Genomic DNA, 71,101 nt, shown 5'->3' with positions numbered 1-71,101 from the left:
AGCAATGCACCTATAATAAGCATTTGGCCTTTGGTGATTGAAGTCTTTGGGGCTTGAGTACTTGGAGCCTTTGGTGGCTTGTGTAGTTGGAGCCTTTTGTGGCTTGAGTTGTTGGAGCCTTTGTTGTTTTGAGTTGGGTATAGCAACCGTGTGTAGTATCCGGCCTAAGTGGTTGTGTGCTTCTCCCGAATCTGGCTCCCTAAACCTATTTTATTTCATTCTTATTTACTTTTTGTTACATCTGTTATCTTTTCTGTAAATGTAATATTATTCTTGTAATTTTTCTATTGTAACATTGTTCTGTATTAAGAATTTCTGTAACCCACTATTATTTCTATAATAATTTGATTACGATCTGATTATTTGAGCTCATCACTTTGACGATAAATTCCTGACATAAGTAACTTGAAGCTTTCCTTATACAAATTTAAATACTTAAACTACACCAAATTCTAGGCCGAAAAGAAAAAAAAAACTACCCCAAATTCAAATACACAACAATACCATATTGCAGTCAAAATGGACGGAAATGAACTCACACTTTATGATTTTTATCATCACAAATATATATGATTGTGTTTGTATACACGTTACGCATATATTGGGCCGACATTCACGCTGCTTTTATATCAAAGAAACAATTATTAAACTGACTCGTTAATCTGAGCAGCTTACATAGTTAATAATGTAAGAATAAAGGCAATTAAGCAAGTCATCATGATTCTATCTCTCCCTCTCTCTCTCTCTCTATATATATGTATATATATATAAGTTTTATTAGTGGTTAAGAAAGCACATGAGACGCAATCCATGTTGTGGATTGCCTTTAGGCACACCACTATTGGGCGTAGAGGCGATGTTCGATTTTGAATATTTGTATTTAATATGTATATATAAATATATTATGTGTACAAAAAAATTAAATAAAATAAATTATATGGTTTTTATTTACATATTATGTATATATTAAATGAAGTAAAATTTATAATATAATTTGAAATTAAAAGAAATACAATTTACAGCTTCAAAATGAAGGAAGCATATTATCAAGTCATAATTTCTTAATTTTTTTTTTTTGACGTATTTGACATGCACCGTTCAATTATAACTAATTTTGATAAAATAGGACAACTATCATTTTGATGAGGGAAAAATAACATTTTTTTGTCCAAAGCTAGGAGTTGTGGAGCTCCTTGATAGGTTGGGTTACAGCTTTTAGTTCATGCTTACTATATAGCAATTATAGCCGTCTTGTCCTTACAGCGGTTTACGATAGTTTTTTTGCTTTATTCGGTTCAACTGCGCTACCCCCTACAATATCTTCTAACCGCTCCGTCATAAGGTTTTTATGATCGCTTACGGAAATAGTTTTATTTTTATCATTAAAAAGATTTTGTTTCCTCAAGTTATCAATTTTACACATATTTGATCCCTGCCGTAAAATTTCGATCAAATCTAAAGAAAAAAAGATCATATTAGCCGTGCGTGAAGGTAGAAAAGGGCGGACATGGGTTGCAAGGCAATTATTCAGCCATTCTTTCAATATGCAGCTCTAAAAAATTTCAATTCTGTTTCATTAGAAAACATATGATTTCTTTTATAATAGTTAATTATTAAGGTTGAAAAAAAATAATAATGGCATATACAAACTAAATATGAGTCTCCAACCACTTTTAGTCGATTCTACAGTGAGACTAAAGTATTAGTCATAGCTAAAATCATGGCCAATATTTTTTAACCACAGCTTTAAATTCATGACAAACATTTAATCGTGGTTAAAATTTAAGTGTTTGCATGAATTTACCATTATTTTTAAGTTACGATAATTTATAATGTGGCAAAAAATTATTCTTTTTGCAATGTCTCGTCTCAAACCCTAATTCCCAAATTCGCAATCCAAAAATCCCAAAATCCACCCAAAACTTGTTCGATTTCTTGTAACTCATACCATTTCTTTCAACCCTAGAGCTATTATCAGAAACTCAAATTCATATTTATTTGTTTCTTCTTCTGTTTTTTGAATGTGATATTCAAGAGGAATTTCTTTCTTCTTCACCCAACTCGATTCAGGAATAGAGGCAGTAAGCGAGGTGTTGGCATTTTTGGGTAAAATATAACTTACCTCCCTGTATTAATAAAAAAGTACAAAAAAATCCCTGTGAAAAAATAAAGTGCAATTAACAAGGGAGTAAATATCACTTTATTTTTTCACAGGGACTTTTCCACGCTTTTCTATTAATACATGGGAGTAAATTGTATTTGACCCGATATTTTTTGATGTCCAAAATGGGGGGAAATTTCATTTAGAGAAGCTCTCGTTTTGGCACCAGATTCCACCCTATTTGCTCTCATTTTCAGGCACACATACGACTCAGGTCTATTACAATGACGAAGACTTGACAGCCAGAATCAAATGTGTGCTAACTTGTAACTAAAAATCGTCGAACATGGGGGATTAAAATTATTTTAATAATAAAATAGAACTACAATTACAATTACAGTATCAACGGTACTTGTAATATTAAATAAATAGAGAGTGTTTATTGAATTAAACCGAACTTGTCGATATAATTCATCATTTTAATTATAACAAATGTAACGGGACCAAATCTATTTCGATGAAATTTTCTCTATGCATTTAAATGTTATACATTTATATTACACCTATATGTATATTGAATAAGCATAATTTTAATATTATTTAATTTAACTATATCTTATAATTTTAAAAAAAAATCACATTTCGATTATGCATTAATGGTGTGACACAGTAGAAGACCACAAGTAACAATGCCCTTATTCAATCTACCCAAATTTCTCACCCTTATATATTCCAAAGTGAAATATCAAAATAATTAATATTAATTAGCGACAAATGAACTTTACATCCATAAAATATTCCTTTTATATACACTAATTTATAGGATTTTATAATTTTTTGAATAATAATATGATATATTTCGAGATATCTGTTCATGTAATATATAGAATATAAATATATAACTTTAACTATCATACAAATTTCATTTTTACAATGTATAGTTACATCACGATTCAATACATATTTATCTATATTTTTAAATAAACAATTATGTAAATATAGTTGCATATATTGAAAATATTTCCACATTATATAATTTATATTATAATAATTAATTTTTTTTTACAAATAAAAGTTCAAAACAATTATTTATGGGGAAATATTGTAGTAAATATATTTCCCTAAAAATAAATATTTAGAATGTAAATATAAAGGACATTTTTATTCTCTTAATACTAAATTATTTTGTTAGAAAATTTTTTATTACTTTTCTTACGCTGGAGAGCTAATGCGATATAGGTATACATTAATAGTACGCTGCAAACTGTATTTACCCTCTATTAATCATAAGTTTGAATCATATTCAGTTGTTCAAACAAAAGCGAAAGAAAAAAAAAGGAAAAATTGCACTTTTTGATCCTACACTATAGAGGGTGCTGCACGTTTAATCCCACAATTTATAGACTTAGCACATTAGTTCTATACACAAAAAATTATAGCATTTTGGGACAAAAAATACTGTAATTTTTTATCTTATATGGGATCAAATATGTCATAATCTTTATTTTATGGAACCAAAAATGCTATAACTTTTTAATCCTATAAAATCAAATGTGTTGAGTTTATAAACAATAAAATTAAAAATACTACAAACATTTAGGGAAATTTATTAAAAAAATGTCAAAAAAAAAATTAGTAAAATAGGGTAAAATTGAAATTGTTAAAAAAGCAAGTGGTACCGCGGTGCCACAATTTTTTATTTAAAAAAAAAAAAACTTCTTTGTGTCATCGCGGTGACAAACCGCGGTGACATTGGTTTTTAAAAAAAAAAAAATTTTAATGTGTCACCGCGGTTGGAAACCGCGGTGAAAAATTTTTCTTTTTTAAAAAAAAATTATTTTATTTTATGACAAATTGTTGTCAACTTCTCGTTAAAATTTCGGTACTATTATGGCGAGTTGTCAGCTATCAAATATACCGTTCGATTCTCCTTGATGAGACTAACATTTCCCCACAAACAATTTCAAGTTTTATCAATCGTAAATAATGAATTTTTAGCACGAACACCGCACTTTTCGGCCGTCGATTCGCCGCCACCGGAGCGACCCACAATCATGAACCACCGCCACTGGACTCGCCTCGACATAACGGTTCTAACGAGACCAACCTAGTTCAATTTTATTAAATATTTGTTAAGATATGAAAATTTGAAGTTTTTCCGCCCAAAATTCGCGCTGAAGCTGTTTGCTGCCATTTCTCCACCGTCAGGACGAATCACAGATTAAGACCATAGCCGTTCGAATCCTGTCGTCCAGACGATTCCAACAAGACCAATCTTGCTCAATTTCATCAAGTATTTGTTTGTTCAATTTTTAAAATAGTTATAATTTTATTAAATTCTATTTAATTAATTAATAATACTATTTATAATTAATTAATAATACTATTTATAATTAATTAAATAGAATTTAATAAAATTATAAATATTTTAAAATATATGTATTTTAATTGAACAAACAAAAAAAAAGAAAATGAATTTGACAAACAGTTTCAGCGAATTTTTTGGTGGAAAAATCTTCAAATTTTCAAATCTCAACAAATACTTGATGAAATTGAGCAAGACTGGTCTAAATAGTATTATTAATTATTAATTATTAATTAATTATAAATAGTATTATTAATTAATTATTTTTATAAATAGTATTATTAATTAATTATAAATAGTATTATTAATTAATATATAGAATTTAATAAAATTATAACTATTTTAAAACATATGTATTTTAATTGAACAAACAAATACTTGATGAAATTGAGCAAGATTAGTCTTGTTGGAATCGTCTGGACGACAGGATTCGAACGGCTATGGTCTTAATCTGTGATTTGTACTGACGGTGGAAAAATGGCAGCAAACAGCTTCAGCGCGAATTTTCGACGAAAAAACTTCAAATTTTCATATCTTAACAAATATTTAATAAAATTGAAGTAGGTTGGTCTCGTTAGAACCGTTAGGTCGAGGCGAGTCCAGTGGTGGTGGTTCGTGATCGTGGGTCGCTCCGGTGGCGGCAAATCGACGGCCGAAATGTGCGATGTTCGTGCTAAAAATTCATTATTTACGATTGATAAAACTTGAAATTGTTTGTGGGGAAATGTTCGTCTCATCAAGGAGAATCGAACGGTATATTTGATGGCTGACAACTCGCCATAATAGTACCGAAATTTTAACGAGAAGTTGACAACAATTCGTCATAAAATAAAATAATTTTTTTTAAAAAAAAAAAAATTGTCACCACGGTTTCGAACAGCGGTGACACATTAAAATTTTTTTTTTTAAAAAACCAATGTCACCGCGGTTTGTCACCGCCGTGACACAAAGAAGCTTTTTTTTTAAATAAAAAATTATGGCACCGCGGTCACTTACTTTTTTAACAATTTCAATTTTATCCTATTTTACTAACTTTTTTTTTTGATATTTTTTTAATAAATTCCCCCAACATTTATCATATAGAATTATAAGTGCAATTTTTCCAAAAAAAAAAAAAATAAACACAATTCTGAGACTGACAAGAGAATAGCTCTTCCAACGAGGTCAAGCCCCAAACACATCTGTTTTCTGGAATGGCCGACAAATTGTTCCTCCCCTCACATGCAAACAAATCCAACACTTTCCCAGTTTGATATTCAGGCACACAGACACAGCCACCCGTCCCTTTCGCTGTGCGTGAAAAAACACTCAGCAGTCTGAAAATCTTAATGTAAGAACAAAACCTCCCTCCAGTTGAGTGCTACAGACAGAATATTTCATAGAGAGATAAGATACCTTAGCATACGCGTTTTTTGTACCGTATTTTCTAGAATAGTCTAATTCAGTATTATGGACGAAAATACATAGTTTGATACCGTAGTTTACGAAAGTTGTAATTTTAGTGTCTTAATTTTTGGATTGACAATTTAAATCTTACGTTATCTTTTGATAATATGATTTTTAGTTCTTTAAATTTAATTTTCTTGCAAATTTAGTCTCGTCTCTTGAAAATGATATCAGAGTCTAGATTTGTTGAGAAAATATGTGTAGATTACTTGTAGATACTTTAATACCTAACATGGAAGATTTTTCAAAGTATGGAACCAAATAAAAGTTCGAATTACAATAAAAAAAACAAGGAATATTTTCAAATTCTCGAACTATTGGAAAAGAATTTTTTTCATGAAATTTCTCAAACCAAAATATGAATTGATGGAGGATTAATTTAATTTTGAAAAGCATATTAAGCTTGATCGATGAACTGGTACTATTTATAACCGTGAAAACAAAAAAGTATCAAAATGGATATTAGTCCAAAGTTTAGGGGCTAAAGTGAGAATAAGGCACTTAAAGTGCGAATTTCTTTAAAATACAGAATCAAAATGGACTATTTAAAAAGCATGATACCGAACTTGCAAGACCGCTTATATTATAGTACCAAAATGGCAATTTTCTCATTTCATAAACGTACATAAATAAACTCTGACAATATTCACAAAAGATTTTTAATCAAATTATTAAAAATTACTCTGCAAGATTTCTATGTTCAAGTTCTTGAATCTTGGGCGTCATCCGGATAAAAATGCCAACCATCTCTGCTTCTTGTTGTAGTCCTCTTCCTATGAAGGGGGGTTTGGATTGTATGCAGAGATGGTAGGCATTTACATGTAGATTAATTAATACAATATTATTTGAACATATATATATATATATATATATATGTTGTTGATGTCTAGTCCGAGGATAAACTAAAAATGGAGATGAGGGGTTTTAATAAGAACTCAGGAAACTTCATGGTTTGGACTCTGAGACTTGGTTTTCTTGGAGGGGGAGGAGGAAACTGAAGCAACTGAGGTCACTGCCCATGAATCATTGGAGCTATCAGAGCTGAATGAAACATCCACCACCCCTTTTGGGCTGCTGCCGGCAGCCAGAAAAGATCCAAACTTTCTTTTGTTGCTGGAGTGGAAATCAACAGTTGTGGCCACTTCTTGTATTAGCATACAGCAATCCAACACTTTGTCCTGTTTCATTTCACAGCCCATCTGTTGAGTATTTGCACAAGTGTATGAGAGAAAGAGAAACAAGAACCTGTACATGTGTAAACCTATATACCTTGTCGGTTCCAAGAATGGCTACTAGTTGATCTTGATGATCCAACCCAGTGCAGGGCTCTAAACTGCTTATCACATACAGCATTGTGGCTGTGGCCAGTGCAGAAGGCTGAAAGCCTGTGAATCTACAATCTGTGTTTGATGAAAGAAAGTAAGGTAAATATACACAGATGCCCACATAAGAAAAACTAGAGATAAGGCTGAAAAATAACCAAATTGGATTGTTTGAAGCTTGTTTGAGGTCGATTCGATTACCAAAAATAATAATAAATATATCTAAAAACATCAAATTAATCGAATTTGATAAGTGCCCGATGGGCTATTCTGTCCATGACCCGACATAAAGTTGTTAATATATTAAAAAAATATGAATTTTATAATTTTTATAATAAAAAAAAATAATGAACCCGGAGTCCAATCAACTAAAGCTTGTTGGAGCCTGATTTGATTATTAATCAAATGAAACTCAATTATAAATTTTCAAACTCGATAACAATTCAAACAAGCTCGAACAATACTTGTTTACGGCCAAGCTACAGAATGTGCATTGTGACAAGTATGTAAATGTGTACCAGAGATAAGGGACAGAATCAGGCACTCGCATTTCCTGAGAAATTCCCGGCAGAGATGGCTCTGCAACTCTGCCCTTCTTGCAATGTAATCAAGAAATGAAAGTGGGGTGACAGGGTTCATCTTCCATTCAAGTGTGGATAGAACCAAAATTTCCATTCTTTGAATGGTTTTGGGCTCAAAAACATACTTTGACTCCTCCACCTAAACATCAACAACCCCATCTCAGTAAAATCAAACCATATCAAGGGAAAAAATGCAATTGCAAATGAAAGGAGACATCAAGATTAGATTTTTTTTTCTTTGTTTTATTTATTTATTTATATGACATACTTGGAGGTCTAAGAGAAGAGGGACTTCAGTTTCCTCAACTTTTGCAGCCAAAGAAAGACAAGCCACAGCAGCTAGCTGAATCATCCATGGCTTCTCTCTGTGAGACTGAAAGCTGTAGAGGAACCTATCCAAATAGTTAACTGCAAGAACCGCAGTGAGAGCAGAAAAAGAATAGTACCCAATGACCTTAAGCATCCATTCAACAGCCTCACCCCTGGCCATAGCCAAAGATGGGGTCTCCTCAAGCCCACCGTACAGTTCATTTTCCTGCTCTTTACTCAACAAAGAACTCAACTCTTCATCACCCCAAAACTCCTCCTGCCCCAGCAACTCCAGGAAAGGTTCAGGGCTTAAGCTATGGTGTAAAAAGCTGTTATCCCCTTCTCCTTCAACTCCTATCAAACAGTTTTCAGTGGTTTCAGTGATATCTCCGTTGTCCCACTGCTCTTCCTCGCAAAACAAAGCATCTAACAAGAATGGAAGATTAGGGTTCGAAGCCATCTTCTTCTGAGAAGAAGAGTTACAGGGCTCGCATTCATTCTAACTCAAATGAGATAGAGAGGCCCAGAGATGGTTTTTCAGCCATCTAAATGAAAGAGAGAGAGAGGAAGAGAGTGGGAAGAAAATGGCTGAAGAAAGAGAGGCCTTGAGATGTACTTTTATGGATGGTTTTTTGCTTTATGGGCTTCTTGTGAGTGTGAGTGCGAGGGCTCTTTAACTTTGCATAATGCGTTTGTATTTAGAGGGCTAAGACTCTTGTAACGAATTGGATTTGTGGATCATTTCATGAGAATGTGTGATCAATTGCCCGGCACAAGTGTGTATTTAATCTTTCATTGTAATTTCTAATAAATTTTTAATTTCACATTTATGAAAATTCACATAATTTGGTCAACAATTAATATCAGAAATTCGTGGAAATGACTAATTTGAAGTGAATTAAAAAGTTAGAAATGGTTGTCTCGTTAATCTAAAAGTAAGGGATGAAAATGAATTTAAATGTTGTGTGTACCAAGTTTTTTTCAATACAAAAGATAAAATAAGTTTTGTACGTATCATATTTATAGGAAAAATTATTTTTTTAGTCACGTTACTTAATATTAATTTTAGTTTTATAATTATACTCTCTTTTTATTGAGTTCTTTAAATTTTAAAATTGATGAAAATTAATCTTTGAAGGTCAAAATATTGAGTTTTGGGTGAAAAAGTTGACATGAAGATCAATTCGGATATTTTGGAGGTTTTTAATCATATGTAACTTTGGACATGAGTTGGAACTTGAAAGATATGTTTTTGGGGGACAGAAAGATTTTAACAAAATCTTGAATTGTAAATATGTATAATTATAATTTATAAAATAAAATTATTATTTAAAAATATGCCTACTGCAGACATCTCTAAAGCTAGCCTCACTCTTGATGTGTTGAAACCTAAAGTCAGTGAGGTGTATATGGGAGTTGGCCAGAACACTATTCTACAACAAATTATCTATGAGAATTGCCCTCACTATTGTTGCATTTGTCAACACTTGGGTCATGAACAAAAAGATTGCATTGATAAGAAAAAATGAGCAAAAATTGATGTTGGAAATCAGAGTGGGAAAGAAATGGTCCAAAAGAAACATAAAGAGCCTGCTGACCGGGAGTAATCTCGAAAAAAATGTAAGTATCCCTCAATCAACTTTAGATGGAAAAATTGATAATTGTGTAGATCCTGATGCTTGTGAGTTGCTTGGTAAAAGTTATATGGAATTTAGTGGGACGCATGAAGCTGGTACCTATTTTTTGTTTGAAGAGACAAAAAAAATGAACATTGTTATTGAGAATTCCAATCAAATTAACCAATTGGAATTGATGATGTTACTCAACCAATTAATGAACAAAATTTGATTTTCAAGAATGAGATGGAAGAATATGATTATATCGTGGGGATAAAGGTGGTGAGGAAGAAGGCTTTGAGATAGAAGCTATTTATGTGCAAGAGGACATGAAAAAAAAAAATGTAAATGAGAATAACGAGGATAACTGTCCACTTCAGAAGGTGCGTGGAAATGAAAAGGATTTGTGTGGTGAAAATAGGTTTGAGAACACGGATCCTTCAATTAATGGAGGAAGAAGGCCCCTTGTATGAAGCATACTCCATTATGCGTTCCCCTGTTGTTGATGAAGTAGAGGAAAAATGCATCCAAAAAATTCTTTTTAAAGATGCACTCATCATGAAAAACATATGAAAAACTCCTCCTTTGATGATGAAGATGATGATGCAGTGACTTCTCGTTACAATAGGAGAGACGGTTCACCATGTAATAGACAAAACACCTTTCGTAAAATGCAAATTCAAAGTGCATTGAGGTCTCGTTCCAAGCCCCCTCCTCAAGATAATGATTATGATGAGTAGCATTTGGTGGATCAAAAGGCGCTTTTGACCTTGCACCAACAATTTTTGTGTAAGTATTGCATAATTCAGGCTGCTTTTTTTGGGCTTGCGAGCTTTCGGCTATAAATTTGGGCTGGTCCATGATGTAGTTGGTCTTTCTTTAAGACTATTTTGGACTTCATGATGATGCAGATTTTACCAATGCTTGTTTGAAAACCACCTTAATTTGTAATTTATTTTCTTTTTTTTATTATTAGCTTTGTTTAGAACTTGATATTTTTGAAAAGAGATTAGTACTCCCCATTTTTTAATTTAAAAAATGTGTTGTACTTCTCCATCTTATATTTATATATTGAGATGGGAGGGAACCCCGAAAAATCCCCCTACCCTACCTGGGTAGTTTTTGGTGAAAAATAATAATAATAATTTGAATAATTTAACACTGATAAAATTTATATGTTCACATATTTAATATTTTATTTTTATATTATATGATATTATTCTAATATTATAGAAAGATATAAATTAAAATTGTATGAGTAATTAACAAAAAAATTATATTTTTCTGCAGTCATGCAAGTTTGTTTATTGTGTATGAATAAACAATTACACTATTCAGTAAGGAGCAATACTGAATTAAAAATATATTTTTTTAATAATATTTAATATTTTAATAATAAATGACGAATATTTTTGAAAGATTAAATATGAGATATCCTAATTAAAATAAAATTTTATAATTTTTTGAGAAAAAATAATTATTATTAACAAAAAACCAAGTACAAATATTAAATTAAAATAGTATCTATTCAATAAAATAGTTTTTAACTAATTAAACTTATTTCCCCAAACAGTACTCCTTTAGCTTTTTGTTGCTTTTTATTTTGTTTTATAAATACTATAGACTTTTATTTTGATACAACCTCCAACCTTTTTTCCAGAAAAATTACTTATTCAAAAACAAAGATTTTTCCAAACGCTCTCTGAATATGTATCATAATTATCATATAATTTTAAAAATAGTTAATTATCTAATAATTTGAATTAAAGTATTTGTAATGAACTCATTTGATATGGTTAAATTCAATTTAAATAAGAATGTTTTGAATATTTTGCCCATTTTGGACTAAACTTCCAAAATTAAGTTTATGTAAATATAATTAAAATAAAAACATAATTATTATTAAAATTGAATAACACACTACACATTTACTTTAATATTCTAAGAAATAACATTTTTCTAAGCCATTTAAATATGATACAATAACTAAAAAAGGTGAGTTCGAGTCTGACCAAGGTTAGTATATGTCCATTTCTATAATATATAGTTTCTTTTCTTTTTTCTCGTTTGAATTTATTATTCAATTTGAATTATCGATATATTGAATCTATTTTTAAACATATTAAATAATGTCACAATTAGCATATTATAACAAAAAATAAATAAATATGCATATGCATAGAGAAATATGGAGAAGCATGTTGATTTTCTTTATTCAAATTAGATTTAATCATACTAAATAAATTATATTTCATATATTTATTACGTAATTAATTACTTTACTATAATTATAGGTTAATTTTATAATAAATAAAAAAAATACTTAGTATATAATTAATTTCAATCGAATTAAAGTTTCTGTAACAATGACAACTTGAGAGAGATTTGTCCCCTATTAATTTCACTAGTACCATTATTGGCAAAAGTATTTAATTATGAAATACACATCTTTAAATTTTTTAACTTTTTTCCGAATTAATTATATGTTTAGTTTATTATTTTCATGATAAATGGAGCATTATTTGTAACCATCTTAAGAGACACTACTCCGTACTAAATATCATAAAATTTTCATTTATTCATGAAAAATTATGATATTTTTAGTTCGAGTCAAGTTTCATAGCAGAAAAAAAAATGATTTCTCATTATAAATTATTACGACTTAAAAGTTATAGCAAATTAATATTATTTATTATGGTCAAAATTTAGATTTTTTTTTAAGAAAACGATGAACTATTATTTTTTTTGAAATAATTGTTTACAATCATCAATATTAATTATTTATATTTAATTAACAACTATTGCAGCTATTACTATTGTACTTTTACTTAATGAAATTTACATTTACCCAATTATATACTAATCATCGACACAGATAATTATATTCAATCAACACCTAGTATTTAAGTAGAATAACATCCCATATACCGTGGGGTTCGATTTAAAAGTTTTGACAAATTAATACTATCTATCACGGTCAAAATTTAATTTTTAACCACATGTAATCAACATTAATTTGTACATCATTATTTTTAGTTATAGGCAAAATATTTACTATAATTTTTAGTTGTGATTAATGTTGTGACTAGCTAATTGTGTCTTCGCAACCATTTGTCACTAGTTCTTTTATTTTTATTTTTGACCATATAATTAACTATGATAAAAAATATTGTATTTCTTCTGATATTCGATCATTGTACTTATTATGTAATTCGATATTTTTTATATATTATATATTAATAATATAATAAGTATAATATATTTATTATATTATCAAAAAAATTAAACTATAAATATTGAGAAAAGGAAATAAAATTGAGGGGAAAATATTGGGTAAATGTAAGTTTCATTAATAAAACAAGATCGTACAGTACAACAGTGCTCAACTGGTGGTTTCTCCCTCGACAGGCCAAGGGATACGGCATAATCTATATAACGCACATGAACTAACAGAACGAGATAAATTAACACTGATAATCTTCTGTCTAATATCTTTCACAATAATTGTGGCTATTATATTCGGTAGTCGCTCCGTATGCTCAAAGCGTCTCAAATTTCGTTCCCTCCAAATGTGGTAAATGCAAGCAGCCAGGAATGCACGATAAGCCAGAAGGGAGAAATATTATAAAGCAAAAAAAAGTTGGGGGTGGGGGGTGGATTACTTGGCATTGGCAGCGGGTAGGCCGCGCTATAAAGACGCTCAATAAATCAAAACTCGGGAAGCATGAGGCGTCCCAGAAAAAAGGTCACTGTCCATATTCAATAATTTTAAATTTTTGGCTGTATTAATTCAGAAAATTTGGAAAGTAAATGCCAAAGCAAAAGGATTTTGGTAATAAAATTTCAAAATGTTGTATATACATATACATATTAATTGGAAAACAGTAATAACAAACTATATATATATATAAAACTATATAACAACACATCTTATATAATTAGTTAAAATTTAGGAACTCAATCTAATTAAAAATAGATGTATAAATAAATGAATAAAACAGATGTGTTTGGGGAAACAAGAACACCACATCTCCATGAGACATATTGCAGTTGAAGGTAATAATCAAATTCCCCGAGAAGACAGTATACAAACAGCAACATACTTATTACCAAAACGTTTCTCAATTGCACTACAACCTTTGCAATCATATTTTATTTTACAGATTCTTCCTTGACATATGAAAACTAGGGTCCAATGCCTTTTGCAATATACCAAACCTCAAGAGAAGTCTATATAATTATGTGTGTCTATCTTGCTTATCTTAAGCAGTAAACAACTTTCTATATCACTTCATGACATGATATTCTTTAATCAAAATGTTGCAACAAAACACCCTACTTATCAATGAATTGCTGCTCTGACATACTCTTGAGTGACTGCATACCAGTTGAATAACTCCTTTATCCGTGATTCCAGTCGAACCCCACACAGAAACTGAAAATAGATTGCCATGGACAATTGGAGAAGCCCATAATCAGTTATTTGAGAACCCCATCGACTCCTCCATCTACAGTTTCATAGGAATCAATATCATTAACTGATGCATCTCTACTTGCCACCACAGCAATGAATAGTCATTTTGTTTTTCGTTTATATATGCAGACTTACAGGAATTCTTTCTTTCCTTCCCTTTATACATAGTTTTACTATTAATATGAGATAACACATATTTCAATCGTAAATAATCACCCATAGCCTAGCCAGCACCGCCACACCAAAAACTAATGCACATTGCAACTATTTAAGCGATCCCATCATCCTGATTGCATCTCATCCAGACGCATCTTCAACACTACTCCAACTCTCATCCATCAAGCTCCAAGAAATAAATAACAAGAATATTCTAAAACAAAAAACATCACCATCATACATGTTATTCTGTCCCTCTTCTTTACGGCCTCACTCAGATGACAATTAGCTTGCTCTAGTTCCTATACCCTCTTGAGAGAAGTTTCAGACAAGGGGTCTCCCTACTCAAACGAGTTGAACAAATTGCCTCCCAGCACAAATGTCTTCACAAATTCATACACGTCAAAAACTTTTATTACTCTCACTAATTATATGGACTCTGCTAAGACAAGCACTGAATAAGTTAAGGGCTAGGGCTCTGGGCAAATTGGCCACATAAGTCCTATCCATAGGTGGCCTAGCCCTATCCAAAAACTCGGCAGCCCGACTACCATCACCTTGCTCGAACAACAAGGAATGATCCTTAGGTAGGGACCAGTTCGGGATGAACATTTTGTTCATCGCTCTCTCCTCACCTGAACAAGGGGTCACTATTCGTGCACCAGGACGGGAAGAGGGAGGGACCAAAGAACTCAATTGGCATTTAGCTCTTTCTAGAGGGGTTAGAAGTGGGTCGGCAGGGCACTTATTCTTAGGACCCTCCATGGAGGCAATACTAGTAAGAGTGTAGGGAGGACTCTTCAACAAGGTTCGCATGTTATAATGTCCAGCACCAGAGGTCTGGTCCACCCTATCTTGCAGCAATTTTTGAATTATTTTTCCTAAACATAACAAGTAAAATGTATTAATTTTTTTCTCAAAATTCCTTTGTGAGAGAGAACCAACAAAAACAAAAAACTGCAAAAAGAAAAAATGAACGACAAATAGGGTATAGGAATTTGCGAGGATAAAAAAAAAAAAGGTTCAGGCAAAGCAAGATTTAGAATGCAACTGGTTGAGTGCGATAGAATATTTCAAGTATTGAGGAGGGTTGACAGTCCACATCTGAGGAAACCCCTAAGGTGTAGGTGAAGAAATAAAGAAAAAGTGGCGTTTGCATTCCTTCACAGAGGATTCAGTAGAGAGAAACTAATCTTCCCCTCTAGAGGTGAAACAAGAGGGCCCTACCATTTTGAGCTTAAAAAAAAGAGTAAAATTGAGCGGCAGAGGGTGTCTCTCCCAAATTCTTCACCAAAATATTAAATTGAAAAAACGGGCTAAAAGGCTTTGAGACTAGTCAATTTAAAGAAACATTAAACAAAGCAGCTGCACTAATGGTGGTGGAGCAGCCGCCGGGGTGGAAGACTGCTGTAACGGGTAAAATAGGGGGAAAATGGATGAAAAGTGTGGTAAAAATAAAGAAGAAAAATGGTGGGGGTGGGGGGTTTTAGAAAACCAAAAAAAACGGAGGGATTGAAGTTTTACCTATACAGTCGGCAGCAATAGCGGCAGCGGACGGTGTTTTAACAGAGGGGGAGGCGAAGGGTCGGCAGAGTGAGAGTGAGGGAGGGAGAGGGAGGAAGAAAGAAAAGTACTTGCTAAGTGTTGTATATATATTGATGTTTGGAACCGGCTTTGGAACAAGCAATTTTAAAAATACTATACCAAACACCATTCGTAATAAACAAGATGGCATCGTTCTATTGACGAGCATTATTTAAAAAATTGTTCTTATTGTTTAACCGTTCTAAAAAATCGTTTTAGAAAAAAAAAAAAAAAAACTATGTCGTTTTGTTGGAAATGACGTCGTTTTTGTATAATTTTTACAAGACCTTTCCTAATTATTAAAAATCGTTCCGAACTGTCTGCCAAAATTATTTTTCCAAAAATTTAGAAAAATAATAAATGTAGGAAAAACAGTCTCAGACATTTTAATGATAAAAAAAAAAGAAAGTATATCAACAATTAACTAAGGCCAATGGGAACATATAATGCTATGAATTGAATTGATACATGTTCAGAACATCAAGTACAGTAAAATCTCTATAAATTAATACTCTATAAATTAATAAACTCTCTAAAATAATAAAATCCTCCGGTCCCGACTTGGGCCTTTGTAAAAAATCATCAAATTCGATAAGATAATAAAATAATAATTTTTCAGAAAATTCCTTTATAAATATTAGGTCCCATTAAAACTCTAAATTAATAATTCATAAATATTACAATTATAAATATTATGATAATTTACTAAAATATGAAATCTGTAATGCTTTACGCATTTGATCATTCATGGATGATTTTGCGATGCCTTTTAGATGAGAAGACATGGTTGGGTGTTATGAACTATTTTATTATCATATTGAGATTTATGTAGTATATGTTTCATTCATCATGCATGAATATATTTAATTGGTTATAATAGTTATTTAAGTGCAATGAATTAATATAAACATGTATATTTAAGTAATTCCAATGAATTGATACATGTGTCTATGAATATAATAGTTCATTGTTGCATGAATATAATCAATGAAACATATATGAATTTATTTATTTTCAATACATATGTACTAAATTTGCTGAATTTAAAAAGTCTCTCTTTTAATTAATAAAATATTAATTTATCGATAATTTAATATCTCTCTAAATTAATAAAATTTCATGGTCCCAAGGTTATTAATTTATAGAGGTTTTACTGTATATTTGCATATATAAGATTGTTAGTCTTACATAGATGTAAGTGGCATCTTACTGTTGTATTGTATCATCTAATCATATCGTTAAAATTTTAATCCGATCATTGGATATTATTAAATCGACAAAATACTATATCCGATGAAGTTTTTGGTCATTTTTCTTATACGGATACTAAGATGTTGTATCTGATACACAATCAGTAATATTAAAAGCGATGCAACTGTCCATTAGACAATTTGATTTTAGATCAGACGGTAGATATGTTCACATATGAAAAGTATTGTTATGCATTTATGTTTGAAATTAATCAGGGTCCAAAATGTTGAAATATCGTAATCGGGAATTGAACGACCAATCTGTGGACATATTTAGGGACAGTCTCAGTATCTGATTTAGGAACGATTTTTCCTTATTAATTTTAGGAACATATGTTTTATACATTTAGGAACAGTTTTATTTAATTTCGTCTTTCGGAACAGTTAAAAAATAAATAACCATTTCTAATTTGATTTTTCCTCCAATTTTCCTATCACGTGAAATTAAATTTGTTGCAACTTATTTTGGAACGGTCAAAATAAATTGACCATTCCTATATTTTGATTTTCTCTCTGTTTTATTTAGGATATTGTAATATAATTAGGAATGGTTTATTTTTTTAATTTTCGTTCCAAGGTGGAATGGACTCTGGAATGGTTTTCTAATTTTTTGATCGTTCCTAAATGAAAAAAAAAATGTGTTTTGTTTTAAAAAAATTAAATTTGTAAATTATACTTCTAAATTAGCTGGTCAACTATTTTTAAAAATTGATATCGGTAATTTTGTAATTTATGCTAATTTGACAAAAAATTGATACAGAACGCTAACTGTCAATCATAATTATTGTTTTCGTTAGTCTCGTAATCCTTGTCAAAGCTACCTTCATCAAATTCGTCATCAGATTCAAAATTCTCCGATTCGGATGTACCTACTCCTTGTTGATTAGCAATAAAAAGATCAACGACTAATTGGATACCATTCTTACATGTATGAATCTTCTCAAAAGGTAAACCTAAGTCTCTTATCAATTTCTTCGTACTATAGTAATCCTGGGGCAAAGTGTGGTCGTAGGGCAATATATGATCAACCCATTGCGGCATTCCATCATATATATGCTGAGAAATCTGGCTCTCGGCTTTGATATTCACCAATTCAGCTACAGCTCCCAATTGAGATTGCGTGCAATCGTTTCACAACGGCTGCTCGACAGCATGCACTACATCATAAAACCGATCTGCCAGCCCAAATAGATAATCATAGGAGCCCTCACCAACTAGGCCTTGCATCAGTAAGACATGACCTCCTACCATCATCAGATACACCACTCTGATTATAATTAGAAGACCAAACAGTCGGCCCGGGGGCATAAAAAATCATCCTCTGCACCCAATCCATCTGCGTTGCATCACCCCAAGCCGTAATCGTACCCTGCATAATATGAGAAACACGAGTTTTCTCTTCCTACAACGGGGCTGTGGTTACGGCCTCAAAATACTCCTAGACTTTGTCCTCACAATGAGAAGTCCAATTATAATATTCCGGCATAAAACCTTTCATAAACAAGTTAAAATTTACCTCACCTGTGGTTTTGAAAACTTCATTTTTGCACTTCCTACAAGGATACTTATTTTTCTCACGATCCATATATGCATGTCGAGACTTAACCCATTTTATAAATGTAGCAACAGCATCCTGAAACTCGAGAGGAAGATCTGCCCTATTCGGATGGTTCTTCTCATACATACATCTTCTCAATTGTCATAACATAGTAATGAATCCTACACAAATAATCAATTGACAAATAAAGGGTTAAAGTTGTTACTTGGACAACATAACTCAAAATATCAATGAAAATTCGAATAGATTGGCAATCAAGAATAGAAAAATATTAGTGGGATAGTGAGAGATCAAAATAATTCGAGAGAGATTCAGAAAATAGAGAGAAAATAAGAAAAATAGAACAAGATAGTGAGATTAAATGAAAAGATAGGAAGACATTTATATAGAAAAATTGGAACGGTCTTTAGAACAGGTACATGAACACATATATAGCTGTTAAAAAATAGTCGCTAATTTAGATCTTGGAACGGTACTTGAGACGACCTTAGGAACGGTCTTTCTGACCGTTGAAATATAGTTGTTGTATTTCATTTGGAACGGTGTCAATAATACCAATGAAATAATATAAAAAAGTTGTCCGAATGTGTATCGAGTTTTGGAATGGGTTTAGAAATACATGACTTCTTAAATAAAACTAATAATTTGAAACAGTTTTTGCATAATTGATTAAGGGTGTTCGAAAATCGTTCTAAATTGTACCTCACTTTGAAATACATTTTCAAACTATCATTTTTTGGACATTCATTGCAATACATATAAAAACGATTGGCTTAAGGCGGTTTCTAATCCTAATATAGTGTTCCAAATAGAGTTCTAACCATTTGTCATTACTATTTTGGAATGGATTTAATAACTGTTTGTTTGGAACTCATCTTGGAACGATATGGTTGTTCCAAAATTTTTACTCAAAAAAAATGTTGAACATGAAGTCATGTTTCGATATCCATTCTTGATGTGTTCCAGACACCGTTCCAAGATGGAATAGATTTTGGAACGGTTGCCCTGACCATGCCAAATCCTACCTTTTTTTTATAGCAAACCGGTCCAAAAATCGACAATCCGTTCCAAATAGCTTTCCAATTTTGAACAAACTTTTAAAAAAAGGTTTCTAAATGTATTACAATATCCTAAATTAAAAAGGAGGAAAAATCAAAATTTAGGAACGGTTAATTTATTCTAACTGTTTCATAATCAGGTCCAAAAAATTCAATTTCGCACCAAGTGAAAATTGGAATATAGATCAAAACATCACCAATAGTATCATGGACATCAAAAGCAAAACAAAGGATAATCTCAATGCGAAAAAAGGATTCAGGAAACAAGTGCAATTGTTTGGAACTTGAGGCGGAAGATTCTTCATAGATTGTTGGAGTAATTAACAAGCGCGATTGTGATTTGAATAGTTCAATGGTTGCGGAGATAGAGGGAAATCCTAGTTCGCTAATTTTTTTCATATTCAAAATTTTTAAAACTCTAATTTTAGCTTCAATTTTTTCGTTTCTGGAGAATTTTCAAAAGTTGGTTGAAGAGAATGTGTCCCAAGTCTGAACAAGTCGATGAGTTTGCTACTAGAGCGTCACACGAGGATGAGTTGTGACTGACTATAGTAAGCCGATGATGGAAGGATTGAGTATTTGGGATCCCATTCCTCATTCAACGATCGCTCGAAAACAGTAGCCACAACTATAGGTGCTAACCCTAAGTCCATGGAAATTCACAGGCAGAACGATTAGCACCATCATCTCAACACACGATACGATGTAACACATGGGGATCCCGTAGCTAATAGTCACTAATTCAACACCACCGATCCCCTAATAGCCCCTCTGGACAATGAAATGGTACAACAGTCGACGCATGAGCCAGATGTGATGATGATCAACTAGCCACTAAGGTAATTATTTTTAGAACTTTTTCTTTAATTCAACAATTTTAGAAATATTATATTAATTTTTTTTATATTAGCATCATCTGAAATTATTTTCTACAGTTTGAACTTCATATTTGTACTGCTTATTGTCATTTATAATTAAACTTATAAAACTAATAAAATTTATTATTTTTGGCATAATTATAAAATGTTAAAAAAAAATGTTATGGATTTGAAACGTGCTCTACAATCACAACAATTCAAATCTATGTCTTAGATTATCACAAAAGTCAAAGCCATAACGTAATTCCCATTTGAAAGATTATGAATGGAAAACAAATTGCAACACAAATGAGAAAGATTATGAATGGAAAACCAATTGCAACACAAATGACAACTATGCGCATAAAGCTGCCACAAATTCCATTTGGTTAACTTGCACAATTCTCATCATATGCGCATAAAGCTACCACAAATTTCATTTGGTTAACTTGCACAATTCTCATCATTCTAGGACGGCCTTCTGCCTGAAAAATCGTCAATGTCGCTTTCTTCAGAAAAAAAAAATTGTTGTAAGAAAAGCTGTCATAAATTGTAAATATACGTTCTCCGGTTGTTCAATGTCTATCACAAAATTATAATTGTGATGGATTTCTTATTAACTCCATTGCAATTATTCGTTGCTACAACGCAATCTTTTTAGTGCATAATATATTGGAAAAGCATGTATAGCTCTTACCTTGTCTGTTTTGTATTGCAGTTGTGGCATAATTATGTAAACTAGCAATGTCACAATAGAAACCAAGTCTGAAAATGAATTTGAGTGATTATAATCAAACTTGAGTTGAATTTTTCATAACTATTGGCAAAAAGATCAAATTTCTCATCATCTTTGTACACTTATATAAGTTATTTGGAGTCTTGGAGATTTTATCCAATTGGTAAAGAATAAGTCTAAAGCCTAAAAAATATTTTAGGTTCAAGTTCCATATATATTTTTCATTTAGTCTAATTTATGAAATTGATCACTCTAAGATAGTTATTCGGAGCCAATTCTCATTTGGAAATAACAGACAAAGCACTGGTTACAGCTCAATTATTTTCCCTAATCAGAAATGTTACAAAAGAACAACAAAACGCAGATTGGCAAAATAAGAACAAATTGGGCCGGCCCAATATGCTGCGTGGGTGCTGGAATCATACCATAACATCAATTATCCTGAAATGTTGAGAAAAGAACCAAGTAAAAAAGTGCCTACTGGTCGTGAAGAGGAACCTAGTAACGGAGCCAGTAGTCTGGCAAGCCCTTGATTGTCCCCATGGCAGTAATTGCAACATCCTGCTTTGACAACAGAACAGTTTAACTTAGAATCTACGAGAATCAGTTCAGATTCTTGAAACACTATTCTCTGCTGAGTCACTGCAGCACTTAAAAGATCTGGTGATCCATTTTACTCTATCAAATATAAATCGGTTCGCCACGCGCTTGACGGTGCTGGCATCTACAAAATCTATCCTGGCAAAGAGCTCAGCATATGGGATCCTTCTACCATACGTAAGCAGCTGCAACCATGATGATGAATTAAAAAGGAACAACTAAGTACCAGATAACATGGCCAAACTCATTTATCAGTTAAAGATAAATTACTCTTAAATATCAAGCAACTATCTTTGGAGTTAATTAATTTTTTATTATAAAAAAAATTATATTATTATAATTTTTTTTAAATAACTAATAAAAATATGACAAGTCGCGATTTCACGTCAATAAAATATAGGGGAACAAAAGAGCTAAAGTCTGGGTTTTAAATCCCGACTTTGTATTTTCCCTTTTTTTTTGTTTAATTATATTTATATAATTTAATTTATATATAATTAATTTTAACAATATACTAAAATTCAAAAATTAATAAAATTAACATTGCATTAATTTAAAAAATTACAATTACAGGTACAAATGTAATAGTTATTTATTTTGTACAATTGTAAAAAAATACATTAAACTATACAATTACAAATATAAAAAATGTCCACCCGTTCCACAATTTCGTCTGCGGCGTTGACGTCGAGGTCTTCGTATTTCCTCGCCCACATTTTGAACTGGCTTATTTTGCGCCTCATTTTCATCACCACCAAACCGACTTGATGTTGTTGCGGAACTTGACTCCACATTGTCACGATATGCACCAAATGATGGAAATGAAATTGGTAAAATATTACATCCTTGTGTATATAGTTGATTAATACCAAGACCAAGGTCAAGAGAATAATCTTGTGTTTGGTTTGACATATATGGAGTCGATTGAAACCAATTCCCTTGAGACGGTTGAGGCATATAATAATCTTGAAGCGGTTGAGGTACGTAATAAACTTGAGGTGGATATACTGTAGAAGGACCAGCTATATCCACCCTAATATCATGACGTTCAATTGAACCAGTTGACATTCGACTAGAACTTCTTCTTTGCCTGTGGGATGTTGTGGGAGCATCATCGGATGCAGAAACAATTTGTTGTGGCTGTTGGCTTATAGATTCCTTGATAATATGTAATCCATGTTCAAATCTATCCACCAATTGACTATATCCTTCGATATTTGATGGTCTAGATCGACATAAAATTTCAAGGGCATTCACCTCATTTGCCTGAAAAGTGTAAAAAAATATTGAGCCTTGCGTTGTTAAAAAATATATATAAAATAAAATATGTAATATTATATAACAACGTACCACAACTTGCAACATAGGTGCTTCTGCAAGTTGGTACCCGCTTTCCACGTCTATTAGTAGTCGACGACACGAAATTTTTTGTTATGTTGTAATACCACTCCCAATAACCTCGTTCTATTTCCCTTCTATTGAAAATGAGTGGCCTATGTACAACCGTGTCATATCGTCTTTGTCATCTAGTGATATACTGTATGTGTTACAGGGACCAATCTGTGCTCGCGTGATTTTTACGGGAAATATAATGGAGGCTCATATCACAGGTATCCGTCGATTCTAGTACATTTTGCCTCATTCCGAATTGGTGAACAATCCGTTCGGGACGATGCATTTCAACTATTGCGTAGAATATCAATGAAACGAATGGCCTCCACAATTGGGGGTTCAATTAATCGGTGTAAGCCATAATGACATCTGAGTCTATGTTATACGACTGTTATATGAACTGTAATAAATACAAAGATGTAAATTAATACGAATTTAATTTACGGTATAAATACACGAATAATATTAAAAATAAGTTACATGATCCGCCTGCATCTCATCCAATATTTCTTGTATGACTCGGACAGTTCCCCGAACTGTAGTGGTGAAAGTGTGCTGATAATTTCAAGTAGTACCATATGGTGCTGTTGGGAGCCAGCGATTGTTGTCCATTTGCACTTGGTCCATAAATAGTCATTGGGCACCAAGTCCTGGACAAAGTGGCGTAATTCGTGACCATGTCCAAATCTACACGAACAATATAAATATGTATTATTAATAAATATTAATATAAAAAAAACAATGTGTAAGTTTTTAAGTCAATTTTACCTGTAGCAATTACAGCGCCCCACCAATTGCCGCTTTGCCTTTTGTGCTGGCATTGCATAATTCGTAGTATAAAAATGCCCGCACAGCACTTCCCCAATTATAGTTCCTTGCGGTTTCTATATCTTCTAATTTTGAAAGATATAGTAATGAGACATAGTTACCTGAGAAATCTGAGCACATCAATCCCCAAATAGAAGTAATGCAACGACACGTGCGTATTGGACGATGACAGTTTGGGGAGTATTATAAGTAATTTCGACTGCGGCCAAATGAGATGTAATTGTGGATGTCTGTAGTCTCGAGCCCTTCAACACATTTGCATCCGAGCTAAAGTCTATGTAATTAAGACATTATTTTTGCCACTGTTGTGTTGTGCGGTCGAGATCAATTCAAGTCACCGGCTCGCTGTTTATTGGAAGTGCCCATATTATTTGAACATCTTGTAGGGTAATTGTGGCTTCTCCTACACGAAAATAAAAAGTGTGCGTCTCCGATCGCCACCTTTCCACTAATGCAGTGATGAGGTGTTGATTTAATTGAAGGCGTCCGCACCTGTAAACTCCATAAAATTCTATTTGGTGTAGGATTTCTTGTACACGCTCGGACATATTATTTTGGTGAAAATGACACCAAAAGCTATTATCCGCAGGCCGTGAAATTAGTACTGCATCTAGGTCACCTTCCAGAATATCGTCGTACCTATGTTGGACTTGTTGAGATAAAACAGTTCCATTACGAGGTTCATATACAGAACGTCTATCCATTTGTACGAAAAATAAATTGAAAATAACATTGCAATAACTGTAGTTGAATGTAGTGAAAAACTTGAAAGATGCGAGTTATGAATGCAGTGAATGTCCACCATCCTTCCTCCGTCAAATTTATAATAGTTGATTGGGGTGGTAAAATTTTTTTTAAAAAATTAAAAAAAATTAAAATCTGGCCGCGGCCAGCCTTATTAAAGGCTGTCAGCGCCAGCCGTGGTCAAAGGTTGGCGCTGCCAGCCCTTTGTGTAATTATATATAATATATGTACATATATATACATATTAATATATGTACATATATATATACATATGTTGCAAATATATAATATTTGTATAATATATATATATTATATATGTGTATATTATATATATATATACGTATATATACATATAATATATATATTAATTGAGACGACTGACACATACCAGCCTTATTAAAAGGCTGGTAGGCGACCTACCAGCCTCTATTAAAAAGGCTGGTACGCAACCTACCATCCCTTAATAAAGGCTGGTATGTCGCATACCAGCCTTTAATAAAGGCTGGTAGGTCGTGTACAAACCTTATTAAAGGTTGGTAGGCGACCTACCTTAATAAATACATTTCTATATGTTATAAATATGCGTACAAGCTTGTTTCCATCATCTTGTTTCAAGCAGCATAATCTCTCGTTCATCCCATATCAAATACATTCCTCATTTTTACGTACAAACTTGCAAAAAAATGTCTACTTCATATTCTCGCATTGAGATTTTTGTGTATTTTAGTGGTAAATTATAAAGCGATGGATGGTCTGTTACATATGATCAGAGGCCCATTGCAGCGATGAGGATTCCTCGTTCATCCACTTACGAACAATTTTTATCAAAAATCTACAAAAATATTGATGTTGATAGCTCCCAATTTTCGTTTAATGTTTCTGTAAAACATTCGTGCCAATATCTCGGGCGAATTAAGGAAACACTTATACCAATAAAAGATGACGATACATTGTTATTTTTCACTAATCCTACAGCTGGATTTCCACTCATGGAAATATTCGTCAAAACGGTGCAAATCTAGTGACTTGAAATCAGGATTTTCCCTTTTTTTTTTTAAAATCACGACTTGGCCGACTTCAATTAAACTGCCAGCGCTGCCAGCCTTTGACCACGACTGGCGCTAACAGCCTTTAATAAAGTTGGCCGCGGCCAGATTTTAATTTTTTTTAATTTTTTAAAAAAAATTTTACCACCCCAATCAACCATTATAAATTTGACGGAGGAAGGATGGTGGACATTCACTGCATTCATAACTCGCATCTTTCAAGTTTTTCACTACATTCAACTACAGTTATTGCAATGTTATTTTCAATTTATTTTTCGTACAAATGGATAGACGTTCTGTATATGAACCTCGTAATGGAACTGTTTTATCTCAACAAGTCCAACATAGGTACGACGATATTCTGGAAGGTGACCTAGATGCAGTACTAATTTCACGGCCTGCGGATAATAGCTTTTGGTGTCATTTTCACCAAAATAATATGTCCGAGCGTGTACAAGAAATCCTACACCAAATAGAATTTTATGGAGTTTACAGGTGCGGACGCCTTCAATTAAATCAACACCTCATCACTACATTAGTGGAAAGGTGGCGATCGGAGACGCACACTTTTTATTTTCGTGTAGGAGAAGCCACAATTACCCTACAAGATGTTCAAATAATATGGGCACTTCCAATAAACAGCGAGCCGGTGACTTGAATTGATCTCGACCGCACAACACAACAGTGGCAAAAATAATGTCTTAATTACATAGACTTTAGCTCGGATGCAAATGTGTTGAAGGGCTCGAGACTACAGACATCCACAATTACATCTCATTTGGCCGCAGTCGAAATTACTTATAATACTCCCCAAACTGTCATCGTCCAATACGCACGTGTCGTTGCATTACTTCTATTTGGGGATTGATGTGCTCAGATTTCTCAGGTAACTATGTCTCATTACTATATCTTTCAAAATTAGAAGATATAGAAACCGCAAGGAACTATAATTGGGGAAGTGCTGTGCGGGCATTTTTATACTACGAATTATGCAATGCCAGCACAAAAGGCAAAGCGGCAATTGGTGGGGCGCTGTAATTGCTACAGGTAAAATTGACTTAAAAACTTACACATTGTTTTTTTTATATTAATATTTATTAATAATACATATTTATATTATTCGTGTAGATTTGGACATGGTCACGAATTACGCCACTTTGTCCAGGACTTGGTGCCCAACGACTATTTATGAACCAAGTGCAAATGGACAACAATCGCTGGCTCCCAACAGCACCATATGGTACTACTTGAAATTATCAGCACACTTTCACCACTACAGTTCGGGGAACTGTCCGAGTCATACAAGAAATATTGGATGAGATGCAGGCAGATCATGTAACTTATTTTTAATATTATTCGTGTATTTATACCGTAAATTAAATTCGTATTAATTTACATCTTTGTATTTATTACAGTTCATATAACAGTCGTATAACATAGACTCAGATGTCATTATGGCTTACGCCGATTAATTGAACCCCCAATTGTAGAGACCATTCGTTTCATTGATATTCTACGCAATAGTTGAAATGCATCATCCCGAACGGATTGTTCACCAATTCGGAATGAGGCAAAATGTACTAGAATCGACGGATACCTGTGATATGAGCCTCCATTATATTTCCCGTAAAAATCACGCGAGCACAGATTGGTCCCTGTAACACATACAGTATATCACCAGATGACAAAGACGATATGACACGGTTGTACATAGGCCACTCATTTTCAATAGAAGGGAAATAGAACGAGGTTATTGGGAGTAGTACTACAACATAACAAGAAATTTCGTGTCGTCATCTACTGATAGACATGTGGAAAGCAGGTACCAACCTGCAGAAGCACCTATGTTTCAAGTTGTGGTACGTTGTTATAAAAAATTACATATTTTATTTTATATATATTTTTTAACAACACAAGACTCATTATGTTTTTACACTTTTCAAACAAATGGGTAAATAACATTGAAACTTTATGTCGATCTAGACCACCAAATATCGAAGGATATAATCAATTGGTGGATAGATTTGAACATGGATTATATATTATCAAGGAAGCTATAACCCAACAGCCACAACAAATTGCTTCTGCATCCGATGATGCTCCCACAACATTCCACAAGCAAAGAAGAAGTTCTAGCCGTATGTCAACTGGTTCAGTTGAACGTCATGATATTGGGATGGATATAATTGGTCCATCTACAGTATATCCACCTCAAAATTATTACGTACCTCAAGCGCCTCAAGATTATTATATGCCTCAACTGCTTCAAGATTATTGTATGCCTCAATCATCACAAGGTGATTGATTTCAATCGACTCCATATATGTCAAACCAAACACAAGATTATTCTCTTGACTTTGATTTTGGTATTAATCAACCATATACACAAGGATATAATATTTCACCAATTCCATTTCTATCATTTGGTGCATATCATGACAATGTAGAATCAAGTTCCGCAACAATATCAAGTCGGTTTGGTGGTGATGAAAATGAACCAGTTCAAAATGTGGGCGAAAAAATAAGAAGACCTCGACGTCAATGCCACAGACAAAATTGTGGAACGAGTGGACATTTTTTATATTTGTAATTGTATAATTTAATGTAATTTTTTACAATTATACAAAATAAATAACTATTATATTTATACCCTTAATTATAATTTTTTAAGTTAATGCAATGTTAATTTTATTAATTTTTGGATTTTAGTATGTTGTTAAAATTAATTATATATAAATTAAATTATATAAATATAATTAAACAAAAAAAATAATTTTTATTAATGTTGGATTTCAAATCGCGACTCGTCATATTTTTATTAGTTATTTAAAAAAAATTATAATAATATAATTTTTTTTATAATAAAAAAATTAATTAACTCAAAAATATAAGAGGTACAAGCCTTTATTTATCAAGCTCCAAACTGCAATATACCCATCAACTCAAAGCCTAATATCCAAAACATACAATTGACTCTTAGATACCAAACCATACCTGGCGTCCAATATCTTTAGCAACAGGACTAGTTCCATCAATGTGAAGCAGCAAAGACGACTTTAACTGAAAGTGATCACACAATGATTTAAGCTACGCAAGAATAATAAACAATAAATTCAGATAATATATGAAGTTCTTACAATCCACACACTAGTTTGATCACCCAAAGAAATTACAGATATGTTCATAGAAAAACCATTCAGAAATTACTCAATACAAAACCTCAGGAAAGTTAATCAATTTGATACCAGATTTAAAAAGCCTACCTGGTTACGAGCACGAATCACATCAGCCTCTGATACTCGATAACAATAGCTTGGTTACTTCATACATAATTGCATAGGCCAAATCATCCAAGCAATCAAGCTGCAGATGGAGTGCGAAATGGATTAATTAGAAGCAAACTAAGTAGAGAATGACTATGTAATTACCAGTTGATGGCGCATCCTCCAACCCACAAAAAGAAAAGGGTAAAAAATTTCTATGTGCAGTACAGGCAAGAACTAAGTGGAAGCCAGGATAACTTGCAAGATAAACAGACAAAAAATATTATAATAAAAGTTTTTAGCAAAATAAGCACCAAGACTGTCAATCGCAATCTATTAGCATTCTAGAAGGCAAAAGAAAATAAATCATCAATTTCAAAAACAGTCACCCTGTATGAAGCTTGGTGAGCCTATATCCTCAAGTAAGACATCAGGAACTAAAAAGGATTAATGTTCGGGTATTTCCAGAGCTAATGGCTTGTAAATTTATTAACTCTCACCATGGATCTACTAACTCATAATTGAAGCCAAAACTTGAAAGACAAAAGTCAATATAAACCCAGTGATGACTCTAAGGAGGAGAAGGGCCCGCATATATCCTCATACTTTATTTATGGTACTGATTCAAACAAAAAGTTCCATTCCCCTCTAACCCAAAGTGAGGAGATCACCTTAGCAACAGCGTAAACACCGAATAAACCAGTGTCTTTGTAATTGGTATTGAAAGCCATCATGCTCTCTGCTATTTCGTTGATGCCAACTCGCTGCGCAAGCTCAGAACTGCATCACAGATTTCAGACATGTTTAACGCATGTGGGTACAAGTGAAGATCAAAAGCACACACAGTAAATCGGATAAATCATCAGGATGTAAAGTGGCAAATACAGACCCCATATGCTTTCCACCACCAGCATTTTTATTCCAAGAACCCAACATAGATTGCATGATCATTAAAGCAATTGAATCTGGATCTGTCCAGGAGGCGCCTTCAAAAGCTACCGCGAATTGGGCAAGTGGAATGTCATCATCAAGCATCCTAATCTATTTTTTATAAGAGAAGTCATCCAAATGAGTTACAGCCTAAATTTACCTTCAACCATTATTTACACCCATGGTTATCAAAACACAATCAAATCGCGTAAGCACACCTCTGATCCTGTAAATATTGCAGGTTCTTTAGCAACCAACTGAGAAGTGGTTGTTGGATTGGTGGACAACTTTGTAAATAATTTCTTCACTTGCTCAACAATATCGTCATGTTTAACAGCACCAGAGGCAGCAACTACCTATAACAGAAGCCAAAAAGAAAAAAAGATAAGAGGAAATGGTCAACAAAGAACAAAATCATATAGGACATGTACATGGAATATAATGGAGAAAAGACTGGATAGCAAGTAAATACCGTCCTAGGAGCAGTGTAGTGAGTTGATATGTATTTCTGTAGATGTTCTCTGCCAATTGTCTTGATATTTTCAGCAGGTCCAAGGATTGTTCTACCAAGAGGCGTGTACTGGAAAGCAGTGGCATGCAAGTGATCAAATATAACTTCTTCTGTTTGTCCTTCGACCTGAACTCAGTTGAGAACACAAAATGCAGTGAGCATGCAAACTCTAAATTAGTAGAGAACTTATAAAACGAAGGGAACAAAGAATAATCATGCAGCAACAATACTTGGTTATCTAACAAAACACCCCCTACCACTGAAAATTTAAAATTAGCCTTAAGCTACCATTTACTTCTGCCAGAAGAAAGAATTAACCAAAACAGACAACCTTTCTGATAAAGACAACAAGAAACCAAAAATGCCATAAAAAATCGAAATCAAGCAACAATTCTTGTTAAAAAAGAGGCAAATTCCACTAAAACAGTAAACAATCTATCCAATACAAAAGTTTAGAATGAGATTTGATACCTCCTCCATCTCGCGGAGAATAACATCCTCTCTCGGATGATCCTCTGCTCATCAAACCTTGAATTCTGTAAAATATCAGACAAAATATCCAGCGCACGTGGCACGTCCTTATCAATCACCTTAGCGTAATACGTCGTCTGTTCTCTGGAAGTGTACCCATTCAAATGACCCCCCATGTTCTCAATCTCCTCCTCCAACTCCCTCGTATTCCTCCTCGCCGTCCCCTTAAATATCATATGTTCCAAAAATGTGCAGTGCCGTTAGATTCTTCACTCTCAAACCTCGATCCAGCATCAATTAAGACACCAACGGTGGCCGTTGGTGATGCAAGAGTGGACTCGGTGGCGATCCGGAGCCCATTCGGGAGAGTCGTGACTCGGGTGAGGGGAGCCGAGAGAATTTCAGTGTGAGAATCTACAGTTGGGTGGGGAGAGTTGTGCTTGAGAAACCGAGGGTCAGGGTCTTCTAGTTTTTTCAGCTTCCGTTTGACGGATTCAGCTAACCTGTCGTAGATCATGGCGGTTGGGGGCGGGGGAGACGGAAGGGACCATCAGGAGAGGGGTTGGCGGGAGGTGAAGGTGTGGACGGGCTTTCGGGCGCGGCAAGTGAGGTGGATTAGGTGGCGGATGGTCATGCGGAATTTCAGTATGTGGACAGACTAGGGTTTGGCCGGAGAGATGAGATGAGAGGGGGGAAGAGGATATGAACGAGTTAGGAGATAAAACGGCGTCGTCTCAGGTTTTACCTTTGAGTCACTGCTAAAAAAACATTATTTATTCATTTATTTATTTTTCTTTTCTTTTTTGTTAATATCATTAACAATTATTATTAGATGTTTCTTTTTCTAAATTAATAACCCCAAATTCCCTACAGATTTCTGGGTTGTTATTGTTTTTACTGAGTCAATATTCTATTATTTCTTTCCTTTTTATTTTTTAATTTTTTTTCCTGTATTGGGCCAATTGGGTACTGTGGGCCCAAAGCCCAAACAAGCCCAAGAATTCAAAACAGGCCCGACAACGTCGCTGTAACCTAACCCGCAAAACTGGCATCGGCCACTGCGTCTTTCTCAACCCTCATCTCTCAAGAGACGTGCTCTAGTGAGCTGCTCCCCACGTGATTCGAGATCTCTTCAGCAATGGCGACCGCGAGAACTGTCAAGGATGTGTCTCCTCACGAGTTCGTGAAATCCTACGCCGCTCACCTCAAGCGCTCCGGCAAGGTGAAATTGTCTTCCCGATTTGTGCTTTGGTCCATGTGGAAGTTTGTGATTGTGTATTTCTCTTTACGTTTTCAGAGAGCTGTTAAATTTCTTTTGGGTGGAATTCATGCTTTTAGAGAGTTGTTAAACTTCTTTTGGGGGGAATAAAAGTTATATGATTTTTTTTTGGAGTTGGAATTTGTTTGGGTTTGCCTGTTTTTACCACATTCATGCTTCTGTTTGTTTGATTTATGACATTGTGCGTTGCTGTATTGAGGGATATTGGATGGTAATTGCAGTCTCTTTAATGGAGCTCAGGAAAAAGAGAGCTGAATATCAATTTTTCTTGTAGAAAATTATGGTTGTTATTTATCGGTTGGAAGAGCGAACACAATTTTCTTAATTTGATTATTAGTTGATTGGATGATAAAGGTTTGTATTTAACTGACCCAGCATTTTAGTTGTAACTTTCTCTTCTTTTTGGGCATTTTTGCACACATTGCATGCTCCGACAATGTGTTAAGTTTATGTTTAATTTAAACATTTGAATAGTAAATGGGAGCTATATTTTTTACTTCCCTTCAGCATCACATTTATATTCTTTCGTTTTGTCCAAATTAGATGGAGCTTTCTGAATGGACTGACATCATTAAAACTGGTGTGTTCAAAGAACTTGCTCCATATGACCCTGATTGGTACTACATCCGGGCTGGTAATCCTCACCTTCTTTTTTATTTGGTGTATATTGTTTAATGTATTCTTTTTGCAGTTCTTGTGGATGATCAGCTTGTGTGTGTGTTTACATTTAAGCTACTTAATGGCATGTCATATGTCATGACATAATTTTAGAAGCTAAGTTGCATTCGGATGTTGCAGCTTCCATGGTGAGGAAGATATATTTGAGAGGAGGTCTTGGTGTTGGTGCATTCAGGAGGATTTATGGTGGAAGCAAGAGGAATGGAAGTCGTCCACCCCATTTTGGCAAAAGCAGTGGGTCTGTTGCTCGTCATATTCTTCAACAATTGCAGAATATGAACATCATTGAATTGGATCCAAGGGGGTAAGTCATAGTTATGTTGTGCGTATTTTGATTTGTCAACAAGGCCTGTTGAATCTATAACAAACAGATTTCTAACAATAGTGAAGCTTATGTTCATGTGAATATTTTGGGTTGCTGGCAAGCACACGTACCTGTATTTTTGCTGTTGTTCTTACAAATTGCCATGACTGCTTGTTTTACAGTGGAAGGAGAATCACATCAAGTGGCCAAAGGGACCTCGACCAAGTTGCTGGAAGAATTGTTGTTAATTAATTACACCTGTGTTTTTTTTTTGGGGAACTTTATCAGAAGAAATTTTTGGTTGAAAGTGTTTCATGTTTCATCTTTCTAATTTTGGGTATTGAAGTTTCAAATATTTTGAACATAACTAAAACCATAGTAAATATTAATTAAACTTGATCAGAACTAAATTTCTGCAGTGTTTTTATTTGACTGTTATAAAAAATATTAATTTAAAATTATTTTTTAATCATGGTCATTTATAATATAATGAATAATTTTATTTTATTTTTTGGTGCAAAAGAGTAATTTAATTTTTTCCACCACGTACAACAATCCAAACACCATACAAAATTACGGTATAGTGAAAACAATATAATTTTCCATATAAAATAACAATTTATCACTTTTATCTCCAATATTATATGCTAAAAATCTCATTTTGATTTAAACTAAGAAAATGACGATATTTGGGATTCTAATTATACCAAATATCTTAAACTAATTATTTCAAAATTTTATCTTAATTTGTTGAATATTGTTAAATGTATTAAATTAATTATTCGTCAATACATAGATACAGTAATTGATGAGGGGCTACATAATGGCATCTTGGATTTATGAAAATGACCTAAACTTTTTAATGATACATTTACCATTCTTAACTTGGTCATTATAATATGTTTTGCATTTTGTAAAATTACAAATACAACTCCTGAAGGGGTTTTTGTGTAAAAAATTGTTATTAAATAAGAGGGATATTGTAATTATAACTGCAATATCAAAGAGTGTATCTTGTAATTTTACAAATGATATGAGACGTTTGTGTAATTAAATCTCTGCTCATGGGTATTAATGTAATTTATCTTTTATTTTATGGTTCTTTATTATAATTTATATATTGATCATATCAGTATATTAGCCTATTTATTAAAATATAGATTTAATCATGTAACTATGCATCTATAAGAAAAAACCAAGCCAATATAGCAATGTTCATATTATAATTAAATTATTGGACAATCTTACCCTTATATTATATATATATATATATAGTTCAAAGAATTTTTTTTCCTAACAATTTTGTATTTTAAGTTTAATTAAAATTTTCTTAATTGAAAAAAGTTCTTTTAATTATAATGATTTAATAGAAAATTAGTAAATTAAATAATTTAAATTTTATTATATTTTACTGACTTAAAGTTAAATAATAAATGAGTACAATAAAATCTATAAAAAGTCAAATTAATCTCACTAATAAAAGACTTTCCATAAAAAAAAAATTCACATTTGATTATGTACAAAACCGAAAAAGTAATTTTTTTTCTTCCACATTAAAAATTTAAACAATAAGACATATTTATCCCATAAATTCACTAATTTCTAGGAATGAAAATGCTCCAATAACTCAGGTTCCTTTAAAAATGAGTAGCTCACCACTTCTGGGCAATATAATTTAGTTATAATTTAATTTTGGAAAATAATAATTCATTACTTTATTATTTCTTTAATCTTAATTTACAAGATAAATGTCACTCAGTTGATGAAATTTAGAACTTTTAACACTTTTTTTGGGCCTTATATATACAATAATTATTAGAATCAATTACACTTAAACTTCCTTTAAAAATGCAAAATTACACTTTTTCTCAAAAAAAATTTTGAAATTATACTTAAACCCCTCTAAAAATTAACTGTTTGAACTTTACTTCCGTTTTTGTTAGGATTTGAACAAAGAATATTGATTTTAGCACAATTTTTTTTTACATAAATTACCAATTTTACCCTTATTGATATTTTTATGTAACAATTCTGTACTTAAGAAAAGAAAAATATAATGATGTTAACCTCGCTACATTTATATATATATTATAACTATCTATTTATAAGTAAGAAAATGTACATGAGGGACTAAATTAACAATTTATAGAAAAAGAGCATATGATGCCAGTCCACTTACATCCACCACATTGAAAAAACCGTGTCATAAAGCGAAATATAGACCGTCGGAGCCATTAAACATAGAATCTACTCGCAAGCACAGCAAAATTCATTACTTCTGATAGATGCTCATATTGGATACTAACCATATTATAGTGTCGATCAAGAAGTCTCTACTAATTGCCTAAGTCATTGTGTTACTTCAGTATCAGTACCGGAGCAACGTCTTTCGGAAAATTCAGCCACTACCGCGTTTAAAATGCTCACTTATGAATCTTTCTGCATGGGAAGGGTACTTATCTCGGATGTAGGCTCGAAGACACTTCTGGTAGGAGAAGTCGATCCATCCACCATCCGTTCTTACAACAAAGAGGCACCTTGAATGTCTGAATTGAGGATGGCGGTCGACCTACATAAAAGCAGCGCAATTTTTCGTTGGTAATGTGTATAATAAGAACTGCAAGTTGGCATAACAGACCTTTTAAACTCCATTGCAGATGATATCATAGTGCATTAGGGATAATTAAACCGACACCGTGTGAGATATATGCATATTTACAAGAAGATCTTTTCGTTTTGAGAAATTATACTACAATCCCTGCAATCATGTTTCACACTACAAATTCCTCCCTGAAGATGAGAAAGTCAGCCAGAAATTTGGAATGTAAGCCATTATTATAAGGGATGTGCATAGAATTTTCCAAAATTCGAGGGGCTTTTTATAATATGCCAAACCATACAACATGTTAGGTAATTACACGCAAAAGTTATTATGTCTTTGTTGGGATAATTACAATTTTCGTCCCCGTATTTTAGTCACTTATTCGTTTGTGTTCCCCAAAATGTTGACCCACGATTTTAATCCTCAATCTTCATAACTTTCAATAGTTTTGGTCCTACCGTTGTTTAAGCCTTAAGATTAATGGAAATCTAACACATGGCGTCATGTGCCCACTTTTTGGACATAATGAGAACAATACTTACTAATAATTTGGACAACAACTAAACCTTCTTCCTAGATTTTCTGGAGTCCCTGGAGTCTTTACGGGATCTCAATCCATGTTTACATGTAATTGTTCCATTTGAATGTCTCTTGAATTATTCCATAATTTTGTAGATTTTTTGGACGAACTTGCATTCATTTTGCAGATGAATAGTTTCAGAAATTTACACTCGACATACCCGGATCTAGCAACAAAGGGTGGAAATGGGGCATTTTTCATGCTTACACCACCAACTATCTTCATTGTGGCAGGAATAACTAAAATGTTCCCTCCAAAAGATTCAGCACAAGACATTCATGTGTTAAATTTACAGAATGTGAACAATATACAGATGAGTACGATTGATTCAGATAATTTTCATGCTGAAAGTAGATTTTAGCTGATGACTTAATAGACAGCACTGTTTTCAACTAAAATGAGGCATCAAAGGACCTGCAACAAAGACCTTATTCAGTCCAACAAGTTAATGGCCTCCAAAACTAATATACTTGAAAGAGTATACCCTTATGCAACTACATTAAAACACTTTAAGCCAAGAATTATAAAATCCAACTTCACCTGAAGCACGTATATAAGTCTCTAACTAGTCAAATGCAATGGAGTTCCCAGAGAAATTGCAAGGATTTATAAAGTATTTTAATCAGCTGAGGTACAAAGTAATGCACATTTTATGAAACCAAATGCAAATGAAATGCACAGCTGAACGACACCCAGCATATCTCTTGTGCTATCATTAAACAACAAACTTAGTGACAAATATTTGCATGTTAATAATTGAATTAGCAATCAGTAACTTAAACGAAAACTGACCATAATCGAATCAAGTCCACATCCAATCTTATCTTCTGAGTGAGGATGATGTGCAAGAAGCTTATCTAGCACAGCTTTCTCATCTTGTGGAGTGAGACGTTCTCCATCCATATATCTGGTACAAACAAGATACTGAGTCAAGGGGCCTCAAGATTCCATCCACAAATATAATGCAGTGAAAATGAGACACTTTTACTTTATTTATTTACTTTTTAGAAAACGTAGAATCATCATAATAACAAAATTTGAGAACATGGTATGACCACGGTTTTCTTTCAAACGAAAATTGATGAGAAACGAAAGCCACATAAAATAGTATTTCCAAAATGGGTTTATGGATACAAAATGTTTGAAGGCAAGCAAAGTTCAGCGCCTACTCAGATTTGTGTCATGCAGTTTGTCTCTTTCATCATTGTATGTTTGTTATCTTTTACAACTGTTTTGACTTAACTCATTTATCTGTTCATATCAACAAGTAGCAATGAAATATACAACCTACAAATGGACTCTTCCTTCCACAATTCTGTTCTAGAAGATAGTGAAACTGTTATCCTTGTTCAAATTAAGATGCTCCATGATTCAGCAGATGTATGAGATGAGGTTTATAGCATAGGAGACTGTTAATATATTAATATTAAATGATTCGCCTCTCTAACAGTTTAAGCTTTTAAATGAGGTGGTTGTTTGATATCATATCAAAGTCAGGCCAAACAAGAGGTCCTGAGTTTGAATCTCATTTTCACCATTTATAAAAGAAAGGTTTCAACATGCAATGTTTGCACGAGGGGGGCACGACGGCATGTTAAAATATTAATATTCAATGATTATCTTCTGTGAAAACTTAAACTTATAGATGAGGTGGTAGTTTGACAAAGACTAGCGGCAAATGAGACACAAGGTAGGGACAGCTTGTAGCAAGCAAAGAAGACAAGTTATGGCAGTTCAACGTAATATTCTTCTGCAAAAGCTTCTTCACTTTGTTCACTAATTCCTCAATCATCTTGTCGAGACCCTGCCTTCACGGAGAGAATGAAGGGCATATTTCAATGACACAGGGATGCCATATCAAGGGAGTAGACCGGGTTGGTTGAGCCACATATTACGCTCTTGAAAGGCCAGACTAGATTGAATAACAATACCTTCAGGCTTTCAAATTTCAAGTCTGGCCAGTTAATTGAAGACAGCTATATTCCCCCAATCCAGCCCACAGAAAGTAACCAGAACAGAATTCATGGTCAACCAATCTCTGTAAATTCATCATATAATCAGAATTTCCACACACCCTTCACCTCCCTAAAATTTCATCTATTACTATCTAATCACACCCTTTTCCATTACCAAACAAAGTTTGTGCTTAAAAGAAATCTTGGACATTAAAAGGTATGATAGATGAGTTATGACTAAATGCTGAGAGGAAGCTAAGGGAGAAGTCATCATGTAAAATTATCAGCTCCAGGGCCATGATTTTCACAACCCCACATGAAAAATCAATTGTCAAGGATCATGCTACTATCCACACCTCAGTTACCAATCAATTCGCATCGTGCTAATATCAACTCCCACAGAAGAATGACCTCCTACCAAAATTTCAACAAATATATCACAAAGCTTTCAAAGATCCTACCTTTACAACCAACTCTCCCGAACTAAAAAGAACAAGATTTCAAAATCAAATAACATGTCGCAAAAATTTAACACAGTTCAAGACGAGTTCAGAATGAAAGGTGTAAGATCGGGGGCACCTATTAGAGTGGAGTATTTCTTTGGTGAGACAAATAATGGGCTCAATATCTTTAAGAATTTCTGCTTCTTTGTCTTTCCATTTCCGGAAATCTGGGTCGCTCCATCTCGGATAATTGGGCGGGTCTTTAGAAGTTCTTGAGGAAAAAATCTGACGAAGAGACGCTGGATTATCCTCAGCTCCAGTTGATGACCCAGTGGCCACGCTGCAGAAGAGTCGGAGAGTTATAGACCCATTGGTGAATAGAAAATGGTGGTGGCGCTGCACCAGACGGAGGCGGAGGAGAGGCAGAGCTCTGAGGAGGAGCGGAGCAGCCATTGATTGTGAACCCGGTGCAACTATGTCAGTGTAGGCTAAAAGGCGTCAAATGGGCTGGCAACAATGGCTATGTTTCTCTTTCTCAACACCTCTTTCTTCACGATTCCTCCCCACAACTCCGAAACCGTTGAGAACCAGTACCCGTTTTCAGATATCAAATTCCAAAATAATTCCGGCACGGGATAGAGTCATAGACTTGGGGAAATACAAAGGAAAGATGCTGGGAAGCCTTCCATTGAGCGAGAGATTTGGGTGGGACAATGAAGATAAGGAAGGGTGGAGGAAGAATGAATTTGGGTTGCTGGGGACGTCAAAGGGTGGGAGAATTCCCCGAGTGGGAGCGGGTGTTGAGGTTGGGAGTGTGAAGAAGAAGGAAAAGAAAATGGAAGTGGAGGGAGAGGAGAGAGAGGATGAGGGAGCGGCGAATGGTAGGAGGAAGAGAGAAATATTAATGGTGAAGGTGAAGGTGAGGAGAGGGCAGACGGGGGGAGTGGGAAGGGAAGCGCTTCTGAGAATCGAAGATTGTAGGTTGGAAGTGGAATATCGAAATTGTTGGAGGAGATTAAGATTTGATCTTTCTTGTGTTGTTGTATTTCTTAGGGTTGAGAATTGGGAGAGGGATGAGTGGTGTGTTCAGTGCCAGTCCCAGTCCCACATCAACAATTTCTTTCTTATATTAATACAAGATGAAGATGAATTGATGATGATGATGATGATGATGTATATATAAAATAATATTAAATATAAATGAATATAACATAATTGAGAGAGTTAATTGATTAAAAAATTAATGAGTGTCTTTGGATAAATAAATACGTTTAGGGTGTTTTTATCAATAAATATTTTTCACATCTTTAATATCTAGTATAGGCAGATAAATGTATGTATAAAAAGAATTATAAATAAATTATAAGTACATAAAATACTTGTATAAATTCTAAGAATATATAAATGAGCCATAAATATTGAATGCTTAATGACTCTAAGGCACCAAAGTGTAGGACTAACCTGCAAAGAATTAGTACAGTAAAACCTCTATAAATTAATACTCTATAAATTAATAAACTCTCTAAAATAATAAAATCTTCTGGTCCCGACATGGGCCTTTGTAAAAAATCATCAAATTCGATAAGATAATAAGATAATAATTTTTTGAAAAATTCCTTTATAAATATTAGGTCCCATTAAAACTCTAAATTAATAATTCATAAATATTATGGTAATTGGCTAAAATATGAAGTCTGTATTTTACGCATTTGATCATTCATAGATAATTTTGCGATGCTTTTTTTAAATGAGAAGACATGGTTGGGTGTTATGAATTATTTTATTTTCATATTGAGATTTATATAGTATATGTTTCATTCATCATACATAAATATATTTAATTGGCTATAATAGTTATTTAAGTGCAACAAATTAATGTAAACATGTATTTTTAAGTAATTCCAATAAATTGGTACATGCGTCCATGAATATAAGAGTTAATTGTATACAATGAATTGATATGATACATGAATATATTTAATTAGTTACAAAGAATTGATTGATGCATGAATATAATCAATGAAACACATATATGAATTCATATATTTTCAATACATATGTACTAAATTTGCTGAATTTAAAAAGTCTCTCTTTTAATTAATAAAATATTAATTTATCGATAAATTAATACCTCTCTAAATTAATAAAATTTCATGGCCCCAAGGTTATTAATTTATAGAGGTTTTACTGTATACTCTAATGTTTAAATTAGTAAAAAATTTAAAAATAAATAAATAAAGCAAGCACAATAAATAGGATTATGACAATTAGGGAGTTTGGTGATGGAACATGTAGAGCTTGTGTAGAATGAGTTTGCAACTGATTTTGCAGAGAAATTCGTGCAGAACCAAAATTAAGTTGAAATTTTAAGTTATTTGTCTTGAACTACCTAATGCCCTATTTATGGTAATAAGATGACAGAAATGGGAAGGCTATTGAGGGTGGTTGAGATATACTCAAGTTTCTTGGGATGTCTATTTTTTGTGATATAGTTGATCTAGTTTTATGCCACATCATTTGAGTCATACACCGGCAGGAACAAAATTTGTCATATTAATAGGGAAGAATCCAATAGAAGCGGAAATGTGTAAGTTTTACCTAGCAAGCTCCAGCTGTTAGGTTTATCTTTGTTGGAGTGTCTTTATGGTGACGTGGCATTCGAGATGTGCGATGTGATTGGTGTGTTCGATGAGATGGAGGGGCTATCAATGGGCTGAACTTAAGCCTAAAAAAAGATACTCTAGACATTATCACTCTCCACCACATTCTAGTAATACAATATTTGTATGGACTGTTAGAATAGAGTTTTAGTCTTATTTATACCTACTAAGAAGAAAAGTTTTCACTTAGGTTTTGCCCCCGTTATGCTATTATGAGAGGGACGGTAGTCAATTGTCACTACAAGAAATAACAAAAGAATTGCATGTGCGAGGAATTGCTCTATTGAGTAATGGGAAGCGAGCTATTCCCCGGAAATGTCCTACGTGACGAATGCTCAAATTATCACAAAAACTAGGTTTCTAGTAACGAAGTAGAATAATCATTACAATAAAGTTGAATTTTCGTGACAATCATATAAATCCCTTAGAGTTGAGTCATGCAGTTGAACAATCGTTGACACTCTCAGTAGGCTACGGTAGCGACTACAAGTGGATTAAGAAAAGCATATTTTAGGATCTTTCGTACTAGTCAAAGTACTTGATACGGCACAATTTTGATTTTATACACAGTGAGACGAATGTGTTTAACAACATATTCAATACCGTGATGGACATGGGTCTAACACACAACCAATTATATATGGATGATATGTATGTAGTTGTACAATTTGACCATACTTATATATGTCATCCAGGCTCTAGATTTGACTGTTGCTTAATATGTTGTTTCTTACAAGCTTATTTATTTTTTTCCCATCTCACGGACATGAATATTGAAAAATTATAATTGAGGCTTTATCTAATACATTTTCATTGTCTCATATCTAAAATATAAATTTACACTATATATATATATATATATTTGAAAATTTTCATGTATTAGATATTCAATAAATACTTATTTATTTACCAAAAAAAATCATACTTATTAAAAAAGAACAAAGATCAATAATATTACATAAATTGAATACAATATTTTATACTTATAGTAAATATTGGTAAAAATACATATATGTATGTAGCTATCTTTATATTATATTTAATAAAATATTTAAAAATTAAACTATTCATGTTATATACTATTTACATATTTTATTATTAATATTTTTATTATATTTAATATATTTTAAAATAATATATAATTTTTGTGATTACAAAATCTTGTAAATGTCAATCTTAATTAAACATTATTTAGAAATATATATAAAAAAAATAATGTATTTGCAATATAATGAGAATAGCTAAACCTATGGGGGAGATAAGGAATTGCTATCACATGGGGAAATGAGTTTGGAAATGGTCATTCCATTCCTTACTCATATTTTTACATACCAATCATGCCATAAATGTTAGAAACCTCAAGGAAAACCCTTTTTACTCTTAATTTTGTAATTAGTAATAATAATAATTAATAAATTTATTGTATTATGTAATGTTATACTAAAATAAAGATTTTTCGGGTTATATTTCAAGATAAATTATAATAGGTTCTCCTAAGATTTACAATAACTACAAATATCTGTTATTATTTAAAAAATTACTAATGTCCCTCTGAAATTGACGATCGTTTAACAAATACTCCATACAATAAATTATTACGATATGTATTTCTTAGATAATTATTTATATTAGGAGTATTTATAATTTTTTAGATAACGAGAAAGTAATTATAATTATGATAAATTTCAAAATAGCCCGTTATAATAGTTACTTCTTACTCAACAAATTATCCCATTCATTTGCATTTTTTCCTTTAGATTATAGATCTCTTTTCATCCATTTATTTCCTCTATTTTATTTTGCTCAATTAAAAAGTATTATATATATGGCATTTACCACTAGTAAAATTAAAAGATGAATATGGATGGTGAGAAAATTAAACTAAGGATGAGACAGCTTGATTTGAGCCATACCATTTTCGGCCCCCCATGCCTATGGGCAGAAATGGAGACGGACAAAAATATATTTGAAAATAGAATGTATGATAGCAGAAGTGAAGCTAATCGCCTAATCCTCAAGAAAAAGCGAAAATGGGATTGCCCGCACCCAAACTTCCACCTTAATGAAGGCAGGAGATGATTGCAAGAATTTTCTTTTAAGAAAAGTTAATCCAAAAGTTAGCACAAAAAACAATCTTTTCCAGCAAATCCGAATTAATTCACATTTCAGGTCCGTTTCTCACCAGAAACAAGATTGATAAATTCGCCCGTATTTGCATACGGTGAAGGAAAAAGCCACCAGAGGGAATGGGCCAGGCAGCTTCGGCCTCGAGGCCCAAATTCTTGAAGTCTGCCGCCGTGATCTCGCCGCCGGTGGCGGAACCGGGCTCGGAAAACCCTGATGAAGTGGGGGATGACTTGGATGACTCCGTTGCCGGGAATGATTACACTTTGAACATTCCTGACGAATGCCTTGCCTGCATTTTCCATTCGCTTTCGTCGGGCGACAGAAAGCGCGCCTCTTTGGTGTGCCGCCGCTGGCTGAGAGTGGAGGGGCAGAGCCGCCACCGACTGTCGCTCAATGCTCAGACGGAGCTTGCTAGTGTCATTCCTCGCTTGTTCCTTCGTTTTGATGCGGTTACTAAGCTTGCACTGAAATGTGACCGCAGATCTGTTAGCATTGGCGACGATGCTTTGATTCTGATCTCGCTCAAGTGCAGGAACCTCACGAGATTCAAGCTCCGGGCCTGCCGCGAGCTCACTGATGATGGGATGTCGATTTTCGCCAAGAATTGCCGGAATTTGCAGAAATTTTCTTGTGGGTCTTGCAGCTTTGGGGCTAAAGGTATGAATTCTTTGCTCGAAAATTGTGGGTTGCTGGAGGAACTGTCGGTGAAGCGGTTGCGTGGCATTACCGATGGGGCTGTATCTGAATCCATTGGCCCAGGAAAGGCAGCGGATTCTTTGAGAGTTATTTGTTTGAAGGATCTTTACAATGGCCAGTGCTTCGGGCCGTTGATTATTGGGGCTAAGAATTTGAGGAGTTTGAAGCTGTTCAGATGTTCCGGGGATTGGGATAAGATGCTTGAAGTTGTTGCTGATAGGACTGATGGGCTTGTAGAGATTCATTTAGAGAGGCTTCAGGTTAGCGATCTCGGGCTGTCCGCAATCGCTAAGTGTGCAAACCTTGAAATATTGCATTTGGTAAAAACTCCTGAATGCACAAACATTGGACTTACGGCGATTGCAGAAAAATGCAGGTCGCTTAGGAAGCTCCATATTGATGGATGGAAAACAAATAGAATAAGTGATCAAGGATTAATTGCTGTAGCTACTTACTGTCCTAGTCTGCAAGAATTGGTGTTGATCGGTGTGAATCCTACGCATTTGAGTTTAGAGAAGTTAGCTACAAATTGTCAAAATTTGGAAAGGTTAGCTCTCTGTGGCAGTGAAACTGTTGGGGATGCTGAGATATCATGCATTGCTGCAAAATGTATTGCCTTAAGGAAGTTGTGCATAAAGAGTTGTCCAGTTTCGGACCATGGCATTGAAGCATTAGCCGGTGGGTGCCCTAATCTGGTGAAGGTGAAGGTTAAGAAGTGTCGGGGGGTGACCTCTGAGGGAGCAGATTGGTTGAGGGCAACTAGGGTTTCTCTTGCAGTGAATTTGGATGCCATCGAGCCTGAATTGCCGGATGCGGGAATCATTGAGCAGGAGATTGGTGCTGCTGATACCCCATTAATGGGTGGTCGAAATAGGGATGGTAACGCGAGGTCTGCTTCATTTAACAGGTTACGTTCTTTTTCAGGGAGGAGCTTGGTGGCATGCACCTTCAGGAGGTGGGCAAGCTTTGGTAGCAGGTCACGGAAAAATTTGGGAAGGAGCTGATGCAGATTAGCAGTTGGCAAGTCAAGCTGTTGATCTGTTCAACTCTGCATTCTGGTTCAGCACTTCTATTCTCTGTACTTGAATGCCTTTATGGAACCATTATTGGCACGTTTAAGATTGGGTTTGCGCTATTTGCTGGTATGTTGAGTTTATGAAGTGGATACCTTTTTACATGATGATGATTGGGCATAGTAACATATGGTTTCTTAGGTTAAATAGGAAAGGGGGAAAAGCTAGGCACTCCCTTTACTGTTGACGACATTATGCAGAACACTAAAATGAGAATCATGATTCAACTTCTTCAGGTCTTGCCGGTCACTGGATTTAGTCTTGCTATTGTTTTGGTTGCTGAAATTATGTAATGGTGCTGAAGGTGTCATCACATGCAAAATTGTATCTTGTAATATATCTAATGCCATGAAATTGTTGATCATGGAAACAAGAGTCCTCTGTGATTATCTTGTTCTTTTAATCAGATTTCCCTGTTATGTTACTCAATGGAATTGTAAACTTTTATGGCATGAATGCAGTGTAAAATATTAAACTTTAGTAGTGATATGTGCTGCTGTTAATTTTCCATATCAAAAGACAATATGCCATGTAAATCCAATGAACTGTAGAGCTTGCTTATCTGATTTCTATTGAAACTAGCACACATTCTTCACAAAACTGAGTGTTTGTATCCCATGTCACTTATTCCGAATGTTGTGCTTTGAGTTTCTATATTTGCTCATGGAATAACTCTGTTATTGTCTCAGCCCACCCCTTACACTGGTAAGAGTCCCAGAATATGAAGAAAGGGTCCTAGAGCATGAGATCAAGATTAACTCTAGTTCAATTTTTCCAATATTCACTATATGAAGATCACATCTGCATAGCTGTTCATCGACTGAAAATGATGGGCTTGCAATCGTATTTTACAATGACAGACTTGTTTGATGTTCTTTTAATCTTAATCCATATACAGTGATCTCTTTCTCAATTTTCACTCCTCATGTATATGTTATGTTGCCTCACATTCAGTGGATATCTTGCATGGTTTCCAGTACAGGGTCGTTGATCGTATCTTTGTTTAGACAGCATCTTGCTTGTAAGATATGTTCAGTGAAGAGAAACTCTTGTCCATAGAACTTCGTTGCGAATGGTGAAACATGGACGAATTCAAGGGTAAACTGTATGTTCAACATGCTGTGGCTGTAGCACGCCAGTCACGGCTTAGAGTTTGGTTGCCTGTGTTCTTGGTTTGTCAGATTAGTTGATCTTCTGCATATCCTGAGGAAAAGAAAAAACATGGTACATGAAGCATTTAGGAAATGCAAGGGAAATTTTACTGCAGAAGCTTTCAAGGTTTCATGCCACAGCTGATCTTCGGATATCATCAACTGAAACTCGCTGATCTGACAGGGCCTGTCTGTGTAATATTATGAAAGACGGAGGGGCGGCCTACGCATTTTCACTCTACTCAATGGAGTGTCTGTAACTATCGCATTTTAATAAGCAAAAGGTAATGCCAGGGTATTTATTTAAATACAGTTGGATCTGATAAATTTTACACCGTGTTGTTTGAGAAGGAACAGCTGCTATCAAGTTTAATGCTCTGGTTTCTCAGTAGTAGTGTCTGAGTTCTGTTTGACATAGGATAGCAACTTTAAAGAACCGATGGAACAAGACTGTCATGCATCTGCATAAGTCGGAACGCAGGCCTCGGAGCTGGGTTTGGATGGATTGATTTCGAAACGAGTTGAATCCAAAATATATTTGAATTATTAGGATAAAAATAGGAAGCGTTGAAGTTGAAATGAATTGGTTTAGGTCCGAACAGTCCAATAAGATATTACTAACATTAATATTTGATTGCTCAGAAAATTAAACACGATGAAAGCCATCAGAACTCATTCAAGACTCATGGTTGAACTAAACCCGACCCAAATAGAACTTTAAAATCACGTACACTTGAACCAACCCGACACTAAAATGGCGGGAGCATGCGAGCATCGTCCATATCGCTGCTGCTAGTCTGCAACCCCAGTATAATCTCTCGGAAAATTGAGTGACACTGACACATAATGCTAAATACATGCAGTTAACATCATCGTCAAATTTCACTTTCAACATGTTAACTGGATTTAGCAATTGCAGCGACGTTTTCAAATCAAACAAAACGGAAAAGCTGAATTACGATATTTCTCAGTCCGATGAAACGATTTGTAATGCAGATCGTCCATGAAACGATAGAGTCCCGATCAGCCCACTTGTAATTGAATTTTACTGCACTAAGTTCACTTCTCCATGTAGTGAGATAATCTAAATCAAATAACTACAGTGGGCAGAACTAGGCTCTATGAGCATTAAGATATCTATTCTAAATTCCCTATAATATAGTATTGATTTGTAGATTGTTAACTTGATTAGCAACAGTAAATTGTACGGAAATGAAGAATTCGACCATGAAACCCTACAAATCATTGTAGGAACAACGACCATGATTTCCTCTTTGCAGTTCTAATAATGCAACAAACTTAATTTGCCAAGAAAAGGAAGTCTCTGTATCTGTAGTACAAACCTTCTGGTATTGAGCACAGTACTCTAGTCGGCTTTCTTTTCCTTCTTTGCAGGTGGTTTTTGGTATATCATAATTTGACTTAGGATTGTACCGTTCGTCATAATGCCAATCACAGAGCCCAAAACCACTGAAAGAGAATCAAGGGAAGTGGTTAATAGATAACAACGGAGCAAAGAGATCTATGAAAAATGTAAGGCGTGAACTAATGAGGCAAGAATGGAAGATACTGATCAAAGTTCTAAACCTCCAATTCAAAAAGATTGGTGGAATCAAATATGAAAAACCCAAGTTAATACACAAGAAGACTAGATCTTGAGGTAGCTCCTACAGGTAAGTTTTCAATATCACAGAGCAGGAAAAAATTGTTATGATCGACACAATATTTTTGCTTTTGAAAGTGCACTATTTTCAGCATCCAAACTGAAAAAGATTTCAAGTTTCTTCAAATCATACACGTCCCCAGAAAAAAAAATGATGAAAATCTGGATGTGATTTCACTAAAGGAAAAATAGTTTTCAAGGAGCAGCAGCAGAAAGATTTTGCACAATTTTGAAGTCTGAGATATTAAGAGCAGGGCCTTTCAGGAATACTAGCAAGTTTGTGCTGCAAGAGAGTTTTCTGACACAATATAAGCAAAATGCTTCATGTGATCACAGGTTGATAAGTAACATGATACTTTCTGGAAGAAGAATTAGTAAAATTTAATCAAGTCAGAAATGGGTAAGAGTACCGCTCAATGGTGCCTTTTCCTGGATGCTGGTGAAGACTCGCACTGCAAACAGAAAAAGTTATAGATAATAGAATCTATTAACATTGTTGAACCTACCTGTGCCAACAAAAGATAGCATATGTACTTACCCATAGAACCTCCAAAATTCATTAAAGAGGTGAGAAAGCTAAGCTCCCCGGTACTCTTGTTCTGCTCAAATAACAATTAAAACTTGTAAGCAGATAAGCAATCTAAGTAGCGAGCCTCACTTGAAGCATCTTTAAAGATATATATCATCACAATAAAGAAAATGGATGCACCATTACAGATATCTGAGTGAAGCTGTTTCAGGGCAAAGTTCATGTGTGCCGTATTATAGAGTGCCATATTATAGTGTGCTTTCGTCCTTAAGTAATATGTATTTGTACTTATGCATTTGTACATCTCAAAATTTTAACACAGAAAAACTTCATAACAGTATCAGCTATAGATATTTTGTAATTGCATATCATCAACTTGCTTTAACTAATAAATTTTCTGTTGTGTTTTCTGAAACTTCACCAGATTCTTTACAGGTAGTCAGATCCCTTTACAACTTATCACAGGATAGAACCTTTACCTTGAAGTTTGCCCAAATCTGTGGAATCCTCGCAAAGAAGAAGATTGCATGTTGGGAAGCCTGTCAAATTCATTTCTAATGAAACCTCAGATACTTAAGAAAAATGTAATCATGGACACAGACATATGAAAAATGATGATGAATTTATCCAAGAAGATAGCGAGGAAACAAACAAAGGAGGACATAAGTGATATGGAACTGCCGTAAATGCAAAGCACAATACCAACTGTTACTCACGTATAGAGCTTCAAAAAGAAGGGGATCAATTTGACCAGCCAAGATCGTTGGTGCCACCCCACAGTATCTGTGTTAAATGTTAAGGAAAATGCACACTTCATTTCTATGCTACAATTGAACATTTCACAGTTACCAGAGAAAATTGTTTGATATACAAGGTGCCATTCTCCAACATTTGTTAGTCTGTGGAAAGAGCAATGTTGACATAATGGAGCAATCAAAGGATACAGTAATGCTCTGATCCAGGTCTTGGTTCCCAGTGGTTGAGAAAAATAGTAGATGATAGCTACAAGGATTATGGCTGTAAAGGTAAAAGGAGAGACGAATTATAGACATTAGTTTGTCAGATGAAACAATCAAAATAACATGTATTAGGGACAGTAACTAATGTGGTATGGCATTCATAATTTGTTATTCATCATACTTGTGACAAAAAGTTGTTAATTAGAGAAGGCTCATGTAAATCTCCTGAAAATGACCAATGTACATTTATGTAGAAGTCCCCATGGATTTGGGAAGCATGGACAGCACATACCTTGAATCAAAAGGAACGCCAACTCTCCATATGCTGAAAAAGGAAGCCCTTTGTGCAGACAGTATGCCAAAGCAATGGTATAACCGACAACCTCAAGTTCAAACGATAACACACTAAGCCCTCTGATACTTCTGTGTTTCAAAATTTTTAGTATCTGAAAAAGAAAACCCAAAGAATCATTTTAGTGTTGCCGGCTAATTGCACAATTACATGCCAGAATCGAGTGATGTCTTGACATATTAGATTTCACCAGGAAAACTCACAGCGCTCACCATGTTATTGGACACGAAAGAATGAGTTTTTGAGCCCTCAACCAATACCATTATCATACTACTTAAATATTTTCTTCCCTCTATTCTTTCCTCATACACATTGAAATGCAATTTACACATAACCACCATACTCCAGAACCTAAAAGGTACTACAAAGAGAGTCATATTGAGCAAGACATACAGTTCCACTAGTTAGCAGAAATAAAAATCCAACGCTCTGAGGACAACCAGAACAAATTATAAATCTTTGAGTAACACACCAGACTAATTTCAGTGACACACCACATTAATTTCTCACTGTTTAACGGTCAATAGATTTTTCAAGTGGTCTAAGCACTTCCTTCTGGTAAGTTACATTGAATTCAATCTTAACCATAACCATGTTAAAGATTAAAGGTCGAACAAGTGAAGAAGAAAGTACCGGACAGTCCATAAACTTGGAGATTGGGATTTCAGATTTGCATACTGTAGTTTCAGATTGCTAGAACTTTTAAGGGATAAGTACTCTAGAACTTTTATGTTCGTGCAGTGTCCGAACATAAAGTGAAAACTAGGCTAATCATTTTGACAGTAGTGTTTTGATTTTTGTGGACTCATGGTTTGGCCAGATGCTGTTCTTTTTAAATGCTTAACCATGGATACAAGATGTAGGTCACTGTTGAGTTACACTATGATAAGAATCTCCAACGCCCACAGCAGATACTCATTTTAGGTCTAAACAATCTCATCACTGATGTCTATTAAAAAATGTAGTATTCAAATACAGAACCCCAGAACTACCCAAGAAGAACAGAAAAATTCTTGTTATTAACCCCCTAGAATCAGATATGAACATCATATGGCTGATGACCAAGGCTTTTGGACATGTCTACACCATTCTACATAGCTTCATAGAAAACCAAAGAGATTTACAGGTCAAAGCATGAGAGTTCATTCAAGTCCAAAATCTTCATTCCAGTACAAGGGATGATGCTATGTCTAAGTATACTGTTTTTCAAGATCAGAAAATGATTGACTCATTTGCCTTCCCTGGACAAGCACTTGATTGATAATTCTTATACTGAGCCATTTTAGAATTGGAGCTGTTCTTCACTATATGGGCTTCTCGATGCGAGCTAAAGGCTAGTTTATTATAATCCATCTTTGCCACTACAAAAATAAATCAAAGCTTACTCGTGCATAATCCACTCATGCGTCTGCTCCATCCTTATCTTCTCTGCTTACTTGGTGGCTGTTTAATAGAGGTAAACCGTAAATGTAACATAAATATAGAGATCCTTGCATGGGAAGCAGAGCCAGTCTTGAATCATTTGGGAAGAAAGTCCCTCATCAAAAGTTCAACAACTTCTGTTAGCATATTGAGCTCTAGCTCTGTTTACAGATTGGATCCCACAGCAAAAAGCATCAACGGGACCTTTTGTTTGTTCAGTGGTAATGCAGAGTACGAAGTAACTGCTCCTACTGACATCACAATCGGAAATACTTGCATATTTTGTTTTTCATTCTTTTTCTAGAATAGCCAACTTCTTTTATAACGTTTTACTTCTGAAGGGAAGAAAAATTCAAGAAAACTAATTTCACAAGCTTTCTTCTGTATTGACTTTGAACATTATGATAACCCAGTGGAGTTTCTCTCTTTTTTTTTTCTTCGTAATTCCACCCTGGTACAGTTCCTATCACATAAAATATCAGACATTTTTAACAAGACAAGCAGCAAGGCTCTGAACTCCACAAGAACTCAAGATTCAGTTTTTCCACTTAATGATTATCAACAAAATGAAGATACTCTTAACTCAAAGCTGAATCCGAAACTACCCAAATCAGTATTGATCACCATGTGGATTAGCAAAAACCCTAACCTAAGACTCAACTCAAGCCCAAAAATCCTATTTTTAAAATTTGATTACCCATATTAGGGAAAAATTAGACGAAGTTAGGAAGCTCAAACTACAAAAGGAATTGAATCACGTAACTAGTTTGAGAAAAACAGCCACCAAGTTTTCAAGCAAGATTTAGAACACAATTGGATTCACTGACGAACAAACTCCATCTCCCAACCTCGCTCCGAAAACAATTCACAGTACCTTAGGGTGATCGTAAAACATCTCAACGCAATAAACTCATTCACTCAATAATTCAAAACTAGTCATCTATCCCCATGCAAAGATCAAACCTTTCTACAATAATCAGCAAAAAATCTCAAGAACAAGCAGGACCCAACATCGATCAGAGACTATGGAATGCCAAAATTCAACAAAAATAAAACTAAATTCAACAGAAACAATTAAAACCCAGTAACATAAAACATAAAAGGCTGATCTCCGCAAGGTAAATTTTACTAGCGAAGCATACTGTTTACCTGTGGGAGTTTGACTGTGGTAGAAGCGGCAACGATGCAGTAACCCAATAGCTTGGATATTAAGGGAAGCAAACAATCTTTCTCTGGGAATTCACCATTGCCCAGCGATCCCAACGCACAACTAAAATCCATCCCAAGAAACTTCATCTCCACCATGTTTCTTGCGTGTTTGAGTATTGTATTGTATGAAAATTTCTGGTATGAATATGAGGGGCTCGACTTGCAGGGGGGTATTGGTTTATGCTTCTTCGAGTTGCGGGATCTACAAAGACTACAATGGGTCCATTTTTCGAGTATTATTACTTTGTTTATTTTGCATTATTTATTTAAAGTTAAATTACACTAATACACTTGATATTCGATCTAATTATAAAGGGATAATCATACTTCTTTTCTAAAATTTGATATAATTACACGTAAATATCTTATAATTTTAAAAGTTATATACATCTAATATTTTTTATTTTTGTTTTTATCTAACAAATAAGTCAATCTATTTGTAAAATTTATTGAATTTGATGATATTAACAAAAAAATTAATAAAAAAGTTCATATTTACCTCACATTAATATATTACTAATTCATTACAGGTTAATCAATTTTCTTTATGATTAAATTATTCTTATAATAACCTCCAATCTATTATGTTCAAATTTTAATATATTTCAATTTCCATCTATAATGTATTTACTAATTAACTAAATATCACAAACATATATCAATTAATCCCACAATTATGTATTAAAATTTATAGATGTTACAGTAAAAACATTTGAGGTGGGTAAAATAAATAATCTAGAGAGAATATTAGTTCATAAAAAATATATTTTATAATCCAAAAAAGGGTTTATTGGTCAGTTCACTACAAAAATTGGATGGAAACCTAGCAGAATGGATTGGTTGTTAGGCGAATGTGAAAATCAAGGGTATTTAAAGTTTTTAAAGAACGAGAAGGTATTTGTAATTATACCAAATATCAGATAAGGTGATTATAATTTACCCTTTTTTATTTGAAATCTTATTGCATTTTCTATTTAACATATACACGTCATATGCATAAAGATGACATTTTATTTTATTTGAGAAAAAAATTTATATCCGTAATTTGTATGTATGTATATAAAAATAAAAGATGTAACATAATTTAAAATAAAAAAACCAATCCAAAAAAATCCACAGAGAATAGAGAAAGATCCTTTCTCAAACATGTTGAATCTTATAAAGTCATAAAGAAGAGTGTTCATAATCAAACTTTGGAAAGTAAACGCAAAGAAAATTTTGGATGCTCCAATTAAAGTCGCATATTAAACATCAACATTCTCGGGTTTGGATCCAAATTCATGCATCTCTGCTGGTACACTAATATCGGGGTGGGTAGACTCCGCCGGTGGGTGGAGGTGTCGGGTAGACGCCGCTAGCGGGTGGAGGCGTCGGATAGGCTCCAGTGGAATACGGTGGTGCTTGGTTTGTAGGATTAGCCTGTGGATATGTGGATGTTGGTGCAGTATAGTTTCCAGTCGACTGGCCTGCAAATATTGTGAAATTGTAAGATCGGCATTAGGTTGGTCGTAAAGTAATCGATTTAAATTAGAATTTTTTATCCGAATTTAAAATTCCATACAAGATGATTGATTACATGACTATATCGATCGGTTACTCTTTTTGGCCATCTCGTTTTATCATTGAACAAGTAAACGATGTTGGTGTAGAGAAACTAACGAGCATGATTAATTTCATTCGACGATGCAACATCAATGCTTTGTTCATCATATAACTTTTATTACCATTTATATAGATATGAGGAATAGGTTGTCAAGCCTTGGAAATCATGGATCACAAGAAGGTCAAAGAACACCCATATTGGTGCAAAGATTTAGAGCAATGTATGATTCTTTAAAACAACAAATAACTATTGAGACGAACAGTTTTTTACCTGTTGGATAACCACTTGGGGCCAAAGGAGTAACGTGTTGTGGGGGGTATCCAGCTGGAGGATAGGCAGATGGTGGCTGACCGGAAAAAGAAGTTGGTGTCTGATTTAGCCATGGTGACGGGGAAGAGGAAGGAGGAGGGTAAGTAGTAGTTGGTGTATTTGCCAAACTTGAAGGATAAGTATTGGGCGGGGCGGTTGAGCATGGAGGAAATGGAGGTGGTGGGGTGGTTGAGCATGGAGGAAAAGGAGGCGGTGGGGCGGCTGAGCCGACAGGATAAGGGGCTGAAGTTGGTGGATTTTGCGGGAATGGAGATGTTGGATTAGGAGGGTAGAGGTAGCTTGTATTAAGGGGGGTCGATGATGCTGGCATGTTTGTTGGACAAGGGGCAGATGTGGTAGCTAGGTAAGGGGCGGCCGGGTTGGAGCATGGTGGTGGTGGCGGCGGCGACTGCCCATTGTATGGCAAAAGCGTCGAAATGGGTGCACTTGGTGTGGCATACATTTGAGGAGGTGGGGCATATTTCTCAATCGTATCTGAATTCATCGTCCAAGTTAGAGTTACACAAATTTAATACATTGAAGAATATTTATTTTTACATCTCATACGTACCGTTGGTGGCGGCCGGAGCCTGGGGCTGGTTGCCGGAGAAAGAAACTGGTGCTCCAACCATGGTGAGAGATGAAGTGTATATGAGTGTGATGACTAGTGATCAATATTATGAAATGATCACTTGTATATAAGGATTAGGGTATGAGATGGAAGCATCAAAGAAAGTCTTCTCTTGGGAAGTTGACTTGGAATTGTCATACTAATCTCCACTAGGAAATGAAGGATAATCATTTTCCACTTTGGACATTATAAACAACTATTGTTACATTATATTTGATGTATGCGAGCATCGAGCATTAATTGCAAACGAGAATATGGACGATTTATAAATTTCAAAAAAAAATTCTTTTTAGCGAAACGTCTTTTTATAATAAAATTTATATCAAATTAAAATGAATAATATACGAGTCGTGAAGCACCGATCGAATTACAATCCATATCGACGTGACAACATTCTCGACACATTTTTACTTTAGAAAGACTAAGGATAATTAATGAGGTCAACTGGCCGCGAGCGGGATGGTGAGGACATGAAAATGTCAAAGGAGAGTTGTTATATTGCCAACTTGTACGGTGGCATGTGCAATCCAAGATGCAAAGAAGACTTTCAATTCCATTTACACATGATGATGATGATAATGGTGTACACATATATCTACACGCGCTGTGTGGATCAAGAGACCGAGTCATGTCCATTCAGGTTACATGAAGAGACCTTGTATTTAGAAAAATAATAATAATAAATTATCTAATATTTTAGAAATAGTTCCAACATTCTCCTCTAAAATTTATGTAGTTACACGTATATTTCCTGTGATTTGAGAAATTACATCTAGCATTCTTGACGTTTGCTTTCGTCTAACAAATAAGTCCCCCTATTAGTCAAAATTCACTGAATTTGATATTAATAAAAAAAACTAAATGAAAATTGATACTTACCCTCGATTGACTAATTACTAACTTATTACAGGTCAAATAATATTTTTTTAGCGATGAAGATATACCTCCTTATATGCAATGGGGGAAGACATGTTAGGATAATCTAATCATAAAAACATTTATTTGATCTGCAATAAGTCAGTAATAAATCAATCGGGGTTAAAATAGATATTTTTTTTATTTTTCATTAATATCAGTAAATTCGGTGAATTTTGACTAACGGATGCATTTACTTATTAGAAACAAACAAACTTCAGGGGTGCTAAATATAATTTTTGAAACTATAGCAAATCTACGTATAATACACCAAACCTCAGAAGATGAGAGTGTAATTATCCCAATATTTTAAGAAAAATATATATTAATTTGATAGAATGAAATATCTTATAATACGTAAATGCTAGTTGAATATTTACCTAAACTTGTCATAATTAAGCTAGCATGATATAATATATGCTGTATAAATTTAATAAATTACTTAATGTTGTATTTGGATTGATGAATTTAAAATTGAAAATTTGAAATCTCTAATGACAAATTCTCTGGAGTTGTTTGGGTAATTCTATATTATAATAGATTTTAAATCCTCTCACTCTAAAATTATGTTTTATAAAATATTGGGAAAAGTATTATTTTAGTCCGCTAAATATGCCTAATTTTAATTTTAGTTCGATAACTATGTCCATTTTTGTTTAGGTCCAGTAACTTACGAAATTACTTACTTTTAGTCCTTTGGTATATTTTTGGACAATTTTACCCCTATGAGTGTATATGGACTAAAATCATCTTTCAAAAGTTGCATAAGGGTAAAATTGTCCGAAAATCTTTCAAAGGACTAAAAGTAAGCAATTTTCGTAAGTTACTGGACCTAAACAAAAATGGATATAGTTATCGAACTAAAATTAAAATTAGGCATAGTTAACGGATTAAAATAATATTTTTCCCTAAAATATTGATAAATTTTAAATTCTTTTAATATATTAGCTAGAGCATAAACTTCTTCCACCAAGCAAAATAATGACACTAGAATAAATATAACACTTCATTATCATTATTTATCATGATTAAAAATAAAAAAAATATTATAAATACTAATTTATTATAATTTTGCAACGGCTATAGTCATTATTTCTATAAGTGAGATCAAAACATTAGTTATAACTAAAAATTATGATAAATTATTTAGCTATAGATTAAATGATGGAGAACGTTTATTGATAGTAGTCTTTCTTTTTTTTTAGCCCACGCATGCGTCACAGACTACCCCAACAGGTTTTGAATTCGATAACTTCACAATGAAATATCGAGCCTCAAACCATTGGGGTGTCTCCTAAATTAAGGACTATATTGATTAACAGTAGTCAAAAATTAAGTTTTTACACCGATTTTATTTAACTATAATAGATAGTACTAATTTTTCATGATTTTTTAACCACATCAATATGTAATATAAGGATTAATGCATATCTTTAGTGGTGTAATGAGAAAGGAAGAAAAGTAACAAAATATTTCAAATTAGTGGTTTACCTAAAAATACGTGGCTTTTCACTATGATTAATTATCATGGTTAAAAGTAAAAATTGATAGTGGATACTAATATTTAACCATTATAACGTACACAACCACTATCAGCCGTTATTTTTGCAAGTGATACAAAAGCATTGCTACAGCTAAAAACTGTGGCAAATATTTTGACCTTAAGTAAAATCATAACTAATATTGATTAACCGTAGTCAAAATTTAAGTTTGCACGTTGATTTTATCAAACCATGGTAGATAATATTGATTTACTATGGTTTTTAAACTATAGATTTATAATACAGGGAATAATCAATTTTTATGTAGTAGTTAATGAGGCTTCGTTCAAGTTGTAAAGTTGAGACATCACATCTATAACGTTACAGATTTAAATCCCACGGATTGGAGTATAATAATTTTTTTTCTTTATTTTCTTTGAATATATTCATTGATTTGCAACTATTCATATATTGAACCAATCAATCAGTTTGAAATTGAGTGGAGTACTAGGCTTATGCTTTTCATAACTATGATTACTATAATTAGTCATTTTCCAACTACATATGAGTATTAGTATTAGAAAAAAAAAATTGAATTTTTCGCTATGTTATAAATGATCGTGGTTTAAAAATTGTGGTGAATAAATACTATTAATCACGATCAAATAAAATCAAAATACAAATTTAAATTTGTACCACTATTAATCGATTTTCGTCATGATTTTTAACCATAACATAAACATTTTTCATGGTTTCGGTCATGGTTAATATTTTGGCTATACTTGCAAAAACAACGACTAATGACCATTACTAAATCTTGATTGATTTGTATTTGACACGATTTTCTTCTTTTGACTGTAGTAATTAACCGTAATTGGAAAATCATATTTTTATAAGTATAGCCTATCCTTATTGTTTTATCACAAACGATATTATTATATAGGGGTAAAGTACACTTTTTCCCCCTAAACTATTCGTCATATAATATTTACCACCCTAAACTAATAAATGTAACACTTACCCCCTGAATTGGACAAAAATACCCCTCTTGCCTTGAACAATTATATTATTTTCAGTATATTTTAGTTTTGTACATTAAATCATCACCAAATTATTTTTTAATAAGTGAAGATTTACATTAAAAGTGGAGTATAAATTAATATATATTAGAAAATTTTAATTAAACTTAAAATAAAAAATTACTAAAAAAAACAAATTCTTTGAACAATATAGCTATATATATAATACAAGAGTAATATTATCTAAAAATTTAATTGTGGAGGGTAAGTGTTACATTTATTAGATTAGGTGGGTAATCGTTACATAACGAATAGTTGATGGGGCAAACAGTATTTATGCTATTATTTTATAAAGTATAATTAATGCAAAATGTAACATAAGTTTGTAGTAAAAAAATCCAAATAATTATGAACATACATATATGTGAATATGCGTAGAAATTGATGCTTAAAATTGTATATATTTCATAATAAAGTAGGTGGCCCAGTGTGCAAAATATGGTGCGCACATCCATAAATATGTCAAGAAAGTCGAATACGTACCATATACAAATACACCAAGTCTCCATGCTTAGAAGCTTAATTGTCACAATAAATGGACATCGAGCTTCATTACAGCTGCTAATTTGCTAGACTTAAGATTACGAATTAATACACCCCTAAAAAAGAAAAAAAAAATATCTTCATTTAACACCCTATCTCTTAATTAAATAAAATAATTCTTTAAATAAAATTTTATAATAATTTGAGTTCAAATAAATTTTATTTATTTCATATATTACTCAAATTTTTTAAGTAAATTAATTTTTGTTTGTATTTTTTTATTTCCTAAATGTCAAGTTAAGCTAAGCTTAATTTGATCATAAAATTAATCTTGAGTAATTACGGAATCAATACGAAAAGTTCTAGCATATTTGGTCAAAATTTCAATATGTAGTTGATGCCCCCTAAACCTTTCAATGACTAAACTCACAAGCAAAGGCAGATTAGCTCAGCTGGATACGAGCCCAGCTGGCCTACCAACTGGGAGACAAGACCTACAGGCTTACCTCCTACTTTACTAAACTGACAGGCCCAAAAAACAAGCTTATTCCCGGACACGTTATCATATAGTTGAAAGGACGAGTCATATAGCTTGACAACACATCAAGACACATCTTCCTAAAATATATCCAGGTGGCTCCTTGTAGATTGATGTCAAATGACCTGGAAATCCACGAGTAACGGTTTCCCAAATTTTCATATACACCTGGCATGACTTAGTAAAATAATTATATCTCTTTCAACATTTATCCGAATCACAAATGATTTTTTCTAGATGATAGTCAACTCAAAGGGCTTTCAAACAGCGTATGGCACTCTACAACAACCCCCGTATCCTACTTTCTACATGCCTATAAATAGAAGCATTGTGCAGTCATTTGGTAACATCATTCTTCACTCTCAAACTCTCACTTATTCTCTCAATTGTCTCTCGATTTTTAGGCTATTTTAAGTCTATATTTTGTACTTCATACTAATATTTATCACTCTCACATCATATTTCGTTATTATTCTCACTTTTAATGCAAGTCTCCCTTTTATTTCTTCAATAAACCATTACTGATTTAAACATTAGAGTGCTAACTTTTGTTTTGCAAAGTTAGTCCCCGTTCATCTTAAAATATTCCTTGAAGATCCTTCAACCTTGTAGTGTGGCCAAAAATCTGCTATGCATCAATAATTAATATAAATAAAATATTAATAAAATGTATACTATTTGATTTTTTTAAATATTAAATAAATTTAGTTGATTGATATAGTAAAAGATTATGAATTTAATAATCTTAAATTAATGTAACATCTTTCGGCATTGGACTATATCAATACCTATAGGTATTTTAGGGTATTAGATCTTACTCATACCCACTCATTTAATTTTATGGGTTTAGAGTAGAGTAAGGCCTTCAACCCATTTGATAGGATATGCGTATGAAAGTTATTTTTTGGATATGAGTAGGGCAATACCTACCCATTGACAAGCCTATAATACAACCTAGAATCAACCCTACATAGGGCGTAAACTATAAATAATCCCCAATTAAATCTCCAGGTAACATTTTGGATTTGTTAGGTTGGCATTATTTTTGTACATATGACGTGTATATTGGAAAATTAAAATCTGAAAAGTTGTATCGTGGAAAAAGCCACTGCACCGAAAGCAAAATTTTAATACGACTGTGATGCAATCATTAGAGTCGTTCGCTCCACAAAATTCATACAACTACTCTCTAACATATGCAGTTATGACATAGAGTTAGAACAACATACTAGTATCACTTAAAGAAGAAGAGAGGAGAAGCAAAAAGAGAGGCACACTATTAAAGAGGAGGAGGTCTCGATTCTTAAACTACTTCAACCACTTCAACCACAATTTCCTTAACAAACCTCACATAAATATTCCTCAACCAACCTGATAGAGTGTATCTGGTTTCATCAAATCAAAAAGATAAAGGGAAGACTTGGGTCTCTGATTTTCTCATAACTAAAGAGTAGAAAGTGTAGGATTTTATAGCTTCTAATAGTCATTCCCCCACGAATGACTAACTAGTTAAATGATATAATTTTCTGAGTGAAGAAAGAAATATAATTAATCATTAATATATTTCAATTGAACTAATGCATAGTGAGGTGAGACAACACCTCAGCTAAGAAAAGTGAAATAATCTTTAACTTTTGATAGCACAAGCTAAAACTTCCACAACACGTTTGTTTCCTTGAAGTATGCTATTCCGCCATATACTTGGACCGCTATTTGTGGCCATTCGCTTAGCATCTTGAGTTCTGATTAGTGTTATAGAAAGAACTCTTTCTCTTTCATAGAAGGCGGGCCATCATCGCACTCATTTAGATAGCTTCATCAAATTCATATGACTATAGACTAGAACTAAGTTGTGAAACTATACACCTGGCAACAACTTGGCAGGATCATCCATCAGTCCCTGTTATAGGGCTATTAATCCGATCAATTAGATTAATGCTTTCTTATATGGTTATCACCATATAAGAGTCTGAACCCTATTGATCTTGAAGTCTCAAGGATAATCCTTTCATTAATCCCTTTACAAGAGGATTAGTCAAGTTCCTCTCGATTCTCACATAATTTAGGGATATTATCTCATTCGTCAAGATCTCTTTCATTGCACCATGTCTGATCCGCTATATCCTCTTTTGCCATTGAACGCGTAGTTCTTGGCAATCTCAATAATAGCTTGGGAATCACAATGCAGGGAGCTCAATACAGGTGACTCCATAAGAGCACATCTTACAATAGGTTTCTCAACCAATCAACTTATTAACTAATACAACTAGCAATACAAGTGTATTTTGCATATTTTTATGAAATAGCTCCCCCACCCAAAGTAAATAATAGCCACTAGTAAAACTCACTTCATCGTTATCAGTTATCCAATTTGCATCACAAATCCCTTGCAACACCACGTAATTTGTTAAAGTGCAAAGACAAGTCATCAGCAAAACTTTAGAAGCATTAAGAATATTACTTATACATCTTCCACTCACATTTCAACATGAGGAAAGAAAATCTCTCGATAAAGAGTTCTTGCGTTTGAATCTCAACAATGCACGTAACAGTTTCTTACATTAGTATTTGATATCTTGAAAAGCCTTAACTTATATATGGCCACCCATACATTACTACCATTTCACTTGGCTCGAAATAAATTTTACCAGGACATAACATAACAAAGATAGAGAAGGAAATGGAGTAATAGTTGAAGGAGCAATCCTTTAATAGGACCAAAAATTCCAATTGTCATGCAGTAGATTTGTGTTCAATGTTTTCTACATAAACAGACCACAATTATGTCATAACTTTCAACATCTCTCTATCTCACTCCAATTTGTGATCTCCAAGGGACCATCAATCCACAAATTGAGAGATTTATCTGTGATTAGTATTCATCCATTATCCATTATTTGGATCACAATTTCCAAACAACGAGATGTCACCTTTTCCTTCAATTACCAAATCCACTGCATTCCTCTCTTCCGATTTTGCCACTAACTTACACGTCTACTAGACATTTTCCCAATTATCTACCCACCAAGTCTCCAATAATTATATACTGTATGGGAAATTTTAGTTCGGATCTCATTCGATCTAATCTGAATCAATTATATGATAAATGCAATACACTTGTCGTGTGGTTGGTGTACAAAGTGACTAATGACATAACAAGTGTATCACACTTACTCTGTGATTGATTTGATTTAACCAATCTGGTACATGTTAGAATTGTAGCATATGAGAAACTACCATTCAGAATCACCAATAGCTCAAGTCTTCTCAAAAATAGACAAACCCACTACAACACTTAGGATTTGGTCTCTGATTTTCTCATAAATCGCGACTTAGTCAAGCTATTTTCGAGTTATAAATAAGAAGTTGAAAGTGTAGGATTTTATAGCGTTTTAGTAGTCATTCCCTACGTACATACATTAATTGAAAATAGATAATAAGATTTAAAATAGAAAATTCAATCTGATACACCCTGACTGAACACCTTGCATCCCGAGAGGATTTTGTAGCCACAACGAAAGTCAATCAAGTTAAGTAGAAAAGGGTCTTCCAACGATGAGATGAATTCAAGTGCAAGCAGAATCCTGGACATGATCGGCTGGTCAAGGCAGCCAATTCTTGATCATAATAACATGTATCTTCTACAATTTCACAAAGTAGAACAAATATCTGTTTCTGTTGTTCAAATTCAAAGCCATAAATACTGAGAATCATACAGATATGACCTTTACAATCTTTGAGTTCATCCTCATTTCATCACCCCAGTGCACCAAAGAGACCATCGAGCACCAAAACAGTTTCCTCCTTGGCCTTCACCTATCCCTCCCTGCACTGGCGACGACTTCAAACTCTCTCTCAAGAGCTGCTCTTCTTTCCGTCTTTCGTGGACGTCCCCATTGGTTTGGCAAGAGTGCGTCTCATCGCCTTAACTCCAAGCGGGTTACCCTTGCTCTGTATTACAGTAAAGAAATCAATGAATAAGCAAAAATAACCAGCAGCAGCAGAAAATGGAAAAATTGCACAAACGGAGATCAGTCATACAATCGAGCAGGTGCCAGCGTAAATGTTGCAAACTGGATACTCGTGCGGGCAGCAACTGGAATGGTCGTCACAGCAGGTGGCTCCCTCGAGTGGGCAGCAGCCCCACTCAAGGCACTCTCCGTAGTACTCAAAGATGCAGCAACAGGTGTCGCTTTCAGGGCATGAGTAGTAATCATCGCAAACAGAGGGCGGTTTGACTGGAGAAGGAGGAGATGGGCCGGGGTTGGGAGGATTTTGGCTCGTCTTGATCGGGTAAGAGGGCTCGACTGCAATTCCACATAGGCCGGTTTTGGATTTAATGTTCCGCTGCATTCTCACGTAGCCCTTCTCACCCCAGCTTGCGCCCCATGAGTTCCTGACGATCCAATAATCGACACCATTTTCGCTACCATATCCCACGACATTCACACCGTGGTCCAAGTCCACGCCACACCTCCCTGTGAATATACCCTGAAGAGATTTCCAAGAAAACTAATGTTTAGATAATGTGAAGAAGATGTATGTAGTCCATTTGATCCTACTTCCACAAGTAGCAAAGCTTTAATAAAATCTTGATCTGTGCTCAGTAGAGAGCATGGAATCAAGGAATCCATTTTTCTATTCCATCTAATCTATACGTACAAAAACTACGTTTTACTTGAGGAATGATTCTGTAAACGTAATGTAACATGTATTCCAAATCTCAGGCAAGAATTTTTTTCACATTGACAGTAAAAGCTTACAGATTCATATAATTGGAAGTCCCTCCCACCGCCTTCAATGGCGACGCTGATGGGCTGATTAGCGACCGCCTTCTGCAACGCATTCTCATTACTCGCAGGAACATCTTCGTAGCTATCAATAGACACAACTTTGGCATTTTTCTGCAAAACAAAACAACAAAACCATCAAAAGTTAACACTCTCCGTCTAATAATTTCCTTTCTCTCTTAACCAAGGAAGAAAGAACTCAAAACAAACCCTGTACTGGTCGCATCTGCCGTCCCTGCCGGTGTACGGATAATCCTCCTCACTGTCGATCCCTCCGTTCTTGATAATGAACTGAAACGCATAGTCCATAAGACCCCCATTGCACCCTTCGTCGTAAGACGTATCACAGTCCACCAGCTCCTGCTCAGAAAGTGAGATCAAATCCCCAGTAACTATCTGGTTTATACCTTCCACAGAGGCAATTGTTGAGAAAGCCCAGCAACTCCCTACAGTTCCAAGAATTCAAACAAGACAACATTACATCATTAATCTCAGACATTCTTGATTACACATAAAAGTGTAAAAAAGATAAGTATCGTTCACAATCTTGTGATATTGTCAATGTCATAAGCTGTGGGCAGAGCAGAGCCCATGTAGCCGCCCTACTGTGGACCATAGAAAGCAATGTCATAAATGACTTCATGCATGAGGTGTGGTGTGGTAGGTGGGCACCACCCAAGTTTTATTGCAATTAAAGGCGTTCAAAAATATCTCTCAACTAGCAAACAGCTACCACTTTATTGACCCATAATCTGCTCCAGAACCAGAAAAATATCCACTATGTTTGTTTTCAATTTTTAAGTTATCTCTTAGATGAGTCAAAATCTACCTAATATTGTCATCATATAGAAACAATTTATTTGGGTATTTTTAACTGTTTTAGTATAAATACACATATATATATATATTCACACATACATATATAAATATATATATAAGGCATGATTTGACAATGAAAAGTAATTTTTGTCGCCCAAAACACAACATTAAACATACTATACTTATTTTAAATTATCTCCAAAAATAAATTCAAATATACATATATCGCTAACACATACTTATTTATCTTTATTTTCTTTCTCTATCTCCACCAAATACTTAGAAAACGAATCCAAACATTATGATCATCTTTGCACTCAAAAGATTTATTTATAGTGAAAAATACAAACAACCTCCTTGTGATATTATAAATAAGCAAATTATCCCTCTATGAAAGGAAAAATAGTAACTTACCTCCCTGTGTTTTGTCTAAAACGAAGCAATTTACCTCTTCAGACAAGAAGGTAAATTGCTTCATTTTAAAAAACATAGAAAGGTAAATTGCTATTTTGTTTTCGCAAGGAGGTAATTTGATCATTTACAAGGTCACAGGATAAATTGCTATTCACCATTTATTTATATGAGGATAGAAAATAATGGGCTTCCATGAAATTTCCCATAAATAATTATAAATATTCTCTTACTATTTAAAAAATTACAAAAATTCTCCTAAAATTACAAATACCCCAATAACTTCCTAAATTATCAAATATCTTAACAAATACCCTTAAAATGGACTGTGACAAAGAGGTATTTGTAATTTTTTAAATAATAAATAGTATTTATAATTATGATAAATTTTAATATAGCCCATTATAGTTTTATATGAACGACAATCAAGTCATGCCAAGTCACTTTTCATTTCAATAATATATCTACAAGCTCTTGCAAGGGATATTTTGCCCACTAGATTCTCTCCCAAAAATCCAGGAACATATTTCTTTTATTTTTTTAAAATTTTCTGTGGTTGTGCTCTATTTTTGGTTACTCGAAACAGCCAAAAATATCTCGAATATTTGTCTGTATCTTTACGAAATACAAAATTATAAATTAATTATATTTGCTATATTATTGAATTAGGTCCGACTAAACCCTTTCTAGCTAAAATTTTCTTTCCAAAATACATGTCTATATTATATATAATTGAAAAGAGGAAAATTAGTGTCTTAATTATTTTAATATACATATTTAATTTAATTATTAATTTATTTATTAACTTTCCAACCACTCATCTAATTTTTCACTCTGCTATTATATTTCAATCAATATTCCTTTTTCCGTTCTAATTTTCATCATCTATTTGTTACTATTTTTATAAATTTAATATTAACTTATTATTCTACATATATTTTATTAAATAAAAATATTTTATTTTAAATAATATTTTTAAAAATTATACACATAAAGAGTGCCACAAATTACTAATAAAAAATAAATTTAAAGCTAATCAACAAAAGAAACCCATTTTCCATAAAATGGAAATAAACAAATTTATAGCTTCAATTTCAATAATTTAACCATTTTCTGAAAAGAAATCGAAAGTAAAAGAGAGAGAAAAGAAAAGTAAAATAGTTACCACAGCCGCCTTGATCTTTGATCGGAGCGACGGCGCCTTTCTCCCTCCAGTCAATGGAGTCCGGCAAGCTGTCGCCCACCTTCGGCGCGTAGCGGTCGCTCTTCACCTTAGAAAACCGGCGCTTGGCGTCGGTCCTGGTGCCCATATAAGTTCTCCGATACTCCTCGTTGGAGAGATCGGCGAAGCGGTTCAGGCCGAGCTTGTAGGTCCGGTTGGGCATGGCGTTCTGCTCCTCTATGTACCTCAAGTTGTCCTTAAAGATCTCGAACCTCTTCTCCTTCTCCCCCAACGCGTTGTACGACTTGCCGTGCTTCACCATCCACGACTCGTACATGGACATCACCTCCTCGTCGGACCGCACGAAGCCCGGCCCCCCGTGGCTCTCGTCGTAGGATATGATGGACATATCCGAGCCTAGTGACTCGGCCAAGAATACAGAAAGAAAAAGGAGCAGAAAAGAGAGAGAAACGGCGGAAGATGACGGTGCAGCCATGTTTAAGTTTCTTCAGACTGGAGAAGCGTGAAGGGGTGGAGATTATAAAGGCAGAGTGGAGGGGTATTTGGGGAAATCTAAAGAGTGGCAGCCATTACTGTTTCTTGTTGCGATGGAGTTCTTGAAGATGTGCGACTATGCGTTTTTACTCATGAAGGAAACAAACAAGGAGTGAATATTGGAAAGGAGAGAGAGAGAGAAGGATTGATGAGTAGCGAGTAGGAGATGGGCATGTGGATTTGAAGTGATAGGTTGATAGTGAAATGTTAGGCAGCATGGAAAAGATGAGAGAGTTCTTGCAATGGGGCCAACAGGTAATTTTTTTTTTAATTATTTTTCTTTCATTTTTCTATTTTTTTTTTTAAATTATCCAATTAAATTGTGTTAGAAAAATCAAAATAAGGCCTTTGAGACAACAAAAAAGAGAATATAAGATAAGATATGGAAATTCAGTATCACCGTACAAGTATAGAAGGCAAGATAAGGTTTAGAATTCAGACAGGTTGCCGTTGCTTGTAATTTCATCTCATCTCATTTTATGAGGTTGATCGATATATATATATATATATTGATATAATGTGTAAAATATATCGAGTAAGAAATAAAATATAATGATTATAGTTGACGTGATATATATTTTTTTTTTTTTGAAAAAGTAGTGAATTATGCTTGTACTATAAGAAATTGATTATTCCGTACACTATATATGACATGGTTTAAAAATCATAGTAAATCGATACATCTACATTGTTAATAAATTTAATTTTAATTTTTTACTATTTTACCCTCATTATAATAATCGTTTTTAATTTATCTTTAAAATTGATATTAAAGTTGATATTGAAATTTTTTAAACAATTTGAATAATTTAGCAATAATCAAAATTTGTTAAATATTTTTAAATTTTTATAGTTTATTTGTGATATTATCTAATTATATTATTCAAAAATAGCTATGATTAATTAATAAAATTATACCCTTTTTTCATAATCATGCAAGTTTAATTATAGTGTATGAATAAATAATTATATTACTTAGTGGGAGCATTATTAAATTAAATATTTATTTTTTATGAATATTTATAAAATAAATATGCAATATACTGATCGAAATAAAATTTATTACTTTCTGTGAAAAAATAACTATGATTAACAAACAACAAATACAAATATATAAAAAAAAAGTATATTTTAGCAAATGGGGACAAAACTATCGTTAATCAATTAAGTCTATTTTAAAAGTGATTTTCCTCCAAACACTATCTAATTTAATTTTTATCTATTTTTTCGCTTTTATTACAAACAATATTCAGTTTTAATTCTGTTACAACTTCCAACGTTTTTTTACAAAATTACTTCTATAAAAGCAGAAGTTTTCGCAAACACTCCCTATTTTGGAATGTACGATTTGGATCTCAAATGCTTATAACAAATTATTTGAATAATTTTAAATTTAAAGAATTTCAATCATTCTGTCTAATTTTAAATTATGTTATTAAATTTTAAATTCTTGTAATATAAAATATTTTAAAATTATTTTTAAAAATTCTTCACTCGAAATCACACTCATCGATCCAAATGTAGACTTAAGGAATTTGATTTTATGTATATATTTTGGTGATTGGAATTCAAATAATCCATCTTTATTTTTTCTTACCAAAACAAAAACTTGAGACATCAAATGTGAAAAAGAAAATACTACGTATGTTGAAGAGAAAGTTTAGGAGAATTACATTTTGGCCCCTAAATAATATCACTTATTCAAATTCAGTTCATAAATAATCACTACTCATACTTTGATTCCTAAATTGACACTTTTTCTTTTATGATTTTTTCTGCCTTCTTCCCAGCCTTGGGAGTGTTATATGATTTTTCAATATAATTTAGACATAAATGACTAAAATAATTTAAAAAAAAAAAAAAAAGCTTATGTAAGGATCAATAGTTCAAATAATGATAGTTTAGGGACTGGATTGAATAAGTGATATTATTTAAGGGACCAAAAATATAATTTTCTTGAAAATGTAAAAAATGAATCGTAAATTCCTCATAAGAAGTTGCTTGCCTGAATAATTTTAAATTCAAATGATTTAAGATACTTCGACTCTAATTTTGAATTATAATTATTGAATATTACTGTATTTCAAACCCTTTTGTTCCAAGTTATTTAAAATTATTTCTCTAAATTATTTTCACAAATCAAAATCCATCAATTTAAAATGTAGTATTAAATACTATCTGTAATTAAAAAAAATCAATAATTAATAAAAAAAATTACTTAAATTCATCTAAAAGATAACGCTTAAAAATTTTGTAATTTTATGGCAAGTGGATAATTGTGATGTAAACTATGAGGGTGACTTTGGATTTTCAAGACGAAAAAAATTAATAAAAAGGTAATATGGCAGTTTTTAAAGTAAACGATCGTATTTTTCCGACTTATGGAATTATACTTTTAGTTATTTTAAAATTCTTCTATAAATAGTTCTGGCGTGTTTACACATACGCTCTTACATAAGGAATGACACGACGTGCCTCGATTCACAATAATTTCTTTGTTCTAATTTCATATGATTGATTTACAAATTTATTGTATGTTAAATAAATTATTTTGGATCAAATTACCCTTATAAAAGTAAAGCAGCTTCACATGCATTAGTATGTGAAGACGTATAAGTGTAATTTAATTAGAAATGATTTGTTTGACCTGCAATGAGTCAATTGGGGACTTTTATTCAGTTCTTTTGATTTATCAATAAATTCCATAAATTTTAAGCAACGGGTGTATTTATTTATTGGATGGAAGCAAATATCACAAATATTAGATGTAATTTTCTTAAAATTATATGAGACTTACGTATAATTATATCAAACTTTCAGAAAAAAATAATATAATTATTTCAAATTTTTATACACGCAATCTATAAATATTAAATGGAATAAAAAATTTAAAATAAAAATGAAATTGGGGGAGTTGGAGGATAGTAAGCCACGTTGATCAGGAGAACTGGCGGTGAAATGGAACTCTCTTGTCACCGTCTCCACTGTATGCCCAACTCCACTTGACTGACACTCATAACACTCGCAATGTCCACTTATTATTACGCACATCCAATATTTGGAGTGTTCAACTCTCTCTCTCTCTCTCTCTCTCTATATATATATATATATATATATATATATCTTATAATATTTTTTTATAATTATATTTAATTTTTTTAAAAATAATTTCTTAATGTTTACTAAAAATTTTTTAATTTGGAATCAAGTCGTGAAAATTAATTTTGTTTTTATTGTATTCTTTTTAGTTTTTTTATTAAATTGAAAGTTCATAAACAAATGAGACGAGATGGATGAAAAAATTGAAAAGTTGTAAAAAAAAATTATCCACTTAATCTGTAAAAGAGTTCATTAAATTTTACAAAATAAGTAAAATTATAATTTATAGTCCACGAGAACATTTTGATCAGTTTACCATAAAGAAATAGATGGAAACTTAATAATC

At 33.4% G+C, this 71,101-nt stretch overlaps 8 protein-coding genes, 2 long non-coding RNA genes and 1 pseudogene across 13 annotated transcripts; 4 read left to right on the top strand and 7 right to left on the bottom strand.

Annotated features, from left to right (window-relative positions):
- Positions 1-6,470: 6,470 nt before the first annotated feature.
- Positions 6,471-8,782, bottom strand: LOC105155526 (cyclin-D3-3). The gene is made up of 4 exons (XM_011071418.3): positions 8,084-8,782; positions 7,753-7,954; positions 7,182-7,312; positions 6,471-7,090 (listed from the first exon to the last, which is right to left on the bottom strand). Exons 1-4 carry the CDS (start codon positions 8,582-8,584, stop codon positions 6,848-6,850), a joined length of 1,077 nt encoding a protein of 358 aa, XP_011069720.2. The 5' UTR covers positions 8,585-8,782; the 3' UTR covers positions 6,471-6,847.
- A 12,892-nt stretch (positions 8,783-21,674) lies between these two features.
- On the bottom strand, positions 21,675-31,975 carry LOC105155559 (putative mitochondrial-processing peptidase subunit beta, mitochondrial; annotated as a pseudogene). Its single transcript, XR_016063979.1, has 8 exons — positions 31,199-31,975; positions 30,689-30,853; positions 30,435-30,572; positions 30,176-30,327; positions 29,958-30,066; positions 29,287-29,386; positions 29,018-29,083; positions 21,675-22,198 (listed from the first exon to the last, which is right to left on the bottom strand). The product of XR_016063979.1 is annotated as a putative mitochondrial-processing peptidase subunit beta, mitochondrial (transcript).
- LOC148789173 (uncharacterized) lies at positions 22,542-26,271 on the bottom strand. The gene is made up of 3 exons (XR_016063980.1): positions 24,174-26,271; positions 23,364-24,092; positions 22,542-23,279 (listed from the first exon to the last, which is right to left on the bottom strand). It is a non-coding gene; the product is annotated as an uncharacterized LOC148789173 (long non-coding RNA).
- LOC148789172 (uncharacterized) lies at positions 26,558-27,418 on the top strand. The gene is made up of 2 exons (XR_016063981.1): positions 26,558-27,070; positions 27,152-27,418. It is a non-coding gene; the product is annotated as an uncharacterized LOC148789172 (long non-coding RNA).
- On the top strand, positions 31,973-33,790 carry LOC105155528 (small ribosomal subunit protein eS19z-like). Its single transcript, XM_011071421.3, has 4 exons — positions 31,973-32,420; positions 33,021-33,111; positions 33,276-33,459; positions 33,642-33,790. Exons 1-4 carry the CDS (start codon positions 32,337-32,339, stop codon positions 33,709-33,711), a joined length of 429 nt encoding a protein of 142 aa, XP_011069723.1. The 5' UTR covers positions 31,973-32,336; the 3' UTR covers positions 33,712-33,790.
- Positions 33,791-35,582: 1,792 nt separating this feature from the next.
- Positions 35,583-39,492, bottom strand: LOC105155530 (DCL-like protein). The gene is made up of 3 exons (XM_011071422.3): positions 39,176-39,492; positions 37,434-37,548; positions 35,583-36,028 (listed from the first exon to the last, which is right to left on the bottom strand). The coding sequence occupies exons 1-3, from the start codon at positions 39,490-39,492 to the stop codon at positions 35,858-35,860; spliced, it is 603 nt and encodes a 200-aa protein (XP_011069724.1). The 3' UTR covers positions 35,583-35,857.
- Positions 39,493-39,541: 49 nt separating this feature from the next.
- Positions 39,542-41,401, top strand: LOC148789171 (uncharacterized). The gene is made up of 2 exons (XM_088877897.1): positions 39,542-40,140; positions 41,371-41,401. The coding sequence occupies exons 1-2, from the start codon at positions 39,542-39,544 to the stop codon at positions 41,399-41,401; spliced, it is 630 nt and encodes a 209-aa protein (XP_088734023.1).
- Positions 41,402-43,671: 2,270 nt separating this feature from the next.
- Positions 43,672-46,125, top strand: LOC105155531 (F-box protein At1g47056). The gene has a single exon (XM_088875728.1). It carries the CDS (start codon positions 43,946-43,948, stop codon positions 45,524-45,526), a length of 1,581 nt encoding a protein of 526 aa, XP_088731854.1. The 5' UTR covers positions 43,672-43,945; the 3' UTR covers positions 45,527-46,125.
- A 1,188-nt stretch (positions 46,126-47,313) lies between these two features.
- LOC105155532 (Mannose-P-dolichol utilization defect 1 protein) lies at positions 47,314-53,103 on the bottom strand. Of its 3 annotated transcripts, none has more exons than XM_011071425.3 (9): positions 52,821-53,103; positions 50,190-50,343; positions 49,883-49,955; positions 49,655-49,721; positions 49,418-49,477; positions 48,948-49,008; positions 48,820-48,861; positions 48,090-48,216; positions 47,314-47,595 (listed from the first exon to the last, which is right to left on the bottom strand). In XM_011071425.3, the coding sequence occupies exons 1-8, from the start codon at positions 52,974-52,976 to the stop codon at positions 48,113-48,115; spliced, it is 717 nt and encodes a 238-aa protein (XP_011069727.1). In that variant the 5' UTR covers positions 52,977-53,103; the 3' UTR covers positions 47,314-47,595; positions 48,090-48,112. The 3 variants fall into 3 exon arrangements, with proteins under 3 accessions (XP_011069727.1, XP_020547330.1, XP_011069726.1); XM_020691671.2 differs by having other exon boundaries at positions 47,314-47,582; XM_011071424.3 differs by lacking the exon at positions 47,314-47,595 and having other exon boundaries at positions 47,671-48,216; positions 52,821-53,102.
- A 900-nt stretch (positions 53,104-54,003) lies between these two features.
- LOC105155533 (uncharacterized) lies at positions 54,004-55,514 on the bottom strand. The gene is made up of 3 exons (XM_011071427.3): positions 55,364-55,514; positions 54,754-55,287; positions 54,004-54,346 (listed from the first exon to the last, which is right to left on the bottom strand). The coding sequence occupies exons 1-3, from the start codon at positions 55,422-55,424 to the stop codon at positions 54,180-54,182; spliced, it is 762 nt and encodes a 253-aa protein (XP_011069729.1). The 5' UTR covers positions 55,425-55,514; the 3' UTR covers positions 54,004-54,179.
- Positions 55,515-63,504: 7,990 nt separating this feature from the next.
- On the bottom strand, positions 63,505-67,737 carry LOC105155534 (low-temperature-induced cysteine proteinase). The gene is made up of 5 exons (XM_088877483.1): positions 67,105-67,737; positions 64,920-65,155; positions 64,683-64,823; positions 63,961-64,410; positions 63,505-63,870 (listed from the first exon to the last, which is right to left on the bottom strand). The coding sequence occupies exons 1-5, from the start codon at positions 67,595-67,597 to the stop codon at positions 63,775-63,777; spliced, it is 1,416 nt and encodes a 471-aa protein (XP_088733609.1). The 5' UTR covers positions 67,598-67,737; the 3' UTR covers positions 63,505-63,774.
- Between the last annotated feature and the right edge of the window lie 3,364 nt (positions 67,738-71,101).

Source organism: Sesamum indicum, linkage group LG2 (assembly GCF_026168435.1).
Source record: "Sesamum indicum cultivar Baizhima isolate 11 linkage group LG2, ASM2616843v1, whole genome shotgun sequence".
Taxonomy (NCBI): domain Eukaryota; kingdom Viridiplantae; phylum Streptophyta; class Magnoliopsida; order Lamiales; family Pedaliaceae; genus Sesamum; species Sesamum indicum.
This window is presented reverse-complemented; position numbering and strand designations above follow the sequence as displayed.

Excerpts from the sequence above, each read along its gene's own strand:
- LOC105155526 (XM_011071418.3), bottom strand. The coding sequence starts at position 8,584 with ATGGCTTCGAACCCTAATCTTCCATTCTTGTTAGATGCTTTGTTTTGC. Across the intron at positions 7,955-8,083 it reads CTCTTCTCTTAGACCTCCAA|GTGGAGGAGTCAAAGTATGT; the intron begins GTATGTCATATA and ends GTTGATGTTTAG. Across the intron at positions 7,091-7,181 it reads CCATTCTTGGAACCGACAAG|GACAAAGTGTTGGATTGCTG; the intron begins GTATATAGGTTT and ends GAAATGAAACAG.
- LOC105155528 (XM_011071421.3), top strand. The coding sequence starts at position 32,337 with ATGGCGACCGCGAGAACTGTCAAGGATGTGTCTCCTCACGAGTTCGTG. Across the intron at positions 33,112-33,275 it reads TTGGTACTACATCCGGGCTG|CTTCCATGGTGAGGAAGATA; the intron begins GTAATCCTCACC and ends CGGATGTTGCAG. Across the intron at positions 33,460-33,641 it reads ATTGAATTGGATCCAAGGGG|TGGAAGGAGAATCACATCAA; the intron begins GTAAGTCATAGT and ends CTTGTTTTACAG.
- LOC105155530 (XM_011071422.3), bottom strand. The coding sequence starts at position 39,492 with ATGGCTGCTCCGCTCCTCCTCAGAGCTCTGCCTCTCCTCCGCCTCCGT. Across the intron at positions 37,549-39,175 it reads GAAATACTCCACTCTAATAG|ATATATGGATGGAGAACGTC; the intron begins GTGCCCCCGATC and ends TGTTTGTACCAG. Across the intron at positions 36,029-37,433 it reads GTGGACTTGATTCGATTATG|GTCGACCGCCATCCTCAATT; the intron begins GTCAGTTTTCGT and ends GCTTTTATGTAG.
- LOC148789171 (XM_088877897.1), top strand. The coding sequence starts at position 39,542 with ATGGGCTGGCAACAATGGCTATGTTTCTCTTTCTCAACACCTCTTTCT. Across the intron at positions 40,141-41,370 it reads TGTGTTCAGTGCCAGTCCCA|AGAAATTCGTGCAGAACCAA; the intron begins GTCCCACATCAA and ends CTGATTTTGCAG.
- LOC105155531 (XM_088875728.1), top strand. The coding sequence starts at position 43,946 with ATGGGCCAGGCAGCTTCGGCCTCGAGGCCCAAATTCTTGAAGTCTGCC.
- LOC105155532 (XM_011071425.3), bottom strand. The coding sequence starts at position 52,976 with ATGGTGGAGATGAAGTTTCTTGGGATGGATTTTAGTTGTGCGTTGGGA. Across the intron at positions 50,344-52,820 it reads CCACAGTCAAACTCCCACAG|ATACTAAAAATTTTGAAACA; the intron begins GTAAACAGTATG and ends TTTCTTTTTCAG. Across the intron at positions 48,862-48,947 it reads GAATTTTGGAGGTTCTATGG|TGCGAGTCTTCACCAGCATC; the intron begins GTAAGTACATAT and ends TTCTGTTTGCAG.
- LOC105155533 (XM_011071427.3), bottom strand. The coding sequence starts at position 55,424 with ATGGTTGGAGCACCAGTTTCTTTCTCCGGCAACCAGCCCCAGGCTCCG. Across the intron at positions 55,288-55,363 it reads GGCTCCGGCCGCCACCAACG|ATACGATTGAGAAATATGCC; the intron begins GTACGTATGAGA and ends CGATGAATTCAG. Across the intron at positions 54,347-54,753 it reads CCCAAGTGGTTATCCAACAG|GCCAGTCGACTGGAAACTAT; the intron begins GTAAAAAACTGT and ends CAATATTTGCAG.
- LOC105155534 (XM_088877483.1), bottom strand. The coding sequence starts at position 67,597 with ATGGCTGCACCGTCATCTTCCGCCGTTTCTCTCTCTTTTCTGCTCCTT. Across the intron at positions 64,411-64,682 it reads ACTTCCAATTATATGAATCT|GGTATATTCACAGGGAGGTG; the intron begins GTAAGCTTTTAC and ends AAATCTCTTCAG. Across the intron at positions 63,871-63,960 it reads ACGCTGGCACCTGCTCGATT|AGCAAGGGTAACCCGCTTGG; the intron begins GTATGACTGATC and ends ACTGTAATACAG.